The 72,089-nt window shown below is 37.1% G+C and overlaps 2 protein-coding genes and 1 pseudogene across 2 annotated transcripts; 1 reads left to right on the top strand and 2 right to left on the bottom strand.

The window, feature by feature from the left end:
- LOC115424972 (chitobiosyldiphosphodolichol beta-mannosyltransferase-like) overlaps positions 1-4,155 on the bottom strand; it is a 9,407-nt pseudogene extending 5,252 nt beyond the window's left edge.
- Positions 4,156-5,350: 1,195 nt separating this feature from the next.
- On the top strand, positions 5,351-17,376 carry LOC115424973 (UPF0764 protein C16orf89 homolog). The gene is made up of 8 exons (XM_030142400.1): positions 5,351-5,618; positions 7,014-7,166; positions 7,924-8,074; positions 9,989-10,106; positions 10,977-11,139; positions 13,004-13,108; positions 15,510-15,599; positions 16,914-17,376. Exons 1-8 carry the CDS (start codon positions 5,441-5,443, stop codon positions 17,015-17,017), a joined length of 1,062 nt encoding a protein of 353 aa, XP_029998260.1. The 5' UTR covers positions 5,351-5,440; the 3' UTR covers positions 17,018-17,376.
- A 2,689-nt stretch (positions 17,377-20,065) lies between these two features.
- LOC115424608 (tetratricopeptide repeat protein 30A-like) lies at positions 20,066-58,555 on the bottom strand. The gene is made up of 19 exons (XM_030141970.1): positions 58,366-58,555; positions 57,377-57,442; positions 56,284-56,493; positions 54,567-54,623; positions 48,398-48,533; positions 46,939-47,043; positions 46,692-46,820; positions 38,302-38,351; positions 35,819-35,971; positions 34,653-34,718; positions 33,783-33,836; positions 33,028-33,093; positions 32,736-32,812; positions 32,027-32,234; positions 30,653-30,724; positions 30,212-30,315; positions 29,897-29,975; positions 25,675-25,804; positions 20,066-20,516 (listed from the first exon to the last, which is right to left on the bottom strand). Exons 1-19 carry the CDS (start codon positions 58,411-58,413, stop codon positions 20,380-20,382), a joined length of 1,947 nt encoding a protein of 648 aa, XP_029997830.1. The 5' UTR covers positions 58,414-58,555; the 3' UTR covers positions 20,066-20,379.
- Positions 58,556-72,089: the final 13,534 nt, after the last annotated feature.

Genomic DNA, 72,089 nt, shown 5'->3' with positions numbered 1-72,089 from the left:
AATATTGAATAAATATTGCATTGTTGTAAGAACAGAGGATTATTGCACGACTAATTGCACATAATTCACATTACACAGGGTTATTATTCGATCATTTCAGTAGTTTTTTTTGGATTCTATAATCTAGATGATTCCAGTCAAATGGAAGGAACCTTGTCCATGTCACAGCTGGAATCAAACACTGGAGTTTGTTCTTTGACATGATACATAAAACCAGATCCCACCTGATTCCCCAGTTTTTCTGCAGGTCGTCCTTCATGGCGTTGGTAACACACAGGTTGTGAGTCGCCAGAGGTCCAAAGAAGTGTTCGTACCTGAGGAAGAGGACAGGAGGAGAAACATCTAAAAAACACACTCATATAAAACATACAAAGCTGAGGAGTAAAAAACAAGTTGTGTATTTTTGTGTCATTGAACGCCTCATCACTGACCACTTCGCCAGTCGGACCACAGGGTGTTTGAGGCCGAGGCTCAGGGACATGATGGTGTAGCCGTAGTTGTGCCAGTCGATGATAAATCTGCTGCCACGGAGGACGCACACGAACCACGCCACAGCGATGCCCGGTAAGCCAGGAGGATTCTGGGAAATAAGAACTAATGTCAGTCTGAAGCTGCAGAGCGACGTCAGTGAGAATCAGATACGATTATAATTATTGTTATGTCGTCTTCATTAAGACGTGACCTCAACAAAAACAACAACAACAACAACAACAACAACAATAATAATAATAATAATAATAATGAAGGCCAGTGAAGGAGTGGGTGAACCACATGTATAGTTTACCATTTCATTTCTTTAAACAAACACTCAGACTTTGTTTAACTCAGGCAGCACTTGGACAAACATACTGGCTCCATGTTTCTGTGATGTAAAACATAAATCTACCCACCACTACCCCCAAAAATATGCGAAAAAAGAAAAGAGTTCAACTATGCTTACAATTCAGACTAACTGACGACTTGTGCTCATCGTATTTACAAACTCTTTTGGCACAGGTGAAAAAAGTTCACACTTAAGCATATTTTACCAATAAAACCTCATCCAGATGTGTGAATTTGTGAACAAAAATATACAAATGTGAATTTAGTTTGTCCAAAAACACTGAAACATAAAACATTTCCTCCTGAATCAGTCATGTAACTCATACCTGCATCAGAATAAAGGACTGCAGCTCCATCCTCAGCAGCACAAACAGCAGCTGCAGACACTGAGTCATCACCTTCGTCACATACGTGAGGATTTTTGGTCCGACTAGAAAACGCAGACGATGGTAGAAAAATATTTAGTTAAAATCCCCAACTCTGCACTCAAAGGTTACAGTTTAGGGAGGTTTCAAGTTGTTGTAAACATCTTTAAAATTTATATTTAAATGTTTTAGACTTTTCTGCCTTTTCTTTTGCCTTTTTTAATTGCTCTGGTGTGTTGCATATTGCTGCTGTAAACTGTTACATTTCCCCATGGTGGGATCAACAAAGTCTTTTCTTATTTTATTTTATCTTATCTCTTATTAAACTTTAAGGGTATAGGTCATATTGAAAAACAGAATAATCTGACAAAAAAATCCAACTTTAGAACTCAGAGATATTTACCTCGGACACCTCTCACTTCTGCAATAGGAAGAATCTTTATTTTCTCCTCTCTCAGCACGTCTGGATGAGGTTTACTGTCTGAAAAGAGAAACATTCACATCTGTAGATGATGAGGCGTTCACTGTCAGTATATTTCCATCATTCTGGGTTTTTACGACGCGCAAATGAGGCATCATCAGCTGCCTTAAGCTTTTTACTCTCCTAACTGTATGATGGATAAAATAATCAGTTTAAAAACAATCAGAATATATGATAAAATTACTAAAATCCTACATTTATTTTTTCAGCTTAAACAGAAAACACTTGCTAGAAAATCTTATTTTTTGAGACACATATTAGGACTGGGCTACATGGCAAAGAAAAAAAAATGTAATCATGATTTTAAAAAAATCTAATTGGCTGATGATGATAATTACCATAGTACATGTCAAATCCTTGTTTCTTTACAGTTTAAAACACAGTTTTTTGGTCCTGAGCTAATGCTGAATAAAAATGACTATTTTTAGTTGTGAAATAAAAAAAAACCACATACTGAGATGAAAATAATGTAAAAGACATGTCTATAATTTTGTGGTGTCATGCTTGGTGTAGTTCATTTTATCAACTAAAGAAAAGTGGATCAATCTGAGTTCATATTCACCAACATGTAAATGACAAACGAGATGGATAATTAATAATAATAAATAAACCATAAAACCGAAACTTAAAACATATACCTTTAATCATAAGTATCACAACAAATAAAATTATACTGTGATACGAATAATTATCGTTCCATCATATTTTACTACATCCTAAACATTCATGTACTTTTATCTCCTTTTTATTCCTTTCATATTTTGGTGTGTGTAATGGGAGATACTGTTGATGGGTTTATATGTAGTTTGGGTCTTACATATTACACCCTGTATAGTTCAGTCTCTATTTGTTTATGTTTATTTCTGGCAGAATTGTTGCGCAGTGGTGATACAACCAGTATAAAGGTGCTCTGACTAGTTATCCTTTGTTCTCTAATTTAATGTGACAGATAACTGATGAAGGAAATATATTTGATTATGGATCTGACACTGAAAGTAAGGAAAGGGCAGGACTAGATAAGTCTGTCCCTTCTCAAACTGTGTTTATGAGTTAATTCATATGTACACTTATGTTAAATTGTAAAATGTATTGTATTTCATTACTTTTTTCTGTGATTAATGAGCATTGATGGGTGCATATGTAACTGACTTCTTCATTTTATTTTTACCTCCACCAAGGAGGTTATGTTTTTGTTTGTTTGTGTTCAAGATAACTTGAAAAGTTCAGGACGGATTTTCATGAAATTTTCAGGGAATGTTGATACTGGCACAAGGAAGAAATGATTAAATTTTGGTGGTGATGGGGGGGGCAGACCTGCCTTGGCGGAGGTCTGTGCTCTCTGAGTGCTTTTCTAGTTTTTTTCTTTTTTACTTCAAAGTTTGAGACAAATAAATGAATAATAACTTGTTTTGATCCTGATCAACTGACTGAACAGTCTGAGTCTGACAGTTCAGAGTTTGTTCACTTTACTTTCTGAAATGTTCTCATCGTCTTTCCATAGGATTTATTCACAGTAACGACTCTTCAGAACTTCACTGGTCTGATCCTTTGCAGGTCTGTAAAGCTCTGATTGGTTCAGGACCAAAATCCATCAGTGACCTCCTGACCCACTATGAACCCCCCAGACTCCTCAGGTCATCTGGATCCGGTCTGCTGTCAGCTCCAGGGTCAGATCCAGACCTGCAGAAGCTGTGTTCAGCTTCTATGTTCCTCATGTGTGGAACAAACTCCAGAAAACCTCAGACCATCTGAAACCCTCAGTTTATTTAAGTCCAGCTCACAGACCCTCCTGTTCTCAGCTGCATTTGAACAGTTTTATTCTTTTAAGCTTTAAGTTTTTATCTGTTTTGTCTCTTTACCTAATTTTGTTTTGTTTGTTTCTCTCTTGCCTACACTTTGTATTGCTTCTGCTGTAATACTTTTCCTGTTTTAAGTAAAGCACTTGGAAGTGTCTTGTACATGGAATGTGCTACAGAAATAAACCTGCCTCTCCTTTTCCTCCTCCTCGTACTTCCCTTCATTTCACGGGCTCAGATAAAACCGCTGCCTCTGTCGGACCTTTGTTTGAATGTAAAATGATGACATCTCACCTACAAATCCAACAAAAGTTACTTCATATCCGTGTTTGCTGAGTGATAAAGCGTGATACTGCATCCGAGGACTGCGGCCGATGTCCCCCAGCACCAGCACACACACCCTCCGCTCCGTCCCACCGTCCCTCCGCCGCAGCCACAGCGGCACCAGGCCGGCCACGGCGCTCAGACACACCGCGGCCCCCGTTCCAGCCCCACCAGGGCACCGGAAGAACAGAAACAGCCCACAAATGAGGCCTAACCCTGCGCACACAGCCGCACAGGCACAGCGCGGCGCCATGTTTGTTTTTGGTTTGTGATGACGCGGCTCAGTGGAGGGGGCGGGGCTTCCTATTTAAAGGGACCGCAGACCAAATGATGCGTTCAAGGACAAGCAATGTGCGAAAATGAGGCATTTAAAGTATCAGGGGTTTTATGAACGATATTTTTCATTATCACATCAAGACCTGGTTTTACAGCTGTGTACTTAATATTTTCAATAAAAATTGGTGTTTTATGACAAATGATCTTTATTTGCATTCATCAAAGCAGCCTTTAAACTTGTAAACTCAATGTTGGTGTTGTGCTTGTGTCAGCTTAACTTTACAGCAGAGAAACTCATCATGTTACAACCAGAGAAATAATTTAACCCTCTGGTATCCGGGTGCGCCTTTTACACACACTTTGCACTTCGTTTTAAAAAACTTCATATTACTTTTCACAGTTTAAATAAGGTTAGAATTCAAAAGTTCTTCATTTTTGCATGATTCAAAATTCTGTCCACCAACTCAAATGTGCACATTGTAAACAAAAGAAAATGACCAGACTATCATCTGTCTGCCAAGTGTGCAGAAAACGCACTAATTCTAACATTTGATCTGTATGATTAGGACTGAGCTGGATTTACAAAAATAAAATCAAATTAGAGCAGAAAAATAAATCAGTATATAATATTTAATAGTTGGATTTATAGGTGTGCATTTTATGCACACTTGGTGACAGATGCTAGTATTTTTTAACATTTGACCTAGCACCAAAAATAATAATGTAAATTAACCAATGTTGGAGTTAATCACTGACATATGCCAGGATGAAAAAAATCTAATATGTGATCCACTTTTTATGGAGTATATTGAAAAAAAAAAAAAAAATTGTTTTTTGCATCCAAAAAATGGTTTGTTTCCATTACAAACACAGCATTTAAATGGTTAAAGAATGTGACAATTATTGAGTATTTGGTATTTTTATTTACGGTTCAAGTTGATGAAATAGAAAAAAGTGTAAAAGAATTAAAAACAAACTGCATGAAAATTTTTTGCCAAAAAGGCACACTTGGTGTTTAGTAAGGGCCTTGCTGGATGGGATACCAGAGGGATAAAGAAAAAAAAAAAAAGAAAACATCTGATGTAAAAGAGATAATTAGAAGAATAAAACTTATTAAGTCCAGTATGAACACACATGCATTTGCTGGTGGGTGTTGGAGCGTAAACACACGTTATTAAATGTCTTATAAATGAAAATTCGGTGTGATTTTTGCTTCTTTAAGATGGCTTTCGTAACCGGGTCCCCTCTGACGTGCTGTGTCTCCCCCGGCCTCCCCCCTTCCTCCCCCGCAGACGCAGCTGCTCCTCTCCCCCCTCCGCAGGACTGAACCGTCCCGGAGCCTCCGGAGCGGACCGAACAGCGGATCCAGACGGAACATGCGGACGCTGGGGCTGCAGGTGGCCGCGGTGCTGGCTCTGCTGGCCGCGGTGAACGGGGCCGAGGCGGAGGTGATCGATGACATCCTGAACAGCCTGTCCCGGGGAGCCGTGTTCCTGGAGCGGCAACATGAGCACATCAACCTGGACGGGGTGGTCGGCTTCCTCATGCTGCAGGGTAGGTCCACAACACACTGAAGGAAGGAAGGAAGGAAGGCAGGAAGGAAGGAAGGAAGGAAGGAAGGAAGGAAGGAAGGCAGGAAGGAAGGAAGGCAGGAAGGAAGGAAGGAAGGAAGGAAGGAAGGAAGGAAGGAAGGAAGGAAGGAAGGAGGAGGAGTCTGCAGGACAAACATCTGCAGAACAGCTGCAGGAGCCTGGAGGGCATGGGAACTGAGCAGACTTATATAAGAAAAAACCTCCAGATATATTCAGTCACAGCGCTCACGACTGCTTCAGTTCCCATTTCAGCAGCAGGTCATTTGGATCTTTATTATTATTAACAGTTTTACAAACCAGAAACTGAGACAAATGAACAATGAGGCATTTAATAAAAAGGTAAACAAAGAACAGTGCACCAAGAGATGGAGGCTGAAGTTGGAGCTGATTATCCCATCTGTACTTCACATATTCTACTGAAGAAAACTGAAAGAAAATTAAACAAAAAACAAACACAGTAGTTTTCATTGACAATAACACACACCTCAGTTTAGTATTTGTTCATATGGAAACACACTGCAGCCAGAAAAACACAGGATAATGTTGTCATTGATTTTTAAGATTTAAGATTTTATTATAATAAGATGCTTCTCATGTTGTGTCAAGTTTTAATATTTAGTTAAAGTAAGTTCTAGCAAGATATTTTCATATTGTCTACATTAAGCACCGTCTCATTTGTCCATGAAAAGGACTCAGACCTGAGTCTATCAGAAGACATTTAGAAACTACACCTAGAACTAGTCCATTCAACTCCTGCACAGTTTAGTTACAAACTCATACAAATGAACTTTACTGAAAAGAAATGCACATATCAGTTCGTATTTCTGTTTACATGTAAAGGAGAAGATATGGGAGAAAAATGATTAGATCAACACAAACAGAAGAGAAAGAAAATGAACAAAACAATCAAGCAATTTTACAAACCAAGCAAAAAAGAACAGAATAAACAAGAAAAAGGACAAAAATGAAGAAAATTATCAAGAAAATACACAAGTTGAAAAAAGTAATCAAGAAAATTAAGGAAAAGGAAACATAACCTGAAAAAAAAATCAAGAAAATAACATAAAAAGAGCACAATCAGGAATGTGAATAGTGTTTAATAAAATAGGCAAAATGACAAAAATGAAGAAAGTAAGGAGGAAAATAATCAAGAAAAAAAATGGTTGAAAACAAACAGAAAGGACCAAAAGAATCAGGAAAATTTACAAAAATTAAATAAAATAATCAAGAAAATCAACAAAAATGAGCAAAATAAATAAGAAAGAACATGAACTGTGCAGTTCCTTGTATGGTCATTTGTTTGTTTGTGGTTTGTTTGTTTGTTTGTTTGTGTATCCTGGGGGTGTTGTGGTCTCAGCTGAACTGAAGGAAGCCATTCGGACGTGGCCTCACACTGACCCGGTCAGCTGGGCTCAGAGGACCACCGCCGTGTCGCTGGTCAAACGTTTGGACCAAAGCTTTGATAAGGCCGTGGTGGCTCTGCAGCAGAACGACCCCAAGTACTACAGAGGTGAGACTCCAACTCCCAGCATGCATGTGGGGTGGCACCGTCTGCCATTCAAAGCATGTGCTGTTCCAGCCTCTACAGAGAAAACACCTGAGCTATTAGATAGATAGATAGATAGATAGATAGATAGATAGATAGATAGATAGATAGATAGATAGATAGATAGATAGATAGATAGATAGATAGATAGATAGATAGATAGATAGATAGATAGCCCATTATTATAAAAAAGAAAAGGTTAAAAGACTTTCAATAAAACAACAGAACAATAAAAACGACATAAATTCTCACTGTTTGGTCAAAATGGACACACTCTGTTACATTTGGAGTGGGTGTGAAATGAATCCATGGATGATGTGAATACTTTTACATGTGAAACCTTTCTGTTTGGACTGACGTAAACACACACACCTTAAAGTGTCTCATCTTATTGGTGAAGTAGTGGAGCCAGCCCCCTCCTCCTGCCCACTTTTCTTTCTTTCTTTATTTTATTTGTTCTATATATGACAAAAATCTTGGATGAGCATTTTTTCATTTGACGTGTAGAAACTGAACTGTACCTGTAAGAGAAGTTTTGTTACATGTGCTTTTCCAACTAAACAAAGAATAAAAAAACCCAAAAACGCCATAAACTCAGGTGAGAACAGAGTCTCTGACAGACGTCCAGGTGCAGAAGTACGAGGCAGCAGAACATAAACTCACTGCTCCTGCCGTCATCTGTGTTTTCCTCTGGCTGTTCCTTTCGCTGTGGGTGGCTCAGAGTTCGAGCCCCTGCTGTCCTGGACCTTCTGGCTCATCCCTCATGGCTGGAGCTCCACAGATCCCAGTCTGGTCTACCCGTCCACCATGACCACCGAGTGTTACGACGAGCAGCTCAGCGACAAATGCCTGACTCTGCTGTTGGGAACCTGGTACGAAACACACAGCGACACAACGGACACAAGAGCAGGAGCTTTAATCTGAAACACAAGACCAACTCAACACACTGTTTTCCTTCACCTAAGGCAGTTCTGTCCAACTCAGTCTGGTTCAGTTCCATATGCAGCCCCAGTTTGATCTGCAGCGGGCCAGACCAGTAAAATAATGACTGAAGAACCTAGAAATAATGACAAATCCAAATGTTTCTGTTTGTTTTAGTCCAAAAAAAAACCCTCCAATTAAATTATGAAAATATTTACATTTTACAAAATAGATGTGAAAAACCTGAAAAAAATGAAATTTCATTTGAAAAATTAGTGCAGTTTGAACACTCTTCTGCCTGGACTTCTTATTTCTACACGTACATTTACACACTGTTCCATAAACATTTAGGAACAGGCAGAAGATTGTTCAAACTGCACATTTCAGATTTTTCATCTTTGTTTTTATTTATGTATTTATTTGCATTTTATTGTGAAAGAATAGTTTTGTAAATGTAAATATTTTCACAGTGTCATGTGATTTTTTTCACTTAAATTTTTTCCACATAATTTTTTCCCAGTAAATGTGTTTGTCGTTCTTTCTGGTTTATTGTGTTGTTCTTCTGACTGTGGATCACATTGGTCTGTATGTGGAACCTGAACCAAAAGGATTTGTTCAACCTGGACTGTTCAGGTTCAGTTATGCACTTTCATCCTGCAGGGCCGGAACGGAACCTTTGGTGGGCCAGGTTTGGCCCCCGGGACGCATGTTTGACACCTGTGCATTAAGGGGTGTCAAACATAAGGCTTGTGGACCAGATTGGAACATTTGATGGTTTCGTTTGACACCCCTGATGTAAAGGTTAAGGACAAACGTCTGTGAAATACGTCTTGTATGAGGGGATGGGATTTGGAAAGTGCAGAAATGACAGAAAATAGGCTATTAACAGTCAAACATGTTGAACTCAATTTAGCTCCAAACTCTTAAAAAAAAAAAAAAGATTTTTTTCCCCCCAAACTCTAAACTTTTATCAATATTCTGTCTGTTACTAAATGTTTATTGCTTTTGTAGATCCCCTGTGATCTGTAAGTCCTAATGCACATGTGAAAATGATGAGTTGAGGCAGAATATTGTTAAAATTTAACTTTTTCTTAAGAAATGTCAGTTTATTTCCATGTTATTAATTTTTGTGTGTGAAAAAGATAGCTTGTAGAGGTAAATTTTCATTCACAATTTGCACTAAGCAAATATAAATATTCAAAGTTGTCATTATTTATAGATTAGATTAGATTAGATTAGATTAGATTTGATAGAACTTCATTGATCCCTTGAGCAGAGCCCTCAGGAAATTAACATTCCAGTAGCAGCACAACAATGAATGTACAGATATAAGAAATATTACAAGAAAATATTAATAGCAATAACTATAATAACAGCAGTGAAAAAGCAGGGAATTGTACAGTAGAACATACTAGAAGAAATGATAAACAGTAAAGTAGTAATAATAATAAATAAGTATAAATAAGTAATAAAGTAAAATATTAAAAAGTATGTCATGTTTTAATATAATACACACAGTATGTATATGCATAGTTTAATAGGATAAAAATTCTAAAAACAGTGATAATAGTAATAGTAGTCATAACAATGTTATATAAGTAATAAGTGATATAAATATGTAATAGTAATAATAATAGGCAATAAGAAACATACACTGACAACAACAGACAAACATTGCACAACCTGTTATTCTGTTATTATTTCCCTGTTTGAGATCCTATTGTTGTTTGTGGTCCCTGAACTCACATGAATCTGACCTCCTTGTTGTACATGGTCAGGGTCACGTAGGGTCAAAGGTCATGTATTAGACTTCATCTGAGGGAACGTGGTCTACTTTGTGTGTAAACTCTCACCTCTCTGAGCAGGAAGATGAACGGGACCCCCTGCATCGTCACCAAACCCTGCAGGGACACCATGACCCGCTTCGGATGCCCTCACTACTCCTTGTCCCACCAGCTGCTCTACTTCATGATCGGGAAAATGGTGAGATGTTCAGCGGACCCTCCAAACCACAGGTGTCAAACATGTGTCCCGGGGGTCAAATCCGGTCCCACTAAAGGGTCTGATACGGCCCTGGGATGAATTTGTGAAATGCAAAAATTACACTGAAGATATTAACAATCAATGGAGTCAAAATCATTTTAATTCAGGTTCCACATACAGACACATACAGTCCAATTAGATTTAAACTGGGTCAGAACCAGTCAAATATTATCAGAATAACCTATAAATAATGACAACCCCAAATTTTCTTTGTTTTTTTGGTGTAAAAAAAGTAAAATTACATGAAAATATTCACATTTACAAACTATGCTTTTACAAAAAATGAGTCAGACCAGTAAAATACTGTCATAATATCCTAGAAGTAATGAAAACTGAAAATTTTTCTTTATTTTTGTGTATAAAAAAAGTAAAATTACATGAAAATGTTTACATTTACAAACTATGCTTTTACAAAAAAATGTGAAAAACCTGCAGAAATATGAACAAATGGAAATGTGTTAAGAAAAGTAAATTTAATTTTGACCAATATTCTGCCTGTTTCTAAATGTTTTGTGCGACTGTAATGCATGTGTAAATGATAAACTGATAAACTGAGGCAGAATATTGTTAAAATAGCACTTGTTTTTCTTAAGACTATTAAAGTTGTTCACGTTATTCAGATTTTTAAGGAAACTTTGTCGACGTAAACCTGATCAGAATGTAACTGGACTTTTTTCACTGTTATTCTTTGACTGGTCCGGCCCACTGCAGATCAAACTGAACATGAGTCTGACAGCCCTGCTCCAAACCCTTCTTTCCTGGCTCCTGTGATCAGCTGACCTGTGATCAGTTTGCGTCTTTTTCTTCCAGAAAGGCTGCTCCAACCTGCTGAAAGGAGACACTCGACCGTCCCGGGCCAACATGACCGAACGAAGCTACGAGAAGATCTTCTGCTCCAACATGATGAAGACCAACCTGGACATCATCAGAGACGGTTTAACCGAGCAGACGGTCGACATCTTCATCGAGAACAGTGAGTCGCACACCAAACTCAGCCATCACTTTACTGGGTTTGAGCTTTTGGTTTGTCAAAAACTGTGAAAATGACTAAAAACCTCACAAAAATAATCAATAACATGAACAAAAACAAAACAAAACCAGAAAACAAACAAAAAAACATCAATAAAATGAACAAAAAGGAAAAACGACCAAGAAAACCAACAAAAAAAGCCCCAAATAATTAAAGCAAAGAACAGAAAGGAAAAAAAATCAAGAAAATGAACAGAAAGCAAAAGTCAAGAATATGACTAAAAACCTCACAAAAATAATCAATAACATGAGCAAAAAAAACAAAAAACAAAAAGGAAAACAAAAAAAAAACAATAAAATGAACAAAAAGGAAAAACAACCAAGAAAACCAACAAAAAAAGCCCCAAATAATTAAAGAAATGAACAAAAAGGAAAAAAATTAAGAAAATAAAAAAACCAAACAAACCCACATGTAAAGAAATAATGAGGAAGAATAAAGACTGAATCAACAAAATTAACAAACTAATCCATAAAACGAACAAAAAGGGAAAAATAACCAAGAGAATGAACAAAAAACCCCAAAAAAGAAACAAGAAAATTAACAAAAAAATACCTCACCTCTAAGAGTTCTTAAGCCATTTTCCAAAGCGTAAAACTCATAAAAAAAGCCTAGATTTAAGTAAAGTTTAGTTTTTTTTTTAAAGTGAAGATACATTATGTGACTAAAAATATGCAGACATTGGCTTGAAACTGCTGTTTATTGTGGTTGTGATCTAAATTTACCTGTTGTACATAAATAATCAGGAAAATGTATAAAACTGAGCAAAATATTCACGAAAATGAACAAAAATTAACACATTTAAAGAGATAATATGGAAGAATAAAGACTGAATCAACAAAATGGATATAAAACTACAAAAATAGTCAAGAAAATGAACAATAAGGAAAAACAACCAAGAGATTAAAGAAAAAATAAAATACATAATATGAAAGAATCAAGACTGAATCAGCAAAATTAACTAAATAATCAAGAAAAATGAACAGAAAGCAAAAAATAGCCAAGAAAATTAACAAAAGCTCTCAAAAATAATCAATAACATGAACAAAAAACAAGAAAATGAAGGGGGGAAAAAATCATCACAAAAATGAACAAAAAAATAAAATGTAAAAGAGATGATAAGGATAAGGAGGAATAATCAAGAAAATGAACAAAAAGGAAAATTAACCCAGAGACTGAAGAAAAAATGAAAGAAATGATATGGAAGAGTAACGACTGAATCAGCAAAATTAACAAAATAATCATGAAAATGAAAGAAAAACCCCAAAAATAATCAAGAAAATGAGCAGAAAGCAAAACTAGCCAAGAACATGACTAAAAACCTCACAAAAATAATCAATAACATGAACAAAAACAAAACAAAACCAGAAAACAACAAAAAGAAAAACATCAAAAAATGAACAAAAAGGAAAAACAACCAAGAAAACAAACAAAAAAACTCCCAAAATAATGTAAGGAAATGAACAAAAAAGAAAAATAATCAAGAAAATGAAAAAACAAACAATGCCTGTAAAGAAATGAGGAGGAAGAATAAAGACTGAATCAACAAAATTAACAAAATAATCAATCAAATTAACAAAAAGGGGAAAATAACCAAGAGAATGAACAAAAAGAACAAAAAAAGCCAAGAAAATTAACAAAAAATAACCCAATAATCAATAAAATGGTCAACAGTGCCTGTAGTAACAGAACCCTCAGGGTCAAACACATACTCGTCAGGATGTGAAGCTGAACGACTCGTTAATGACAGATAAACACCCTCCTAAATGTGTGTGTGACGGACTGGTGTGTGTGTGTGTGTTCTGTTCAGTCCTCATCTGCGGATTGGCCGGTTTCTCCGACTTCTACAAAGCTGATTGGCTGCATCACATCCTGCGTCTCCAGGACGAGGAACTGGGCTGTTTCGGCCGAGACAGTGAGTGAGCGAAGCGCATGGATTTGAGTTTTTACCTCTGACGTTCACTGACGCTGTGGGTTCAGGGTTAAACTCATGTCAGTTCAGGTTCCACATTCAGACCCATATGAGCTAAAGTGGACCACAACAGTAGAATAATAACAGAATAACCTGGAAAGGATGACCACTCTACAGTTTTCTCTGTTTCTGAGTGAAAAAAGTCAAATAACTGCAAAATATGTTTACATCTCGAAATTATCCTTTAAAAAAATGTGAATAAAATGAAAAAAACATGAACCTGAAATTGCAGTTGAAGTGCAGTTTTAAGACGTTTCAGTTCGTCCTGTGCATTAGAATTTACAGATGACAGTGGATCTACAATCACACACGTTTAGTAAAAGGCAGAATATTAGTCAAACTACAATTCCTTCTCTTAACCCAGAAAAACCCAGCACTACTTTTACATCAGTATCCAAATGTGTCTTAAGTGATTTATCACCATTTATTTAAAATATTATCCTCTGTATTTATTACACTGGATCACAAAAAATGTTTTTTGTAAGTTGTCTAGGTTTTTTCAGCTGAATCAGGACCATGTTGCAGCGCTAAATCCAAAAATGACATCTGTTTTTCTCAGTCAGGTCAGGTTTTTTTGCTAATTTGATTTTGAAAAATTTGATCTTCTCACAAAATTGCTTACATGTTTGTGACTTTATCGGTTGATTTTTTATATAGTTCTCACCCAAAATAGGTTTGAAGAGAAAAAAATCCTTTTCTAACAGGATTCCTGTTAGGTACAATGGTGTATTCAGCGCAGATGGAGCAGAATACGTCAGGCTTATTTTTGCCAGATCTTCTAGTCGAAGCCATTTCATTCACCTGTAATATTAAAAAAACATTAATCATAAATTGGCAAAAGTCAAATCTCCAGAACTCGTTTATTGCAAGAAATATGAAAGAATTTTGTATCATATGATGTGAAAATGCCCATAAATGTAAGCACAAATGTTCAAAAGCCAATATGGAGCAGAGTTCAGAAAGTTGACCTGATTGAGCAAAATGAATGTGATTTTTGGATTCAGCACCAAAATGATCCTAAATCAGCTCAAAAAACTGAAACAATACATTTGTTGTTGACCAGTGTTATTTTATCAGTATAAATCATGTATTTTCCTGTATTTAATTCATTGATCATGTAGATGTTCATTAAAGCTCAGATTAAAGTTGAGGGATATTATATTTGAAAAAAGAATAAACTGCAGAAACAGTGACATTTGCAGTTGAATCTGTCATTATCTGAACATGAACCCAGTGTGTTCGTCCACTGGCACTGATCCAACTCCATGGGTTTGACTGGGGAATCAATGTTGGAGAAGATGACAGTGTTTCCATGGTAACTACGGAGCCTCTGAATGTCCAAATGGGTCATGTCTGATGACCACGAAAAGATGAAGAACTGTATTTTACACCAATTATTTCCATGTATTGATAGGATTAGTGCATCAGCAGGTATTAAACAGTTTATTTCAGTAGGTGGTTTGGGTCTTTATGGGTTAAAACATTTCAGGTTGTTCATATTAGTTCAGGTTTTTCACATTTTTGTTTAAGGATAGTTTGTAAATGTAAATATTTTAATGTAATTCTACTTTTTTTACACTAAAATAAAGAGGAAAAATTTGGAGTTGTCATTTTTTATAGGTCATTATAGTATTTTACAGAGAACCCCTTTAAGCATTAGTTATTTCTTTTGTCTGACAACAGGATTGTGTTTATATACATACATTTGTCTTCTATTTCTTTGCATATTTGCACTACAGTAATAATATTTGCACTCACCGTCTTACCGCTGATAGTATTTTGTCTTTTTTTTGCACCTTGATACACTTCCTTTTGCAGAGTACACTTCATTTTATTTTATCTATTTAGTTTTCCTTGCTTAGTGTACAGTTTATTAGTTATTTCATTTTAGTTAGAATAGAATAGACTTTATTTGCCATTTGCACAGATACATAGCAGTATAGGTACAGTGGAATTCTTGTGCATTTCCCTGAGTCAGAAAAGGAGTTAGAGAAAGGAAGAGGTATGAGAAAAAAGACAGATAGAAAACATAAACACAGCTAAAACATATAAGAAACAGTTATTGCACATACAAGCTCAAATACACATTTGTAAAATAGAGTATTATAAAAAAAAGAGTAAGAGTAGTTTATCTTAACTGTTTACGTTAGTCATGTGAAGGGAACTCACAGTAAAAATTCCATTGCTCAGTTCTTTGTGCACATGACAGTAAACGTCTTGAATCCTCTGTCTCATCTGTACTCAGTAACACAGTCTTTGTCCCGTATCGTTCTAAAAGTCTCCTGTTGACTTTCTGCTTCTACTTGTACGTTTTCAGCTCTAACAGACTTGTTGTCATCCTCAGAGAGCATCATCTCTCAGATCATCGGAGACGAGTTACTGGAGCAGCTGCAGCCTCACCGCAGAGTGAAGAGGAGGGAGAAGATCCTGCCAGGTCAGACTCACTCACTTAGAGTCAGTGTTGTTTTGAAGGTCAGCCGTAAAGTGATCCACTGCTCCTCCTCATCACTCCACAGTGAACCAGCATGTTTTTGATACGTCTCATTTTACAAGAGAGAGAAATATACCTGAGCTGTGGAATCAGAACCGACTGGATGATCCTGATAGTTGAGCTGGAAACCACCGTCCTTCTGTAGAATTTTACAGCCCTGGTCATAAAATACAGGACCTGTGGTGTGACATGCACAGTTAATATTCAGTACATTTAGTACAAGGGCTGTGGATCAGCAACAATCTGGCAACACGATACAAATCACAACACTAGGATCACAATACGATATATCATCATACTGTTAAAAAGGCAATTTTTTATTGGTTTTGTTTCTTTTTTTTAAAATGATTATTTCCTGGAAGAATTGAATTCCATCATAAATCTGCACAAATCCTAAACACATTTGTATTTTATTCCAACAGGATCTAATGTTCTATCAGCAAATGTTCCAACTGTGTTCAAACTGAAATTCTGTTTTACAGACATTCCAGTTTCAGATCCTGTTCAAATGTTCAGATTCTATTAGTTCACAACTAACATCAGAACAGGATTTGAGTTCAATCCAAACAAAGGAACCAACATTATTGAATAAAAGAGTGTGAAATAAGAATAAATAAGATATAAACAATAAATCAAAACTAAAATGAACCTCCACAATATCTGCATTTGAATAAACACCTACAAATATCCATACAGTACTTTTTAATATCGATACAGTATTGTGAAATGAAATATCGTGATATATTGCAGAACCGATATTTTCTTACAGCCCTATTTAGTTTTAGTCATTTAGTTCCATGAAAAATGAGAAACACCCACATGTGAATGAAAGATACACGACACGATCACAAAATGCACTTGACACATTTTTATTTTCACCTTTAAACTGTGGTTACAGTTCTGATTCCATTACCTGGAGCTCCTGTGACTAATTTCTTCTAAATTGCTCTGAAATTATATTAATTTGGATTGTTATTACATAATGAACCATGTTATTACATTTTTTAAAAAAAATACAAATGTGTCAAGTGCATTTTGTCATAAATTTCTCAAATTGTAATAACTTACTACATAATGCACTGAGGTAGTTTATTACAAAATGTGTCAGTTTATTACATAATGCGGCTTTATTACAAGATGACGTGACATTCTTATTCCAGTTTGAACTTTTATTACATAATGGGAATTTATGACATAACGTGTCTCAACATGGATTCACACCTTGGTTGTTTTATGTTCCTGTGTGTTGATTGACAGACGGCTGCTCCAGTCACATGACGGCGGTGGCGGTGGGCGCTCTGGGCGGATACCTGAACTACTACCTGACAGAACAGGACATCACCAAAAGGCCGCTGTCCTGAACGCCACACCGCCAGGTCCATGTTCTACACGACAACCACAGATGATCAGGTAGATGGAGACGACTCCTGACGCGTTCGAGGTTTCTGCACAAACCCCAGGACTGGATTATTTTACACCTACTTCTGTTTTGTGTTAGACTTTGTAGCTTCGACAAGTTCTGAATTCAGTCGACAGATTCCACATGTAGGGAAACTCCAATCATTCAGGTCAGTAGCAGTGGATTTCTGGCTCCTCTGACACTGCATTATACACTATATGGACAAAAGTATTGGGACACGTTGCATTCAGGTGTTTCTTTTCTAACAGGGGTCTGGGATACAAAATAATAATGACAAATGTTATAATATAGTTTTATATTGGGATAAATATCATTGCATTGGTTAGTTTTGTTTAAATTGTTATCTTTCTTAAATATTTGTTGATGTTCATAAACTATATAGACAAAAATATTGGGACACATCATGTCTACAGCTGTATGTCCTGTTCATGATGATTTGAGATAAAAACATCAATATTTCCTCCAAGTTTTAATGGGAAATTTTTCTCCCTCAATGAGATGTGAACACAGTAGACAGTTAGTTGTGGAAGAAAATTATTATTTACAGTCAGAGCGCAAAAAATATTTTAGAAATTTAGAGGTAGAACATTTAAAATCATAGTCATGGATAAAAAAAAATAAAAAGAACAAAATCAATTCTAACCGGGGTCTGGGATACAAAACAATAATGACAAATGTCAGAATATAGTTTTATATTGGGATAAATATCATTACATTGGTTAGTTTGGTTTGAATTGTTATCTTTTTTTTTTTTTTTTTTTTTAATGTTGATGTTTATAAACTATATGGACAAAAGTATTGGGACACATCATGTCTACAGCTGTAACATTCATGATGACTTAAGATAAAAACATCAATATTTCCTTAAAGTTTAATGGGGGATTATTCCTCTTAAGTGAAATGTGAAGAAAGTAGATGGTTTGTTGTGGTAGAAAATTATTATATAGTCAGAGCACGAAAAATTTAAATTTAGAGGTAGGACATTTAAAATCGTAGCCATGGATGAAAAAAAAAAAAAAAAATCAATGTTGACAGAAATTCAGTCAAAACCATCTGACACAATTTGGAAACAAAGATAATAATTTAAACCAAATTAAACAATACAATGACATTTATCACAATGTAAAACTATATTATAACATTAGTCATTACTGTTTTGTATCCCAGACCCCAGTTAGAAAAGAAACACCTGAATGCAACATGTCCACATACTTTTGTCCATATACTGTATTTTTATTCTCCAGTTATTATTACTTTTTCTGTAACTGTTGTGATGTGACAAAAACAAGAATGTTCTTTTCACTTTCCACACAAACTACAGACCTTCCACTTCTCTTTCTGTGAAGGATGGTGTAATCTAAAACTAAATATGATCAGTTTTTGGGCAGAAAACACCGACAGTTTATGACTAACCTGACTGTTTTAATTCCTCCTTCCACAGGTCAGCAGTCAGTGTGTTCAGTTATTTGGAGGAATGTATTTTTTTTAATGCATTGGAGGTGAATTTTTTGTGCATTTCTTTTTAACTAATATCTTGCCAGTATAACCTTCATATCCGCAGTAGACTTTGCATGACTTATAAGAATAAATGTATATTATCAGTGACAAAAGAATGTCACGCAAGACCAATTAATGTTAGCCTCAAAGCATAATTGCAAAAAAAAAAAAAAAGTCCTATTTTAGAAAACTGCATAAACTTAAACAGCAGTATTTGGAGAGTAAAGTAATGCAGATATCACAATTTGGCCAAAACTATGACTTTAATGCAAATTCTGCTATGAGGCTAAGTTAGCCACATAGCCTAGCTAACAATGAGTAAAGTGACTGTGCATCAGTCTACGCATTAAAAACTGGTATTAGACCCAAAATATCCCGTTAGCGTCCTGCAGGTTCCATATCGTCACATTATCAAATTATTCACATCATTATTCGTGACAAAAGATTGTAAGTTAAAGGTTAAAATATGATTCTTTTGGGAAATGCAGTCTCTGGATTTTACCTATCACATTAGCATTAGCAATTAGCATTAGCAATTAGCGTACCTTTTGACGACGTAGGAGCCATGTTTAAAGCTGCCTTCAGGTGCTATCGGGAACATGAGCTTTTCCATAGTGAATTCGAAATCACACATGCGTTGTGTTCAGGTATTTTTGTTGTCGTTGTAAAATGAATAATGGCTGACACACAATTTCTCGTGACCTGCTACTTGGGTCAAAGAATTTTGAGCGTGTTAATTCATAGGATATAGCATTTTTTTTCTTTTACAAATTGTGTATGCTATAAATGTGCAAAATCATCAGCTACCAGCAGCAGAACGTTAACAGAAGCATGGTTCAAAAGTGATTTCATCACGGCAGCTTGTGGATCAAAATGTTTTCCCAGTTCTCAGTGGAAAATACGACGTGAGGGGGCGTTCATGTGCAGTTTTTGAGTTTGTACTTAGTATTTACCATGATTCCCATAGCACGTGAAGGCAGCATCAGCCCAGTTCAGACCCAGCTGTGGTCTGCAGTGTTCTGACACCTGCTGGTTCTCTGTGTGGTCTACACACTAACAAGTCAGGTTTCAGGCTTTTAGTGTCTGGAGATAATTAGAAGCATCTTAAAATAGAAATGAGGACAATAGTGGTGAATAATTTTCTACAGTTGTGCTTCTGGCAGGTGGAAAGGTGGACTAGAGGAGCTGGTGTCACCTCTGAAGAAAGAGAAAACAGGAACTATGAAGATGAGAAACAGATGAGGGTCACATGTGAACTACAGCCCATAAATACTAGAAGAGATAAGCCGTATTTAATACATAATATAGTAGATAGTAATATAATAGATAGATATGAAATAGATAGTGATATAAGAGATGAGCCGTTCAAAGCAGGATCGGAGCGTCCCGACTCGACAGGAAACATCTTCATCAAAAAAAAAAGAAACAAACTGTGCTAATTTATTTCTAAAAATATCATTTTTATTTTCCATAAATAATGTGTTTCTTTGTCTTCATTTATTTTTGGATCATAAACACAGGCCAGAATCTTAAGGCAGATGAAGACGGTCTGCATGAATGTACAGAGAATAAAAACAAAGTGTGAAAACGCTCTATAAATGTTAGTTCACTATAACATGGACTGAAGGGTTAACGCAGATGTTCTTCACTGACGTAGATTAAAAACAAACCATCAGAGCCAAAGACTGAAAGCTCCAGTCAGGCTCATAACAGAACGTCTGTAGTGTAAGAAAAGTACAAAAACTGGTCCAGAGTGAGCCAGGTCTGATTCGCTGTCATGTACGGAATGATGTCATAGTGATGATGTCACTTGTTCCAGCCAATCACCTCGTAGAACAGGGCTTTGAGCTGCCGAGCCTCGTAGGTGACGGTGTTTTTACCGATGTGAATGTGACTCTCCTCCAGCGGCTGCTCGATGATGGCCGGAACCTCCTTCCCGTACACTATGGAGCAGAACGCATGTTAAAATAAGAGAATAAGTAGTTCAAATAAGGATCCTGAACGTGCTCATGTAAAGTTTCTGTCGTTTTTATGTCTTAAATATACCCTTCAGTTGTGTTATCAGACATAAAACACTCCAACTGGACAAACAGGATTTTGCATAAACATCTTGGTGGATGATTCTAACAAATACTGACATTTTGTACAATAATGTTAAAACCAGACACATATGTATTTATACTTTAAATATCCCATAACATCATGTTATAGGACGTAATAACACTAGTTAAGAAAATAACCAGTTATGATGCTAAAGAACCTCATTAACCCTTTCATGCATGAATTATGAGAACATTAATCAAATTTTTTTTCTTTATTCCTCTTTGGGCCTTAAAAAAAACAATGCAATTAACTTTTTTTTTTACATTTTTTTTTATGAAGCTATTTTTCATGGAGTTGCAAAACTGTCCACTCAGCTGGACACCATGGGTTTAATTTTTGAAGCAAAGAAACATGTATTTACTGACATACTGAGTGAAAACTATAAAATAAAAACATTAAATGCTGCTCATTTGATGTTTTCTCACATTTTAACATACACTACAAACAAAAAGTTATGGATATTTTAAATTTTTGGACTATGTTTTTTCAGTTGGGATTCTTACACAATGCTTTTTACTTTTTTGTGTGAAATGAATTGAAACACATTTTTTTAATGACCAGACACAGTTTTATTTACAAATGGCAAAGATGACAAAAAAAGACAAAAAAAAAAGAAATATCCTTAACTTTTTGTTTGTAGTGTACTCTAATACTAGTCATTACTCACTTCATGGACATAATATGCCAAAAAAACACAAAAACAACTTTTGTTGTTAATTACAGTCTAATAACAAGGAACTGATTTCCACTCAAACATGTTAGATCAGGTTTATCTACAACAGCACAGTTACAGTAATGGTCTGAATGTCAGTGTATTATGGGATGGTGCATAAGTGTCCACTGTGTCGGCTGATCTGGAACTAAAACAATAAAACCCATGAATATACAAGAGAACAGCTGGAGAAGAACTGACCACTGGAGTGACCACTGGAGTGACCAGTATGCATGAAAGGGTTAAATACTGAAATCCCATCTCCTTCTCACCTAAAAACCAAAAATCTGTGAATATGTAAATAGAGTTCATTTATAAAGTTTAAGGTATCTCATGAAATTCCATTTTCAGTGTCAGTGCTGCATTCAAATCTGTAAAGTAGATACTGAATGGCTGCAAACTCTGCTGTAGATGCTTTAAAGTCAGAAACAGATGAATTCAGTCGATAGGATCATACAGCGTTATGTCATTTACGCCTTTATTTCACTCGTTTTATGGAGAGTAGAGGGAATGTGTAACCTGTTTTAGCTGCATCAGAGAGATGGGTTTATTTTTTGTTGTAAAACCCTGTTTGTTATGTGTTTACTTTGATAATTTTGTTTAATCTACAGTAGTTAACTCCAGTATCATTAACAGAGTCATGTATGAAGGTGAACAGAGTAGAATTTGCCTGCGTAATATGTTCATTCAACCATCGATTCATCAATAAAACCATTTAAACAGATCGTCGCTCTCATGTTCTTTGTGTTAAATATCCTCAAAGTCTGAAAGGAAGTGTCAGTTTATTTTATTGTATTTATTTATCCTATTTGTTAGCTCTATTTATTATTGTGACTTCTATTTTATGTTCCTACTCTGGTTTTTATCCCAGAGACTTTGTGTTTGTGTTTCCCTCATGTTTTTTATTATTTTATTGTGTTTTGTTTTTATTTATCTTGATCTTATTTTATGTTATCTTATTAGTGAAGGGTGGAACACTGAGCACTTTCTTGTCTTGACACTCGCCCACATACCTGCCTGTCAGGTTCAGTGTGTGTTTTGTAATGGAATACCAAATGCAATCAGGTTTTTTGCAAAACAAATCTATCCACGGGTATAAATAAAGTAACCCTGAACCCTGATTTATGAACTACACAGGACAAAGTTATTTAGCAACATCCCAACTTTAGTGAAGGGTGATGTGGACCAAGGTTCCAGTAGTTTTGGATTTTTCATTCTAGTTTAGTTTTATTTAGTTTGGACTTTTTTTTCTCTAATTCAGTTCATTTTAATTCGTTTTTAGAGCAGGTTTGATAGTTTTTGTTAGTTTTCATTTTTTTCCTAAATGCTTAGTTGTAGTTTAGTTCAGTTGTAGTTTAGTTTTAGTTTAGTTTTAGTTCAGTTGTAGTTCAGTTGTAGTTCAGTTGTAGTTTAGTTGTAGTTCAGTTGTAGTTTAGTTTTAGTTTAGTTGTAGTTCAGTTTTAGTTTAGTTGTAGTTCAGTTGTAGTTCAGTTGTAGTTTAGTTGTAGTTCAGTTGTAGTTTAGTTGTAGTTCAGTTATAGTTCAGTTGTAGTTTAGTTGTAGTTCAGTTGTAGTTGTAGTTCAGTTGTAGTTCAGTTGTAGTTCAGTTGTAGTTTAGTTGTAGTTCAGTTGTAGTTTAGTTGTAGTTTAGTTGTAGTTCAGTTGTAGTTTAGTTCAGTTGTAGTTCAGTTGTAGTTTAGTTGTAGTTCAGTTGTAGTTCAGTTGTAGTTTAGTTGTAGTTCAGTTGTAGTTCAGTTGTAGTTTAGTTGTAGTTCAGTTGTAGTTCAGTTGTAGTTTAGTTGTAGTTCAGTTGTAGTTTAGTTGTAGTTCAGTTGTAGTTCAGTTATAGTTCAGTTGTAGTTTAGTTGTAGTTCAGTTGTAGTTTAGTTCAGTTGTAGTTCAGTTGTAGTTTAGTTGTAGTTCAGTTGTAGTTCAGTTGTAGTTTAGTTGTAGTTCAGTTGTAGTTCAGTTGTAGTTTAGTTGTAGTTCAGTTGTAGTTCAGTTGTAGTTTAGTTTTAGTTCAGTTGTAGTTCAGTTGTAGTTTAGTTGTAGTTCAGTTGTAGTTCAGTTGTAGTCCAGTTATAGTTCAGTTGTAGTTTAGTTGTAGTTCAGTTGTAGTTTAGTTCAGTTGTAGTTCAGTTGTAGTTCAGTTGTAGTTTAGTTGTAGTTCAGTTGTAGTTTAGTTGTAGTTTAGTTGTAGTTCAGTTGTAGTTCAGTTGTAGTTTAGTTCAGTTGTAGTTCAGTTGTAGTTTAGTTGTAGTTCAGTTGTAGTTCAGTTGTAGTTCAGTTGTAGTTTAGTTGTAGTTTAGTTGTAGTTCAGTTGTAGTTCAGTTGTAGTTCAGTTTTAGTTCAGTTGTAGTTTAGTTGTAGTTCAGTTGTAGTTCAGTTGTAGTTTAGTTGTAGTTCAGTTGTAGTTCAGTTGTAGTTCATTTGTAGTTCAGTTGTAGTTCAGTTGTAGTTTAGTTGTAGTTTAGTTGTAGTTCAGTTGTAGTTCAGTTGTAGTTCAGTGGTCTCTTTTCTCTTCTTCTCTGTGCTCCTATTCAAATCAATCCCAGACAGGACTCTGCTGCTTTAGTCTCCATGTTTCCAGGTAGAGTGGGGACCAGAAGACGACTGGAAACCACAAGTGAACACAAGTGACGGAGCAAAAAGTGTCGTATGGAGACAGCACAGAAAACTGAGAGAGACAAAGAAATCGATTTTATATCAATCCGACATTGACAAAGATGAAAACGAGGGGAATTTGATCCAGAACTTTTATACGTTTTAGTTAGTTTTGTAAACACACAATACAGTTTCAGTTAGTTATCATTTTTTTCTTTTAATTATAGTTTATATTTATTTCAGTTAACGAAAATGTTTTTACAATTCTAGTTTTGATCATTTTGTTAGTTTTCTTTAACGATAATAAAGTTTTTTTTTTTACTTTATTCAAAATTTTGTTTTGCTTAATTCAAGATTTTTTGCTTATTTTAAGAGTTTGTTTGTTTGGGTTTTTTTTATTAATTCAAGATTTTTTTTCCTTGTTTTTTTCTTTTAATTATAGTTTTAATTTATTTCAGTTAACGAAAATGTTTTTTTCAATTGTAGTTTTGATTATTTCATTAGTGTTGGAAACCCAGTGATGGATTGTGAAGTGTCGTCTGGTGCCGCTAGCTAAAACTAACAGAGCAAAATAAATCGATTTCGTATCAATCCGACATTGACAAAGACGAAAACGAAGGGAATTTGATCCAGAATTTTTATCCGTTTTAGTTAGTTTTGTAAACACACAATACAGTTTCAGTTAGTTATCATTTTTCTTTTAATTCTAGTTTTTATTTATTTCAGTTAATGAAAATGTTTTTTCAATTCTAGTTTTTGTCATTTCGTTAGTTTTCGTTAACGATAACCTTGACGTGGACATGAATAAATAAACGCTGGTTGTCAAATACAGGCTGGAAAAACCACACTGATACCTTTCAGGTGTCTGTCACATCATGGGACCAGTTTAGCACAGTGTTCACTTCTGTTGTTTTAATTTCATCCATTCAACCAGTGCTCTTATGTTGAACACTTCACTGTTTCAGATCATCTTTAGTGTTATTTTCTGATCGGTGTCACTACAGGTGTGTGTCTGAATATTTTGGCCACACTTTCCCTCCAAAATATCAATGTCTCTAGAAAAAATATCCTTATTTTCAGCCTAAAAAGAAACATAATCAAATAAGTTTTGCATTAGAAAATTAACCCATTTAATCCTATTTTAAGGAACTATCTCAATAAGACATTTCAGCTAATATTGAGCAAAAGTGTTCCAATAACAAGCACTAACTGGATCAAATTTAAGAATATTTGACTTATTTCTAACGGGGCTGTTTTTGCAGTTTTTGTAGAATCTTAAATGCACTAGAGAAAGAGAACAGTTAGAAGTAAAACTCGACTTTTAATATTTTAAATGGGAACACTTCACAACTAGGTTGTGACCATTTCTACTTATAAAGGATAGAAAATTAGAAATAACGACTTAATCTTTGACACAAACCTCCTGTAAATAAAGGTCTGGACTGTGTACAGTTTATGTAAATGATGGAATAATTCAAACTGCACTAAAAATGATCTGTGTTACATCTGTGACTGTCATACATTAAGTCCACCACCTTTATATGAACACAAAAAGTATCCACCCAAACACAGAGAGACAGGACTGGTGTGTGTGTGTGTGTGTGTGTGTGTATGTGTGTGTGTGTGTGTGTGTGTGTGTATGTGTATGTGTGTGTGTGTGTGTGTGTGTGTGTGTGTCTTACCCTCACAGTGCTCCAGGAACTGGATACACTCCTGGACCACGGCGTCCCTCAGCATGACCAAGTGTTTGGACATGTTCTCCAGCAGAGACAGGAAACAGCGCTTGGCATAGAACCATGTGTCTGTTCCCAGCTACACACACACACACACACACACACACACACACACACACACACTTTCAGTTACATGTTGCAGGATGACACCGTTACAACCCCTTTCATGTTAACAAACCCTGACCAAAAGCCTAAACTACGGTGGCCCAGAGGTGCAACAGCCCAAAAAATTATCCACTATATATTTTTAAATAACTTTATTTTTAGCGCACCGACCTCCACTTCCCATGGGTTACATCGTTAGCATTAGCCACATTAGCTGAAGGCCTTAAAAATTTTCAGCCTATGCTTTTATTTTTTGTGGTGGCCTTAATTTTAAAGCAAGAGACTTTTGGGTAAACAGCGCCCCCATTATTGGAAAGATGGATGATGGGTTTTTTTTCTTATAGTGGATAATTTTTCAGGCTGTTCTCTTTCTTTTCTTATAGTGGATAATTTTTGGGGGGCTGTTCTCTTTTTTTTCTTATAGTGGATAATTTTTTGGGCTGTTCTCTCTTTTTCTTATAGTGGATAATTTTTTGGTCTGTTCTCTGTTTTTTTCTTATAGTGGATAATTTTTTGGGCTGTTCTCTTTTTTTTCTTATAGTGGATAATTTTTTGGGGGCTGTTCTCTTTTTTTTTCTTATAGTGGATAATTTTTTGGGGGCTGTTCTCTTTTTTTTTCTTATAGTGGATAATTTTTTGGGGCCGTTGCACCTCTGTTCCACCACACTAAACTCCAGTGTGTCGGTTCTATTTGAACGTTTCCTTTGGTCCTCCTGAACCAGTCTGCGGTCCAGTTTGGTCCTCCTGAACCCGTCTGCGGTCCAGTTTGGTCCTCCTGAACCAGTCTGCGGTCCAGTTTGGTCCTCCTGAACCAGTCTGTGGTCCGGTTTGGTCCTCCTGAACCAGTCTGCGGTCCAGTTTGGTCGTCTTGAACCAGTCTGCGGTCCAGTTTGGTCCTCCTGAACCAGTCTGCGGTCCAGTTTGGTCGTCTTGAACCAGTCTGCGGTCCAGTTTGGTCGTCTTGAACCAGTCTGCGGTCCAGTTTGGTCCTCCTGAACCAGTCTGCGGTCCAGTTTGGTCGTCTTGAACCAGTCTGCGGTCCAGTTTGGTCCTCCTGAACCAGTCTGAGGTCCAGTTTGGTCCTCCTGAACCAGTCTGCGGTCCAGTTTGGTCCTCCTGAACCAGTCTGAGGTCCAGTTTGGTCGTCTTGAACCAGTCTGCGGTCCAGTTTGGTCCTCCTGAACCAGTCTGCGGTCCAGTTTGGTCGTCTTGAACCAGTCTGCGGTCCAGTTTGGTCCTCCTGAACCAGTCTGAGGTCCAGTTTGGTCCTCCTGAACCAGTCTGCGGTCCAGTTTGGTCCTCCTGAACCTGTCTGCGGTCCAGTTTGGTCCTCCTGAACCCGTCTGCGGTCCAGTTTGGTCCTCCTGAACCCGTCTGCGGTCCAGTTTGGTCCTCCTGAACCAGTCTGCGGTCCAGTTTGGTCCTCCTGAACCAGTCTGTGGTCCGGTTTGGTCCTCCTGAACCAGTCTGCGGTCCAGTTTGGTCGTCTTGAACCAGTCTGCGGTCCAGTTTGGTCCTCCTGAACCAGTCTGCGGTCCAGTTTGGTCGTCTTGAACCAGTCTGCGGTCCAGTTTGGTCGTCTTGAACCAGTCTGCGGTCCAGTTTGGTCGTCTTGAACCAGTCTGCGGTCCAGTTTGGTCCTCCTGAACCAGTCTGAGGTCCAGTTTGGTCCTCCTGAACCAGTCTGAGGTCCAGTTTGGTCCTCCTGAACCAGTCTGAGGTCCAGTTTGGTCCTCCTGAACCAGTCTGCGGTCCAGTTTGGTCGTCTTGAACCAGTCTGCGGTCCAGTTTGGTCCTCCTGAACCAGTCTGAGGTCCAGTTTGGTCCTCCTGAACCAGTCTGCGGTCCAGTTTGGTCCTCCTGAACCTGTCTGCGGTCCAGTTTGGTCCTCCTGAACCAGTCTGCGGTCCAGTTTGGTCCTCCTGAACCCGTCTGCGGTCCAGTTTGGTCCTCCTGAACCCGTCTGCGGTCCAGTTTGGTCCTCCTGAACCAGTCTGCGGTCCAGTTTGGTCCTCCTGAACCAGTCTGTGGTCCGGTTTGGTCCTCCTGAACCAGTCTGCGGTCCAGTTTGGTCGTCTTGAACCAGTCTGCGGTCCAGTTTGGTCCTCCTGAACCAGTCTGCGGTCCAGTTTGGTCGTCTTGAACCAGTCTGCGGTCCAGTTTGGTCGTCTTGAACCAGTCTGCGGTCCAGTTTGGTCCTCCTGAACCAGTCTGCGGTCCAGTTTGGTCGTCTTGAACCAGTCTGCGGTCCAGTTTGGTCCTCCTGAACCAGTCTGAGGTCCAGTTTGGTCCTCCTGAACCAGTCTGCGGTCCAGTTTGGTCCTCCTGAACCAGTCTGAGGTCCAGTTTGGTCCTCCTGAACCAGTCTGCGGTCCAGTTTGGTCCTCCTGAACCAGTCTGAGGTCCAGTTTGGTCGTCTTGAACCAGTCTGCGGTCCAGTTTGGTCCTCCTGAACCAGTGTGCGGTCCAGTTTGGTCGTCTTGAACCAGTCTGCGGTCCAGTTTGGTCCTCCTGAACCAGTCTGCGGTCCAGTTTGGTCCTCCTGAACCAGTCTGCGGTCCAGTTTGGTCGTCTTGAACCAGTCTGCGGTCCAGTTTGGTCCTCCTGAACCAGTCTGAGGTCCAGTTTGGTCCTCCTGAACCAGTCTGAGGTCCAGTTTGGTCCTCCTGAACCAGTCTGAGGTCCAGTTTGGTCCTCCTGAACCAGTCTGAGGTCCAGTTTGGTCCTCCTGAACCAGTCTGCGGTCCAGTTTGGTCCTCCTGAACCTGTCTGCGGTCTGGTTGTGAGCCCTTGCTGTGCTGCTGTGTCTCAGCCTTCACATTCCTGTCCGCCTCCCTGTTTGTCTGTGAATGGACTGACTGTTGTGGTTGTGGCGGCTTGTGTTGTCAGCTGGAGTTCAGTGGACTCAGCTGCAGACCGGGTCAAAGACTCCAGTGAGAGTCAGAGGGAGGTTTTGGCTCAGGAAGAAACATATTTATGACACTTTAATGCTTTTGATGAATTTATTCCTCTGTTTAATCCTTATGCCCTCCTCAAATTTACAACCATCTGGTTACCTTTGTGGCAAAACTGTACACGCACAAAAAACTGCTACAAAATTATCACACATCAATACTTTTTTGCCCGTTTTTTTTCAGCCCTGCTCAAAACTGTCAAACATTCAACAATTTTCAGGATTTTTAACCCTTTAAATTCCAGTTTAATGATTTGAATTCTGAATGATTTATAACAAAAAACTCCACAAATAATTTAATATTTATAATACAATATGAAAGTTGAATGTTTGGTAGTTTTGAGCAGGGCTAAAGTTGTTTAAGAGATTTATGAAAAAAAGCGAAAGAAGAAATATATTGATGTATGATGATTTTATAGCAGTTTTTTGTTGGTGTACATTTTTGCCACAAAGGTAACCAAAGGGTGAGAAATGCATGGGGTATGAAACACATGTAAGAGTAAAAGGGGCGGCCATGGCTCAGATGGTAGTCCAATAATTGAAGGGTTGGCGGTTCGAATCCCACTCCATGTGCTGTTGTGTCCTTGGGCAAGACCTCCTCACCCTCCTTGCCTCCAGTGCTGCTACTCACACTGGTGTATGAATGTGTGTGAATGTTTGGTGGTGGTCTGAGGGGCCGTAGGCGCAGACTGGCAGCCACGCTTCTGTCAGTCTGCCCCAGGACAGCTGTGGCTACAGATGTAGTTTAACACCACCAGAGGGAGGATGTGAGAGTGAATGAATAATGGATCCATTGTACGCGCTATAAGTATGTGTTAATAGAAAAGCGCTACATAAATGTAATCCATTATTATTATATTAAAAGATTTCTAAATATAACTAAAAAGAAAAGTTCTTGCCAAATTTCATGTCAAGAGCTGCAACACAGCCAAATAAAGAAAAAGAAAAAAGAGAAAAATATGCAAAAATGCCAGAGGAGGAGCTGAGGGTTCAGTTTTGGACCTTTGGTCTGTTCTTTACTTGAACATGTGTTGGAGGTGCTGTGATATTTACGGCCTGTTTGGGGTAAACCTGCTGTGATCAGCTGTTCTAACCCTTCAATAATCAACACACCTTCTTATTGTAAGGCTCCAGACTCTTGATGACGCGAGAGATGCCGAAGTCGTAGTTCCCCTTTGCACAGTACAGCGTTCTGAAAGACGAACAAAACAGTGTCAGAATGTTGGGCATAATGTCTTTCATAAACGCTTTTAGAGCTACTACAGAAACCACTCAGATCCCCTGATCCACTTTAACTTTGTCTTGTCTTTTGTTTATTTTATTAATTTAACTCCTCAGGTCCTCGACTCCTCATCCCTTCTACAGAACTCCAGAAATCCTGCAGTGCAACAAGGTTTTAAGTGTTATTTTTTTCCAGCTGGAACTCACCCGATCACCAGGTTAACGATGCAGAGGTGAAACACCTTCTTATCAGGGTCGTCGTAGGAGATCTGCTCCTCCTCTTTCTCAATCTTCCTCATGAGTTCCTCAGCCTGGAGGACGACAAGAGGGGGAAACAGGGGAAAGAAAATCAAATTACACTTTACTCACAAATAAAAAGAAGGATAGTTTACCATTTAAATATCCTGAGATTATACATTTACAGGTAAATACAAGCTCACATGAAAAACTGAAAATCATTGGCATTTTCAGCATTTTAACGCACTTTTAATCCTCTTTCACATGGTTACAAAAGTAAATCATTTCAATGGGATGAACCTTTTTTTTTGCATGACTGTTCAGTATTTTAACATTAACAGGATTTTACTTCAACTGAAAGTAAAAGTCATTCTCATTATACGTATTAAATGCTTGCTTCTTTGTTTTTACCTCTTCGTTCTGGCTGGTCATGATGTAGGACACACACAGGTTGGCCAGGACCACAGCGCTGACGTTCAGGATCTAGAGTCACAAACATATTTTATACAGATTTAATCCAAACAGAAAGGAAAAAACAAACCTATTTCACATAGTAAAAGTGATCAACACGATACTTGGACCAGGTACAAACTTCAGTACTTTAATGGTACCAGTCAAATGTCTTAGACACCGCTGACAATTAAAAAAAAAAAAAAAAGTCTTCATATTCTCTAAACAGACAACTTCAAGTCAAGGTATATAGGTTTATTTCTTAATGTTTTAATGTTAAAAAATGCTTGAAGTGGATCATATTGAAAAAAAAAAAAAAAAAAAGAACTGAAACAGACAAAACCACTGAGGTAAACAGGTTTATAAAAATGTCAGGGCATTGAATATATAAATAAACATGACTGTTATCAACCTGTATAATATGTTCAATGTATTTAATTGTATAGAATGATAATATCACCTCACTGTCCACCTGTATAACATGTCCATAATCTGTATATTATGTCTGTACGACTCACATATATCCATTATTACGTCTATTAACATATTCATTGGATTTTAATATTGTATAATGTAATGTTTATTAATCTGTATCTTATAATCCTTATGGTATATTTATAGCACCCCAAAAATCTATCCTATATTTATGTATATAGCATCTACCGATTGCACTTCTGGTTAGATACTTATACATCTGTAATGACAATAAAGTTGAATCTAATCTAATAAAAGTAAACATTTGTACCATAACATAGTTTCTTTGCTTTAAAATGTAAAATTGGTAGAAAAAACTTTTGTTTAGGAAATACTGAAGCCAAGGCCTGAATACCAGCGTTGGAACATTGTGAATGACATCTAGACGTGCACCATATTTTTACATTTAGGAACAAAACTTCTCCAGGGCATGAAAAACTATGTCACTCCTATCAAACAAAAATCTGTGCCTTGATCAAAAGCCTTCACCCAGATTTATCGTGACTCTGCATCTGGTAAAATGACAACATTTGGGATGCAGAAACAACACCACTGCAAACAGTCAAACAAACAGAAGGAAATGGCACACAACATCCGCAGAGCAGCAGCAGCGAGAAGTCCATAAAACATGCACAGATGTGAAAACACTGCAGAGCTCTTCAGGGGGTTTACCGAGGGTTTGCACTTGCACGGACACTCCTGAATATTACACTGCTCCACCTGGACACAAACACAGGTTTAGTCCTGATCTCATGCTTTCTCCGTCATTACTGAAGTCTAACTAACTCTCAGACTGGTCTGCGTCTCCACTGGTTTGTGTGTTCGGTCGTGGTTTCAGACCGGCCTTTGTGACACACTCACATTATCGTAGTGCTTCTTGACGATGGGTTCGTAGAAGCCGATGGCCTCTTTGTATTTGTTCTGCATGAAGAGCACGTGGGCCACGTTCAGTTTCCAGGTGTCGTCTTCGTTGCACACCTCCACTGATTTGCGGAAAATCTTCTCCACCATCTGGAAGTTCTCCCGGTTCCAGTAGATCTTGGCCTGAGCCATGAGGACCACGATGTACCTGAGGTGACAACCATTCACCAGTGACTCAGTCTGTTCATTTGAAAACAGTTTCTCTAACATTTAACTTTACAGGAGCTGATTTTTCCATGTTGGGACTGTAGTTAGTTCTAAATTGTAAATGTATTATCTCCTACATAGATACACTTACATTACATTTATGCATTTGGCAGACGCTTTTTTCCAAAGCAACTTACAAGTGGAGGATTAACAATTAAGCTACAGAAAGGAACTCTTGAAAAGAGACCAGTGGTTAGGAAAAGCAGGGGTTCCAGAAGGGTGAGGGTGTAGAAGTGGAGACAAGTGCAGAAGGACATAGAAGAGGGCATGGGGTAGGAAAGGGCAGGAAAACGGTAGGACAGGAGGTACTTTCTGAAGAGCTGGGTCTTCATGAGCTTCTGAAGATAGACAGGTTCTAGATAATGGGTTTTAAAGCCCTTGCTGTTTTTCATGGCCTTATATAGTTGGTCTTGTGTTATGTTGTGTATGTCTGTGTCCTCACTTCTCCTGCATCAGGTCATAGTCCTGCAGGGCTTTCTTCTGTCCTTCATCGTCTCGGGCCAGTCGAGCCTCCTGCACCTGAGAGAGGAAAAACAAATGCATTCAGCCACGAGCTACAGAACACCAAGCTACACCTGAACACACATGCTTCCACTTCCACTGAATCTGTTTATAACATCAGAACATACACAGAGTCCACATACATATAAAGACAAAGGGATTCTACAAATACACAAGTGTCTGTTGTGACTGAATGAGGTGTGCAAAGCTGCAGAGATGAGTAAATGAACGACCTGCTTGGCCAGTTTACGGAGCTGCTCCGTCAGTTTGCCGTTCATCTCGTCAAGCTTCCTAAAAGCCTGTGAAATAAGAAAACAAGACAGACATGAAGGCGATACGTGTTAATTAGTCGGCACTTTGACAGGAATGCGATGTGACTTTCTATCTTTACTTTTCTTGTTGGTCTGACGTTTCAGTTAACCCATAAAGACCTAGAACTATTTTTTGTGGTGATGTGCAGATGAATTTCTCTCTACATGTAACCATTACCAAGTTATTTCTTATCATTTCAATCATTATAATTTTATCCTTTGCATTTTTTCAGTGTAAATCAGGTATTTTCCTACATTTAATTTACTAATAGAGTAAATATGCATAAAATCTCAGAGTAAATTCAAAGGTTATTATACCTAAACAGAGAAAACTGAAAAAAACATGACTATTTCAGCAAATTACATCATTAATTCTACATAAAAACAACCATTGTAGTGTTCAGTTTTGCAGAAGGCGATGGTGTTGAGAAATGGGATTTTACCTCAATTATTTACATGTATTGTTAGAATTAGTGGCTCAGCAGTTATTAAACATCTTATATCTGTAAATGCTTTTGGGTCTTTGAGGGTTAACTGAAAATTTTTGCTGTTTCCACTGTCACTGTGCTGCTGTCATTTTTTCTTTTTTTTTTATTGTTTTACAAAGTTAACAATAAATTGAAGAATTGAGAAAATAATACAGACAATGTTGTAGCTTTTATCTGTTGTTACTGTACCTCCTCTGGTGCTGTCTGGCAGGTGAGCAAGGCATCAAGAAACTCATACATGTACTGAAAACAAAAATGCAAAACTTTAATATTTTACATATCATAGCAGTATTTTAAACTGAGGGAGATTTACAATAGTACAAATCAATGAACAGTTGGATCTTTTTACATCAGTGTTTTTCAACCTTGGGGTCGGGACCCCATGTGGGGTCGCCTGGAATCCAAATGGGGTCACCTGAAATTTCTAGTAATTGATTAATTGATAAACTGAGTAATTTATTGATTAATAAACTTACTAATAAAAAAATCTATGGTGAGTTGAGAGAGACAATCACAATCCATAAGAGACATGACAAACTGAAGCTGAAACTGCAGCACTATGGTTCTGTTTGTGTCAAATGTTCATTGTGGTCAGTTTCAGATGCTGCAGCTCTTTCATAATTCATAGTTTGAGTTATTGTTTTTTTCAGTATTAATTTGCAGCCTCGTAAATACCAAGGAAAATAAAATTCTCCCTTTGTGCAGTAATCTACACCTGGATTTACTGCCTCCGTCCACAATAATTTACATTATATAGACTAAATGTCCTCTAACTTTAACATTTATTTTCAACATAGCATAGCAAACTATTACATGATCAAAAACAAATTAATTTCAGCCAAAAAAAAAAAAAAGTCTCCGTTTTGAATGTCTGCGGTCACCAGAAATTTGTGATGTTCAAATGGGGTCACGAGTCAAAAAAGGTTGGAAACCACTGTTTTACATGGTTAAGATCAAATAAAGATAAGCATTAAGATGTAATAATGATATAATAAAGTAGATTTACTTCAAGCTAAGTTTGGTCTGAAACATCAACATGTGAACAGGGTTCTGACTCACCGGAGACAGGAACTTGTAGGTGAGATGAGCGTTTTCTGCCAGGACGTCAGCTGCCAGGTCAAAATACTGACAGAGAGAGAGAGAGAGAGAGAGAAAACCCAGCTGAGACAGTAATACTATTTTAATTAAAGACCCACGGTCCTCTGCGTGTTCAGCTTTTTCCACTAAGACTCAAACCACAGGAGGTCAGATCTACAGGTCAGATTTAGAGACTGTCACTGGTCTCAGTGGAAAATGCTGAAGTGAGAGGTTTTGTTGGAGAACGTGATGATGTGAGCTCTACAGGGCCCAGGGATAAAAATAAATGAATAAATAAAATAAAAAAATATGCTATTTCAGATCTGAATGAACATGTTAAACATCAGTTTATTGGTTCTACTGGATAAAATTACAACTTTTATCAAGGGATCTTATCTTAATATTATTGGTGATAATATTATAATGAAACAGGATTTTTTCTTTCGTCTTTAGGGTTTATTTTGTTTATGTTTTCAGCTAAAACACTTACAAAATGTCAAAAATGTATTGCTGTTTTATTTAATTTTACTCAGTGTATATAATTTTGGAGATTGTTTGTCCAGTTCTAATCATTAAGAGGAATTTAAAAACACAGTTAACCTAATCTTTTTTCTTCAAATTTCACTCAGGTTCTAAAATCACCTTAAACTTTCCTAATTTCATTGTACACACAATGACGATAAAGGCTATTCTGAAGAAGAAGGATAAGGTAAGGTAAGGTAAGATAAGGTAAGAAAAGATAAGATAAGATAAGATAAGATAAGATAAGATAAGATAAGATGTATGGTCATTGTATAGTCACCTATACAACAAAATTGGGAAAGCAACTACAGAAAAGTGCATTAAAATAATAATAATGACAATAATAAGTGCATTATCTCACTACAGTAGAACCTTTCAGTGGCTGTGACATAACAAACAGCAGGTGAACATCCTCAGAGTTAAATCTGTTGGAAGCAGCAACATGCAATGACTTTGTTACGGACCAAATTATGATGATGACGACTGGAGCATCTCCAAAACTCTAAGTCTGATTGAATGTTTCTGGTAACACACTGACTGTGAATACATCCCTCATAAACCCACCGTCTGTACAGACCCTGAATGCTGCTGCCATCACGGGTCATACATCGCATTACGAAGCGTACCTCGTGTTTGCAGTAAAGCAGCAGCAGGTTTCCGAATGTGACGGGAGGGAAGGAGGGCTGCTGCAGAAGGAAGGCCAGCTTCTCAAAACCCTCCGACGGCTTTGTGTCCATGTTCACCAGAGCCTGGTTGTGGAGCGTCACTGGGTCCAGCTCCTGCGGAAACACACAAACGTTACACTTTAGGACAATGAAAACTACAGTAAAGGGCTAATGCAGTCAGATGTAAAGGGGAGATTCATACGATAACATACGACCTGAGCTGCTGATTGAGAATCTGACAGATGGGGTGTTTTATCAGAGCTGGTTTAAGTGTTTGGACCCTGAAGTGAACCTCTGGTTTGGATCATAACTTTGTTTTAATATTGTCCATTTGTTTGTCAAAGCTTTTATCTGACACATGCATCATTCTTCTTCATAAATGATGCTGTTTCATAGCTGCTTCTCATCCAATACAGTGCTTGTTGTGTCTTACATGAAAGAACCGTTTATTCATTCCTGTCATTATTATTCCCTAAATCTATAAATCAATATTTCGAGTTTTTTTTTTTAACCTATAAAGACCCAGTGCTACTTTAGTGTCACCTCCAAAATAGTTTTTTCTCTATATTTGACTTTTCTTAAGTGATTTATCATCATTTATTATAATATTATCCTATGCATTTTGTCTTTTTTCAATGTATATCATGTCTTTTCTTATATTTAATTCAATGATCATGTAGATGTTCATTAAAGCTCAGATTTAAGTTGAGGTTTATTATATCAGAAACAGAGAAAACTGAAGAAAAAGTTACTTTTTCAGCTAAATTTATCATTAACTGAAGTTAAACCCAGTGTCCTCATCCACTGTCATTGATCCAACTCCATGGGTTTTACTGGTAAATCAATGCTGTAGAAGAAGATGGTGTTTCCATGGTAACTACGGAGCTTCTGAATGTCCAAATGGGTCATATCTGATGACCATGAAAAGAGGACAAACTGAATTTTACACCAGTTATTTACATGTATTGATAGGATTAATTGATCAGCAGATATTAAACAGTTTAGATCAGTAGATGGTTTAGGTCTTTATGGGTTAAGACATTTCAGGTGGTTCATATTTTTGTGAAAGGATAGTTTGTAAATGTAAATAATTTAATGTAATTTCACTTGTGTTTTTACACTAAAAAAAAGAGGAAAAATTTGGACGTGTCATTATTTAGTTACTGGAGCAATAGGTATTAAACAGTTTAGATTGGTAGATGGTTTTGGTGGCTGGTGGATGTTCGGGTTTTTATGGGTTTAAGATGTTCTCAGGATTCCTTTTCTGTGCAAATGTGAAAAGTTTTAAAAAGGTTTTACAAGCCACGTAAATAAAATAAGAATGTGGACTTAGTTTTATGGCTTTGGCTTTAGTTTTGTTATTCCAATAAACAATCAAATTCTAAAAAATGCATTATGTACATGGGTGCAAGTTGTGTTAATGTCCACTAGAGGGCAGTGGTTGAAAGGCTGCTGTTGATAATGACTGTGTCCCTGCAGGACATTTAATTTAACGATGGAAGAGTAAAACCGTGATCATCAGATCCTGGAAGCCTACATGTGTGCGGCTGAATCTGCACTGTGAAAAAGGCTTTTGGGGGTTGGTAAATACAAACTATGGACATCAGTTCCATTGGAATCAACTGTAATATTTACCCACTGAAATCTGTTCTGACTGGTTAAAGCTGACCTATTTGTTCACAGTAACAACTGCTACTTAAAATAATAGAATGAAATCTACCCCATAATATTGGGACGTGTTGGAGGAGCAGCTGGGGGGAGTTTCCCAGCATGCAATGGGACAAACTAGTTGGGACAGTTTTTATGTGTTTTACGGTGTTCTGAGTTTATCAGAAGTGTTGTTGTTTTTATATATAGCACAGTCATGGTGTGCTTGACTGTTTTTTTTAGTTATTTTTTGTTGAATGAATATTTCTGTTGAGTTGCATGTTCTTGCACCATTCTCTGTAATGGTGTTCCATACAGGGGTGGGTAAAACTGCGATAAAAGTATTGATCTCATCATGCTAGTGTCGATAAAATACCAATACACACAGTTTAGTATGGATACTATCAATATTTACATTAATCCTCCCTGCCCTAAATTAAGTAGATGAACATATTCCTATTAACAATTGAGAGTTAATATTACTCACTTTTTAGGAATCATTTGTTGTATAATCTATTGGGAGATGTTCGGTGGATTTGACCTCATTTCTGTTCAATTTAGTCACATTTTACTCCAAATATGGGGTCATATCTGCTCAACCAAATGGGTGTAAAAATGGTTACTTCACTTTTATTGAGTAGATTCTAAAGGTTTGTTTTTACAGTGTGTTCTCATATTGTTGTTGTATGTTATGGCGTTGCGTCTACAGGCTGCTGGGACGGCGGGGCAGGTCCAGACAGCGACTGGATTCAGGTCAGGACACACATTCACACAGAGGACGAAGCTGGAGATGTTACCTCCTCTGATCTGGGGGGCATGTCTGTCAGAGCCTCCTGAGCTCCTTTCACTGCAGCAATCCACATGGAAACAAAACAGAAGAGACAACAGCTCAGCTCAGTGCGCACATTTCATCTACGTCTGCAGAAGCAATAGGATTATTATTACTATTATAAATTCACATTTTCACAATCATATTCTTCTATCTATTAGATATCAGCCAGAGGTTAAGGAATCAAATTAGTCTTTTCATGCAGTTTGTTCACCTACAGACTGGACAAGTACTAAATATATACTTATAGTTACAGTTACTTAGAGTTAATATACTGTTAATATTGCGTCTATTCATAGTTTACGTCTATTTCTAGTTTATTCTGCTTTAGTTCTATTATTATTTTACTTTTTAGTTTTTGTAATTTTATATCCGCTCTATTATTTTCTGACGTACTGATTTTCATATTGTTGCACTGACTAGAGTAACACTCCTAATTTAACTGCACACATAATGACAATGAAAACTATTGTATTGTATTGTATCATATTAAATTGTATTATGTACTATATCCAATCCACTTTATCTATATAGCATATTTAAACAACAAGAACATTTCCAAAGTGCTGCACATCATAAAAACAAAAGAAATACACTAAATAAACAAGTACATAAAACTACAACAATTCTATAAATGAAATAATAAAATCAAAATTTTATCTGCTGTATGTAAAGCATCTTTGAGTACCACGAAAAGCACTATACAAATAAAATGTATGATTATTATTATAATTAAATAGTTAAAAATAATGACATAAATAAAATAAATAAGTAAATACAAGACACAGAGGACCACACAACTCACGCAGAGTTAAAAGCCAGAGAATAAAAGTGACGAGACTTAAAACACTCCACCACGGGGGCTGTTTGGACGTTGGGGGGCTGGGCCTTCCAGAGTCTGGGACCGACCACAGAGAAAGCCCTGTCTGTCCCCCCTGGTTTTAAGTCTCATCTTCAGCACCACAAGCTGGAGCTGACCCTCGGACCTCAGTGGGTTATAAATTTGGATGAGGTCTGTGGTGCACTGTGGGGCCAGTCCATTCACAGCTTTAAAAACAAACAATAAAGTCTTAAAATCAATTCTAAAATCATCAACAAATGAGACTCAGTGAATTTGGGATTGATTTGGTCTTCACCTTCTTCCATATGAATACGTATTCTTTTGCAGAAGGTCTTATAACTTCTCACAGATCTATACTGTTAAACAGAGGTGAAAAGATCTCTTTACGCCTTTTCTCATCCACCTCTGTGTCGAGGTCAAAGGGCACATGAAAACATAACTAAGACCGGTCAAAAAGACTGACGAAATCTGACTGAAATCTGATGACGTACAATGTTAATGTTTTTTTTGTTTGTTTTTTTTCCACAGTATTTTCTGGATTAAGTGAAGTTCTTCATTGAGTCTTTGGGTAGTCTGGTAAAATGGAAGCAGTCTCCAGGGGTGAAAGGGTGAATATTGTCATTTTCGCTCCTGCCTCTATCTTTGCTTTGAAACTCCACCTCGCCACATGAAAGAACAACCTCAGAGATGCAAATACTTTCCGCTGGTCAGGATTTAGTCATTTTAACAACATGACACGCTCCCTAATGTGCACATAGTTCACCATAATGATTTCTCTTACAATAGTATTTTTGCAAATGCATTGTTGAGGTCAGTGCTGCCCAAGACCCAGCCAAACAACCCAGAGAACCTCCATCCTGTATCCAGGAGCAACAGAGGCTGGTAAAAGACAAATCTACAACACCGGCACAGAGTTAAGGAAGTGTGGAGATAGATTTGGATATATTAGACTATATTAGACTAGGTCTTTGGCGCCTCCACTGTCTTAGGAAACTGGCACACTTCCACACTGACCGAACCATTTTAACTTTGTTTTATTGTTCTTTGATTGAGTCTGTTTTATCTTTTTGTCTGGTGGCGTGGTTCGGTCAGACCTCAGTTGCAGAGAAACTCACTAAATCAAATAGTGAGATGGTCCAGTCGCCTGATTGGTGAGTCCCAGTCTTGTCCCGCCTCCCTGTACACTAAACAGGTCCAGAGGATGGCTTCATCAGTTCTTAACAATGACTCCCATCCTTTACCAGGTGAATTTCAACTCCTTTCCTCTGGACGGAGGTTCTTAGTCCCAAGGTGTAGGACACAGCGTTATAAAAATAGCTTTGTTCCTGTCGCCGTCACTGAGCTCAATAAGAAACAGTGACATTGCACTTTACTAACTTTTTTAGTTATTTATTCCATTTCTTTGCTCTATTTATTATTATTGTGACTTCAAATTTTTACATTTTTTAAATTTTTTAATTTTATGTTCTTATCCTGGTTTTTATCCGATTGTTTTTATTTTATCTTTTCTGGTTTTTATGGTGTTTTATTGCATCTTGTTTTTATTTATTTGATCTAATTTATTTTATTCTTTTACTTATCCATGCTGCTATACAGATGAATGGTGGAACATTGAGCACTTTTTGTCCTGTCTGTAAGTGTGATCAAGTGCCTGTCTTGAAAGTTCAATGTATGTGTTGTTGTAACGCCAAGGCAATCACCTAGACTGCAAAACAAATCTACCTACGGGTAAAAATAAAGTAACCTTGACCTTGAAAAAATAAACCTGTACAATAACAAATAAATGGTAAGATCCGCACACACAAGTAACATGAATGACGCAAAACTTCTCAAAAAACATTAAAACGAGTGCAGTAAAGTTTCTTGTATCTCATGAAATCACAGACAGAGCAAGACTTAGGCCCTCCCCCTCCATTTTGCGCATTCATGTGAAGGGGTAGGGGTAGCGGTAGGGGTAGGGCTGTCCCGATTGTCGATGAATCGGAGAGAAAGGGCTAAGGAGTGTCGGCAGGATGGAGGTAGACACAGCGAAAAAGTGCAGCAGGGTGATGACAGAAACACACAAATGTACGTATTTTCTTTGTAAACAACTTAATCATTTGATCAACCACTTACTGCCATTTTAATGTCTTATAGATCGCATTTCTGTGATTTGCGCTTGATAGCCGCAAAAAGATGCCCAAAGCCCATGCAACAGAGACGGTTACAGCTGCTGACGGCATGGGGAATTCTTTCAGAAACAAAGTAGTTGCATCTGTTTATAGCAGCATCGATGACTGCTGATGACATAACAGGTATCGAAGGGTTTTCCCATTTCATAAGGGAATGTTTTAACCCCTACTAAGTGCCAAGTGCAAGGCCCAAGGGGGAGGGGTAAGGGGGAGGGCTGAGGGGTGAATTGGGATTGGGCCTTAATGTTGTGACATACACTACCAGTCAAAGGTTTGGACTCACCGTCTCATTTAAACGACATGAGATGGACCGCAGATGGCCAACAAGTGCTCAGCATCACTGTGAACTCCTTCAAGACTTTTGGAAAACATTTCAGGTGACTACCTCATGAAGCTCATTGAGAGAATGCCAAGAATGTGCAAAGCAGTAATAAAAGCGAAATGTGGCTATTTAGAAGAATCTAAAATATAAAACATGCTTTGAGTTATATCACACTTTTTTTTAACTCCATAATTCCATGTGCTCATTCTTAGTTTTGATGCCTTCAGTGTGAATCTACAATGCAAATAGTCATGAAAATAAAGAAAAACCAGGTGAGTCCAAACTTTTGACTGGTAGTGGTGTACTTACATGGCTTTTGGGACAGATGTAAACCCCACCTACCCCTATTCTGGCCGCAGAAATCAGAAATCACCCTCATTATTGTCCTCATTTTTCCAGACATGGATTTGTTTAGTAAAGGGGACATTAACTCCAACTAGCACACAAACATAGATGACAGTAATGCACCTAAACACTGGATAGCACATAATATGACAAATAACAGAGGTCCACTCTGGGATACATGGCTTCAAAACACAGTGTAAATGATTTATTCTGAGGTTAATACAAGAATAGCAAGTTCATTTAATTAGAGTTAGCTAATACTATCTATTGTGCATTTACTAATTAAATTTAATAGAATAATTAGAAAATTACCTGCAAGACTTTTAATAGGGATTTTTTCCCCATTACCACTTATTTATTGTATCATCTATTATGACAAAATAAGAGGATTACTTTATCCAAAAACAGTTTCTTTGAGGTTTTACATTGGGGTTCAGACCACTGTCCTTCGTGCCTGTCTTGCTGAGGTCGTCGTGCAGATCTTTTCAACCCAGCTCATGTTTGATGTCAGCTTCAGACATCCTCCTTCCTGCTCGTCTTCCTCTGATCACTGTTCTTTAAAGCTTTAGTCTGATAATGTGACAGAGGGGCTGCAGAAAGGTGAGAGGACAACGCTGTATTTGAAGATAAAAGGAGGCTCGGGGTGATTTCCATCTCATTTCAGTCACTCTCATTTTATCTCCAGCTACATGTCAGATAAATTCAGCTTTTTCATCTCATTAAGGTTGGTTTTTTGCTGCTAAATCATGCAGCTTAACTGCAAATATCCCATAAACATAAAGCAGAAGCTAACAAGGCTGTGACTATTGTTTACTGCTTGCAGTGGAAGTCTACTTTTTAATAGCAAAGATTCTTTTTAGTTTTTGTTTTTGATCAATCTTTAATGTAAAAAAACAAACAAAAAAAAAATGCAATAACTATATGAATGTGGTTAATGAAGCCTGAATTATTTCGACCCTTTGGAAAACTTTCATTCTAGATAAGGTTATTTTTGGCAGCTACTGGACAACTTTAAACTTTTAGACACTTTATTAAATATGGGCAAAAAAAATGGGCAAGCATCTGCAGAAGGAGTGTTTAATTTCAAAGGAGATCCACATTCTTACATTATAACACGATGCTTCTACATTAAAAACATTTGACTGGAATATTGAAGTGATGTTTTTTCGACTCTTCAAGATGAAAGCTTTGATATGAAAGGGCTTCGAGCGCTGCAGCCCAGTCGGAAGAAGTGTGTGGACCTCAAACACATTCCCCGACTGGGTTAAAAAATAATCCATACATGTTCTCGTATCATGAGGGCATCGTAGTCAACCCATGGACTTTTCAGACTGTACCCATAATGCATCACTTCTATCTTACTAGAGTTATCGCAGATTATAAACCTTCAGACTTTTAAGGCTGGTTTATGTTCCTGTGTCAGGGGCATAGGTACCAGCGGCCTGCTCCTAAATGTAAGTACACGTCAGGTCTCCAGCAGATGCAGAGGTGCACCCTGGGTACTGTGAAAGCTGTGACTGGATGATGGGGTTTTCTCCTGCAAGCTTGTAAAGCTGGTGGGGATAGAGAATGGGACAGATGAACAGTTATGTTTGGACACTGGGGGTTAACCCTAGAAGACCTAAACATCCACCAAGACAAAAAGCATCTACTGAACTAAAATGTTTAATACCTGTTGATGAAGTAAAATACAGTTCCTCAGCTTTTCGGCATCATCAGACATCATTTAGATGATCAGAGGCTCTGTAGTTACCATGGAAACACTGTCATCTTCTACAACACTGATTCTTCAGTAGAACCCATGGAGTTGGATCAATGACAGTGGTTGCTGATGTTCGTTTTCACATTCAGTTTGATATATTTAGCTGAAAAAAATCACTTTTTCTTCAGTTTTCTCTGTTTTGATACAATAAACTTTGAATTTACACCTACATGTCATATGTTACAGGTTAAATGTTGAGAAAACTGCATTTGGAAGTTGCCTCAAAAACAGCTGTAGGTCTTTAAGTGTTAATAAATTTAATCTGAGTCTGAAGGTCCGGCTGCAGAAACTACACCATGTTAATTCATTAGGGAAAATAAAATGAGCATAAAAAATAATCACACAGGAAGTACTGTGTTAATGAATCTATAGTATTTCAATCAATATTTCTTCACAACAGTGTCATTTCACAGTAGAACTTCAACAATTAACTGATTATGACTAAGTTAATTGAAAACTATTTGGATGACTGATAATCAGTTTGAATAATTTCTAAAAATAGATAAATAAAAGTAAAAAATCGCCTGTTTCCAGCTTCCTAAACATCAATATCTTTATGATAGGTAGACTAAATGCATTAACTCTGGGGATTTCAACCAAACATCTGAGGAAGACACCACAGGCTTTCAGAGACACTGACTGTCTGACATTTTATGAACCAAAAAATTTAAGTGATTGATTGAGAACATAACTTGACAGATTAATTAACAATGAAAATAATCATTTGCTGCAGCCCTAGTACAAAAGCAGTATATCTGATTTGTTAAGAGCCATAAATACACCATTAGGAGACACTTTTTGATGTCGCAAGCCAAGTTTGTAGGAATCTTACTATTACAGGAATGAGAAGAAAAAGCTTAGAAATTGTCTTCCAACTTAATTCCACCCAGAACATTGTTTACAGAGTTGTCAGCGGATTGGCTACATGCCTTTATGTGACAGTGAATCTTTAAGGACTGTCAAAGATTGTCCATAATTATAACATAATGCAGTGTGTTTAATCAGTGACATGCAGCGGTGCAGATCAGACAACTGGCAGTGTGTGGGCTCATTTAAAAGTTGATTCTACATTTAAGTCTTTTCATTATAACTTCAGAGAACAGCGGAGGATGTATACGGCTGTAAAAAAAACAGCATTTTCTAACAAAGTTCTTGTTTTTGTAATGAGAAAACAGCCATAAAGATTATGCAGCAGTGCAGTTTAATTAAGCACTGTTTTTTCTTGTCTCAACTGACCAATATACTACACCTTATCCTCAACTTTATCCTTATGTTACATTAATTATGTGCATTCTATGTGTATATAAGTTAATAAGTATTATAAAGCACTTCAAGCTACATTTCTTATATGAAAGGCGCTGTAGTAAAAGTAAATATTTCTTTTATTACCATTACAACACACTACAGACACACTTTATAAATGAGGGTGCATAAACAATATAACCGTCTTCTACTGTGTAATGAGGCAGTGAAATAAAGGGTTTTATGGTGACAGAACATGGAGAACTTCAACGCTGTAAAACTGAATGAACTGTGGATGAACTATCAGTTTAAAGATCAACATTGTCCGTTGTGTAGCAGAAATAATTCTACAAAACGGTTTTCTTTTCTTTTTTTTCTGTGTTCTTTTTGCCCTCAGTCATTGTTAAGTCGTGGTCGATGATGAGCAGGGACAGAGTCTGCTTTGGTTATTTGATAAACTGATCATGAATGATGGTGATTGGTGGTTTGGTGTGCTGTGTGTAAATCATATTCTATCAGACAGACTTATCATGTAGTACTGGTTGGAAAATAAAGACCGTCTGCAGCAATAAAGTTCTGGTACGACACATTTGAGCTCATTTGCTTGATCTGACGGGTATAGACTGTAACCCTGGTTCTACGAGTCTTGGTGCAGTACATTGTTGCTCTGTACAGGGTTCCTACAGGTTTCTAAAAATTATATTTAAGACGTTTTTTAAGACTTTTTTAAGACTACTTAGAACAGAATTTAAAGCCCATTTCACAGCCTATTTCACAGTCATACTGGTAAAAATTTGTTTACTCCAGCGCCTTGATTCCCACTGTTCCAAGTCATTTCTCACCAGGGGCTGGAAAGTTAGCGACAGTTGGTTTCTAATGTCAGTATAAATTGTCAGGTTGGAACAGGTGGAACTGAGTTGACTAACGTTACTTTCTTTGCAGTTTGGACATTTAACAGACACATTTAAACACAATACAGCCAACAAGGTAATGGCAGCATAACCTAAGACCCACCATATCAAATTGAATACCTTTTAAAGACTTTTTTAAGGTATTAAATGCAGATTTGTAAAATCAAGACTTTTTAAGACCCTGCTGGAACCCTGTCTGTATCAAGTGTAAAACCATAAACAGCTGGTGTGATAGATGCACACTGGAAAAAATCAAATCTCACCAAGTGTATTTTTCTCATTTCTAGTCAAAATATCTCATCACACTTAAAATAAGACATAATCACCTAAAGAGTAACTTTTCAGTTACTTTTCAGTTTGCTTAATTCAACATTTTTTTTGCTTAATTCAAGCAAAAAAAAAAATCTGCCAATGGAACAAGTGAAAATTATCTTGGTAAGATTTCTTGAAAAAAGATTTTCAAGATCTATTGTCTAAAAATCAGTTCTTACATCTCACTGAAAGTTACTCTTTAGGTGATTCTGTCTTATTTTAAGTGTAATGAGATATTTTGACTAGAAATGAGAAAAATACACTTGTAAGATTTAGATTTTTTCCAGTGTAGTTATAGAAAAATGCAGCCTGTTATAATGGGCATAAACAGGGGATGAAATCTGTAACAAAACCTGCAGTGTAGTCTATAAACCCAGCTTTAAGAACAGTAATAATCCATACACTTCAGTTATTCTGTTTGATACGTGGCTGAGGGTGAGTGTGGGTCTTACGGTTCTTCAGCTGGTACTCGATGGCTGCTTTCAGGTTGAAGGCTTCGATCAGCGCCGTCTGATGCAGAACCAGAGTGTTGCCCACGCTGTGCACGTCGATGCCTTCAGTCGTCATCCCCACGCTCAGTTCTAAAATGTGGATTTAACACGAGCAGGTCGGTTCAGGATGTGTTGTCATTCTGTACGTTACTACTGTATTGAACTTCAACAGCAGATTAACGGTAGTTCCACCGGGGTGTGCTTTCACCTGGATGTTCCCGGATGCCTCGCTCTATGATTTCTCCGATGTATTTCAGGGCCTGGGCGTAGTTCTTCAGACTATAGTAACACAGGGCAATGTTGTAGGACAGCGCTAAAGGAGGAATGAAAAACAGGAAAACACAGCAGGACTTAACTGGGTTCTATTTTTTATATTTTATTTATTTATTTATTTATTTTTAAATCTCCTTGATTCTCAGAAATTCTTCCTTATCTGCCTTCATGGAGGATGTCTTATTTCCTGTTTCAGCTGCTCAGTATATCAGCACTTTTAGTGGATTTTTTTGCTTAAATTAAGCAAAAATTCTTGAATTAGGCAACAAAAAAAAAATCTGCCAATGGAACAAGTGAAAATTATCTTGGTAAGATTTCTTGAAATGAGATTTTCAAGATCTATTGCAGTGTTTTTCAACCTTGGGCTCGGGACCCCATGTGGGGTCACCTGGAATTCAAATGGGGTTGCCTGAAATTTCTAGTAATTGATAAAAAATTAAGAAAACTTACAAATAAAAAAATATACGGTGAGTTGACAGAATCCCAATCCCAATCCATAACAGACAAAACTGTGAGTCTGAAACTGCAGCACTGTTGTTCTGTTTATCTGTGGTTCTGTTTATGCCAAATGTTCATTGTGGTCAGTTTCAGATGCTGCAGCTCTTTCATAATTCATAGTTTCAGTTCTTGTTTGTTCAGTATTAATTGTCCTCCTTGTAAATCACAGCTGGACTGACTGGACAGATCCTGACCAAGGAAAATAAAATTCTCCCTTTGTGCAGTAATCTACACCTGGATTTACTGCCTCTGTCCACAATAATATACATTATATAGACTAAATGTGCTCTGAAATTAACCTGTGTTTACAACATAGTACAGCAAACTATTACATGATCAAAAACAAATTAATTTTAGCAAAAAAATGTCTCCATTCTGGGGTCGCCAGAAAAGTGTGATGTTAAAATGGGGTCACGGGCCAAAAAAGGTTGAGAACCACTGATCTATTGTCTAAAAATCAGTTCTTATATCTCACTGAAAAGTTACTCTTTAGGTGATTATGTCTTATTTTAAGTGTGATGAGATATTTGGACTAGAAATGAGAAAAATACACTTGGTAAGATTTAGATTTTTGCAGTGCAGTGTCTTTCAAATAGTGCAACAATATGAACTGAGCAGTGTTTCTGAGACAAATGCAAACTGAAAAGTGAAAAAAAACAAAGCTGTTTTTAAGCCAAATGACTTTGGAACAGCTGCAGTGATGGATCAGAGGAAAAAGGCGTCTCATTTCTGTGAAAAGGAGATTTCTTCAGTTGCTCTGTCCTCACACCCCCAGAGAAACTACGAGAAAAAACATGCAATTCAAGGAACTGAGGAGGCATTTAAGCCTGATGAGAAGTGCCCGTGGTTGTAGTCTCCCCAGAGCAGTGAAGGTGTGTATGGAGGTGGATAACTACCTGGCACGTATCCCAGGACTTGCATGGCAGATGTGAACTTCTTGCAGGCGTCTTCGTACTTTCCGTCATGGTAAAGTAAACAGCCCATATTGTAGATGTAGTCTGGGTCGTCCTGAGGCAGCTGCTCCAGTAATGACTTTAAACACACATACAGGTACAATTAACGTGGACACACACACTTACTGACGGTGATTCTGAACAACTGATATGTTCCAGTTGGTTTCAATCAGTGTTTACAGAACCAGATAGAATCATGAAGCGTGCGGTGTTTAATGATTCTGGCCTGAAGTCTTCAGATCAGACCTGTTAGCTGCCGTCAATCATTCTTTTAAAGATTTTTTAAACATGTTTAAAATTTAACCGAGGCGATCAATGGCCTGAGAGACAGTGAATAGAACAAAGCTAAGGCAAGGTGAGAAAAAAGGAGAAATTGGAAAAACGGAGAACTGAATAAGTATACAGTCATAGCCAAAAGTTTTGACAAGTTTCTTTGATTTTTCTTTTTTCATTTATTTCTTTATTTTAATTTTTTTTTATTATCATTTTTATTTTGGACAAGTTTCTTTGGGTAATTATGAATTATTTGTGAATAAATATAATGAATAAATGAAAAAGCTGATAATTGTTACTCACTGAGCCTGTTTACATCTACACTAATACTCTGATCATTATCCAGTTTTTGGAGTTATGACCTTATTCAAGTGATCGTGTAAACAGCATAATCTGATCTGTTTTACCAGATACCAGCAGTAATCTGATTATGGGAAATCAGAATAATACATCTGGTTTCGACCCCAATACTCTGATATCTTCCTGCATGTATACAGGTTAATCTGATTTATTTTCTTATTTTACGTCTGCGTATGTGTAAAAACAATTAAAATCGTAGAAAACAGACTTGGCGTAGTCAAACGTGAGCAGAAGACAATAACAGGAGGTTTGATTCTACCATCACTATGTATGTACGAACTTAAAAAGAAATGCGATAATGGACTGGAGCGTCCAAATCCGGGTTTTTGATCATCACATTTCTTAAGTACATGTAAATACATCAGATCTGATTATTACATTTATCTGATTACTCCCAGTAATTGGATTTTTATGGTCATGTAAACAGGCTCAATGTACCTCAGAAACAAGTGGAAAAAAATCTAAAAGAGAAAACAAAATCTGCATGACTGCCAAAAGTTTTAGTCACAGCTGTACAACATTCTAGTGAAGACACATCAAACGAACTCCATCTGTAGACGATACAGTCACATTGAACACACCTCTCCATCTGGATCTTAGACAAACCCTACTCTTTTCCTTCTTTTTTGCGTTTATTTTATTTTCAGCACAAACAGCACCCCAAATAAGCTGCATGTTGATGTTCAGGAAACGTCTGAAATGAACTCTTTACTCATGGAGGGTGGCGGGTGAAAAAAATACCAGTATTTTTTACAGGTTAATATAATAAATTGTTTTTTGTGTCACACCTAGAATAGTTTCAGTACATTTCATTGGCTTCATGTATTACACTTAATACTGACTTGAAGAAAAAGAAAGAGCTAAATTTCAGCAAACTTGGTTAAATATGTTCATCTATGGCTAATTAATTCAAGGTGGATAACAACTCTAAATTTGACTGAGGTATTTACTATTAAATGTTCTTTAGTAAATGGATACTTAATCATTGTAATAAGCTTGACCCTTCCCCTGATCAGACACTCCAGTTTCTAATGCAATCACCCTCTGACCCTCCTAAATGGTGTGATTTTTTTTTTTTTTATATCCTACTCTGCCACTGATTGGACTGTTGATTGGTTCGGGTTAGGCTCAGGTGCTGTCTGGGTTTCATAATTTTTTCTTAAGTTTGTGGAAAACTTCTGCACACTCACAGGAGAAGAGAGGAGCATTTTACATTTTTATAACTGCACGTAATTTTGGACCATAAATATTAAAATACCTGTGTTGAAAAACAAGGAGAAAAAAATATCATCAACAACATCAAACCTTAGATCTGACTAAATCATTTATTTAGTTCCACATTGATTTTATATTCATTTGAGTTACATGTTATCTATGCTTTGGTGTAAAGGTAAAAAAAAAATAGTTCTAAGGGTTATGATCAAACGGTCAGGATCAAAAACACTTGTAAAGGCCAGAACCAATCAGAAGAAGAGTAGGTTTGTGTCCTCATGGAATGATACAGAGATAGTCCATTGATAGTCTATTATAACTCCATCTTACTTGTTTATTTTATTTCATTTTCATTCATCTTCTGAACCCCCTTTATCCTCACTAGGGTCACGGGGGGTGCTGGAGCCTATCCCAGCTATCAATGGGTGAAGGTGGGATACGCCCTGGACGAGTCCTCAGTTCATCACAGGGTCGACATATAGAGACGAACATCCAGTCACTCTAACATTCACACCTACGGGCAATTTATATAGAACATTATCTGAATAAGTGCATATCTAGTTATAATATAGAAGAATGCATAAAATAAGATATTATTGTAATGAATTAATACAGACTATCATGATTAGGAGATATTATCACATTTATTACTCACTGTATTTGTAGTAAATATTTAAAGTGCATATAAATATCATAGTGTATATTAAAATCGGTTGATTATGCAAATCTGATTGTACGTGAGGTGACTAAAAAGTGTATGTGAATGGTTTGTATGGATGTTTTGTGTTATTGGAAAAATATACAGAAAAAAAAGTGTCAAGAAAGCAAAGGAAGCGGAAGTGATTTAATTATTAGCTTGTAAAAAGGGGGCGGGAGTATATAAGTTATACTTCTTCCCATTCCTTTTCAAGTGCTGAAAAATTTTGTTTGACCATGTTGTATGGTTCTTTGTTATCTGAGGATTCTGTGTGCTCAAAATAAAATTAAACTAACTAACTATCTAGATTAATCACTTAACCTATCAGTGCATGTCTTTGGATGGTGGGAGGAAGCCGGAGTACCCGGAGGGAACACGGGGAGAGCATGCTTTATTTTATCTTATTTTATTTTATTTTATTTTTTTTTAAATTTATTTATTTTTATTTTATTTTTTACTGCACGCTTCTTAATTACTCCACGTTCTACGTATGCACCAAACCACTGAAGCAAATTCCTAGTAATGTGAATCCTGTTTACTAATACGACAATAAACTAGGGATGTCACGACACCAAAAATTCAGGAATCGATACTGACACCACTAAAATCACACAATTCTTGATACCAAAGTCGATACCACAGTTAAAAAAAAAAAAGAATCAAAAGAACCCATAAACTTAAACAAGAAATACTTTGAGTAAGTTTACACAATGGCATATGTGTGTGCGTGTCAATAACCACATCGTGGTTGTCTACCTGAAATGCAAAATACTTCCACACATGACTTGTGGTCCTTTTTTGTCCATTAGACGAGGCGGAGCAATAGCTGCAGCTGTTGCCATTCTTTCACAAGTTCTTGTACCTGTTGCATGTGTACTTTCGGCGCATCAATTCTAGAAGAGTAGTAGCCTCCTGATGGTACTGAGTCTTACACAGGCATTGGTTTTTCTGTTTCTTAAAAAAATGAGTGTCAACGTTTTTTTTTTTTTTCATCATAGTATCGAATGGTGTTGTGAGTATCGGTTCTCATAATATCCCTACAATAGAGGGTCTGCACACACGTCACCTCCCCCCAGGCCACGCCCCTCTCAGTCAGACTGAGTGTCTTAAACCAACCTGTTCAACATGACGGAGTATAGCAGTAAACACAGCCAGGGCGGGAAAATGTGAAATTTGAAATTAAATGAAGGACAACTGGACTGGACATGGATCTGTACGAGCTACCAAAGAACAAGTGGTCCATGAACACTGACATGTGGACACAAATGGAGGATCCAGACCTGATCCAGGGGGGAGGGGGTCAGCGCTATTTGGACCTGAAACAAATATATATGGTTTCATCAGGACTGACAACCAGGGTCCAAAACTAGGACCAGAACCAGCTGATCCAAAGGCTCCAAAACTAGGGCCCAGAACCAGCTGATCCAAAGGCTCCAAAACTAGGACCAGAACCAGCTGATCCAAAGGGTCCAAAACTAGGACCAGAACCAGCTGATCCAAAGGCTCCAAAACTAGGGCCTAGAACCAGCTGATCCAAAGGCTCCAAAACTAGGACCAGAACCAGCTGATCCAAAGGGTCCAAAACTAGGACCAGAACCAGCTGATCCAAAGGCTCCAAAACTAGGGCCCAGAACCAGCTGATCCAAAGGCTCCAAAACTAGGACCAGAACCAGCTGATCCAAAGGCTCCAAAACTAGGACCAGAACCAGCTGATCCAAAGGGTCCAAAACTAGGACCAGAACCAGCTGATCCAAAGGCTCCAAAACTAGGGCCTAGAACCAGCTGATCCAAAGGCTCCAAAACTAGGACCAGAACCAGCTGATCCAAAGGCTCCAAAACTAGGACCAGAACCAGCTGATCCAAAGGCTCCAAAACTAGGGCCCAGAACCAGCTGATCCAAAGGGTCTAAAACTAGGGCCCAGAACCAGCTGATCCAAAGGCTCCAAAACTAGGGCCCAGAACCAGCTGATCCAAAGGGTCTAAAACTAGGACCAGAACCAGCTGATCCAAAGGCTCCAAAACTAGGACCAGAACCAGCTGATCCAAAGGCTCCAAAACTAGGACCAGAACCAGCTGATCCAAAGGGTCTAAAACTAGGACCAGAACCAGCTGATCCAAAGGCTCCAAAACTAGGGCCCAGAACCAGCTGATCCAAAGGTCATTTCCAGTCCACCGTGGACTGACCCCAGTGAATCTATGCATGATCTACTGGGACTGAGCAGATTTACTGAGTCTAGTTCAGATCCAGTCCTTTATCCAACACAGATACTACTGCTGTGGACCAGCAGGGCACCACTGCATTCTGGGAAATTAGCAGATTTACACCACCTGGTTTAAATTAACAAATTATTCTGATAATATTATGGCTTTATTGACGGAATATGACGACTTTAATCTCATAAACCAATGACATTTTAGTTAAATTATGAGGTTTTTTTTTATGACTACGACTTTATTCTCATAACATTGTGATTCTTTTTGTATTCGACTTAATTCTCATTAAATTCCAGGTTTTATCTCCATATTTTCTGACTTTCTTCTGGTAGTGCCCAGTGTTTTTCTTTTCTTCTGTGGTCCTAATACTCCGTCCTAGCTTTATTCTCCAGTTCCTCCGTATTTGTAAAACTAGGTTGGCCTCAGTTTCAGGTAGTTTACTAATCATGTAGGAGCACAAGGTTCACAATCACAAAATGAGACAAAAACCAGGAAAGATCTGATCATGAAACCAAGAGCTGCACTAAGAAGGACCGTTAGCCAAAACAATAGGTCATTTCAGGTCTGATTGGACCCAAAAATACAGCATCAGTGAATGTTAGCTGACACCAAACAGGATCCACAGATCTAGGTTTGGTTTCCTGGATTTGTGGATCCATCTCCTTCTCTTGTCGTTGTCTTTCGATGTCTGTAAAACTCCCACTGCTTTAAGAACCTGAAAATACAATCAATCTCACCACAGCTCTGCCCCATTTTGGATTCAATATTGTTCTTCAGTTTAGACAGGATTGAAGCCAACACTGTCACTCATCTCCCTCTTTCTGACACTCAGTGGGCGGAACCGCAGTGACTTCCGCTAGCGCTGACTTCACGTGCAGACCCTCTATAAACATGATTCTGATTCTGAGAGGACAGGTAAGAAGAAGTAGTGGAGTAGAACCCACACAGACATGAGAAGAACATCTGAACTCCACACACGTCATGGTAATGTGGAGATGATTTCCTTGCCAAATGGAAAATCCACCCAGCTTTAGTGCTTGCTAAGCATTACTTTCAGACCACACGTCCATGTTTGTTTTGCTAGAGGAATTGGAGACAGTTCTGATGTGATCTGGTCATTTGCTGACAGAATGTCCAGTCATTACAGACTCTGAGCTCCTCTCCGTCACAGACTAGAATCCGAAATAGCCAATGGAAATCATCGGCTGTATTTAGCGTTCAGCCCAGTCAGCTAAAGTCTGAGAGGAGATTGTACGAAATGTGTCTGGCTGCATCTAAAATGGATTCAAGCCACCACACTGAACAGAAATGGTGTAATTTGTATGCATTATGGGATAACGTGTGAGAGCTTGTCACCTTGGCAGCAGAATAATCTTCCTCGCAGTATTTGATGCAGGCTTGCAGTTTGACCATCTGTGCCAGAAGAGAGAGAGAGAGAGAGAGAGAGAGAGAGAGAGAGAATGAATCAAAGTTGAAACAAGGACTTGACACAACAAGTCTGGACCAGATCTAACTTCAGGATAAAACATTCAAGACGCACATCAACTTCACTCACTGATTCAATCTGTCATCTATAATTCATTTGCATAGACTTTTACCTGTTTTTCTACAATAAATCAATGTTACACCCAAGTGAAAGCAGCACTCCTTTGACCTTCATTCCATAAAAATGTCTCCCCTTCACCTGCACACACCTTGGCTTTGCTGCATTTCATTTGCAATGTGTTTAAAGCCCATATGTATTTATCAGGGGCACTGCTGTTGAGACAACGCTTCTAGTAGTTGAGAATGTGTAGCAGATGGTAAAAAAAAAAAACTTTCAATGTACATGAGGCTGAGATGTCTTTAAACTGTTCTTCTGAATCAGTCACAGAGGATCTACACCCAATAAATCATTACTATAATTCTTTGGCCCAGTTTACACCTGGCAAAAACAGATGGCCTAAACATAATATGTATCACATTTCTTTGCATTTTGTAACAAATAATAAAAAAAAAAACAGCAGTGGGATTACGAAACAGTGCTGCACCTCTATCAGCTGCATTTGGAATAAGATGGTGTTTTTTTGATGGTCTTTTGGGGAGCCCTATAAAAAGATCACTGCAATAACCGGCTGTGCTAGACCTAAAAGTACAAATGAGCTGGCTTCTGACATCAATTCCTTGAGTTTGACTGCATTCATACAATAAATACGATCAAAAGTGGATCTTTTGATATACAGTCTCTGTTGTATAAACTCGATAAAAAGATGACCTTCTGACATGACGACAAACTTCTTGAGTTTAGTTGTATTTGTGAGATAAACTATAGATACAGATATGATGACTGGACATTGTCTGAAATTCCATATTTAAATGCTAATTAGCAGCCTACAATAGTACACTAACATTTTTACTATGCCACAAACCATAGTATTTAATCAACAGTATGTAAACTGCATTCTATTTATAGGTAAATATATAGTAGCGGTATTCAAACTCTGGACACTTAGCCATTACACACAGGTCATATTATTACACACCAGTAGATGTGAGATTGTCCACTTGCCAAGGTTACATGTCTCCAGCTGGTTGGGAAGCTTTCAGGAAGTAACATGTATTCACACCCTGAACAGCGCACTTATTTATACAATAGTATGTTGAACATTAGTATAGATGTTGTGTATGTAGTATATATTGTGGGATTTCATATGAACTCTTTATCTTGTTACTGTATTTATGTGCTTTATTGTTAAAAACAAAACGTGCACAAATGTAAACATCCGTTTAGGCTTATTATGATAATGTATGGTCCATATTATTATTACATTTTATTTTTTAAATAAGCACCTTTTTTATATCACATGCTGTATTCTGACTGTACGTTATTGTTGATTTTTCCTGTTTAACTCTTCCCGTGCTCTAACATGACTGTGCCCTGGGCAAAGCTGAAGGAACATCTATTCAACTGACATTCATACACATTCACAAGCTAACGGTGTCATACTAAAATATGACAAATGCAATTTAACATATGAAAATCTGACACTGTTATTTAGTATGATACTGTATGTTCTGTGTGTGTGTGCTGTACCTTGGTGTGACTGTTAGGGTTATCCAGTGCAAACGAGGCCTTAGTAGCTTCAGGATAAACGCCGGCTTTGTAGAGGGACTGAGCGTAGTACACCTTATACTCCTCCACCTCTGGGTGCAGCTGGGTGAGCTGTTCATAACACTCTGCTGCATTGGTGAAGTCCTGGATGTGATAATAGCAGTAACTGAGCAGAGACAGTGCTGCCCTAGACTGACGTATGGAAGAAATAAAGGAGAATTAAACTAACAATCTTATGAAAGGCAAAAAAGACACAGCTAAACTTAAACTTTAATCTGGTTGTTTGCAGTTCTGTGGTGTTTGTTGAGAGTAACAAGGACAAGAGAAAAGACAGCAGAGAAAATCACCAAACTGAACCTTTTACTGAGAAATAAAATCATGTTATTAGTATTATTTCAACATTTAACAGCCCTTGCATCACACTGTAGAGGACCTGTGCAGCTCCTTCAGAACTAGACTCTTACACCAAGAAGAAGTGATACAGCAGGTCATTCCTTCCCACAGCCATTACACTACACAACAGTTCACAGTCATTCCCCCATATCATGTCAATATATCAACATCATGTGCAACAATACTGCAAACATGTAAATAATATGTACGTAAGTATGTACAGAAGAAGTTATTTAAATAGCAGATACTCTTTTAAATATCCTGTTTCACTCTTAAATGTTCTACTTGTCTTCTGCATTATGTTTTCTGTGTTTTGCTGCTGTAAATACTGCAATTTCCTTACAGTGGGATCAATAACATCTTATCATAATAACCTTTCATCTGTAATTTTATGTTGTATGTTTTATATTTTTACCATTATTACTGCAACTTTATGAATTTGAAAGAAGCGAGAGATCAGGAAATCTCCTGACTGCTTCCCTGACTAATCGTTTGATTCATTAAATGTGTAAAGTTTGTTGTAATCTTTCTAAATGCGTCATGTGATTTTTTGATAATCATTTATTATTTTATGGATGAGCTTAATAATTACTTTTTCTCCAATTTAGAATAAAATCAGGGGTATTCCGGTGATTTCTCTGAGCAGAAATAAAACACGTAACACATGATTTCAGAAACTTACCTTAGTGTGTTTTTGAAGTTGGCTGTTTAGGATGTGAATTGCCTCCACATACTGGCTGTCTTTAATCTACAGACAAAGGAGACTAACATAAGATCACAGAGTCTGTCTGATTTGTTAAAAATGACACAAATTACACCAGTGTTTTCAGCCTTGGGGCCGGGACTCCACATGGGGTCACCTGTAATTCAAATGGGGTCGCCTGAAATTTCTAGTAATTGATAAAAAAAAAAAAAAAAAAAGCAAACAAAAATTAAAAACCTTACTAATAAAAAATATACAGTGAGTTGACAGAGACAATCCCAATACATAAAAGACAAACTGTGGTTGTGAAACTGCAGCACTGTGGTTCTGTTTGTGTCAAATGTTCACTGTGGTCAGTTTCAGATGCTGCAGCTCTTTCATAATTCATAGTTTCAGTTCTTGTTTGTTCAGTATTAATTGTCAGCCTTGTAAATGACAGCTGGACTGACTGGACAGATCCTGACCAAGGAAAATCAGATTCTCCCTTTGTGCAGTAATCTACACCTGGATTTACTGCCTCTGTCCACAATAATAGACATTATACAGACTAAATGTTGTCTAAAATTAACGTTTATTAGCAACATAGTATAGCAAACTATTTCATGATCATAAATAAATTAATTTAAGGGAAAAAAAAAGTCTCCGTTTTGAATGTCTGGGGTCGCCAGAAATTTGTGTGTGTGGAGTATAAAAAGGTTGGAAACCACTGCATTAAACCACAGTAATTATTAAACACTTAGTCAAAACAGCGTCAAGTTTGATGTTTTTTTCAACAGTTTCACATATGGCACATGTCAATAATTCAAACATAACTTGGTGCTTGTTGAGTTTCGCCTGTAACTTTATTTAATTTACCACCAGCACAACACACGGAGCTGTGTTACATATGTTGTGTATTTCATACTCAACATCTGCTCTTAGCATAGCAAAGATGCTAACGCTACCTTCAGCTACAACAATATTCTCACCAGTTTGTAGATTGTAGCCGTGTATTCGCCGTCTTTTATAGCAGCCATGGCTCCGAAATAGAAGCTACAACTGCTACAAATTATCTAAATCTGTGTATATTTTCCCAAAAAGGCGTAAACATGTCAACCAGTTAGCACCCGTTTAGCGGACCGAAGAAGTGCACAGTAGCCGTCACTTAGCAACGGAGGAGACCGGAAGTAATGAATATAACTGACGTGTGTCTAAGCCAATCACACAAGGAAAAAGGCTCTTTACTCATCACTATTGGATGATTTGAGGCAGAGGAGGCGGAAACTGTCCGGTGGGATAGTTTTTCATACACTGTACATGCATGAATAGTTTGTTCAATAGTAGGCCAAATTTATAGGAAAAATGACAGGCAGGTTAGATATTACTTAGTTAAAATGCACTTTATCCTCTTCTCCAAATCCCCAGTATTTATTATACAGTGCACAGCAACAGTTGTTAAAAAAGAGACCTTCTTAAACTGTCAGAGATAAAGAGATATATCTTATAATAAGCTATTTTTCTGGGTTTTTTTGTTTGTTTGTTTGTTGTTTTGTTTTTAACCTAATGAGTTCATTACAAAGTATCTGGTGGCACATTAAAATATTGTCCTTATAGATGTACATTTAATAGTGTATGTGTATGTTCTGGTCTGTATAAAAACAACAATTCCTAATGTTTAGACTTTTTTTTTTTTTTTTTTTTGCACTATCGCTGTAAAAAAAATCCAATAAAACATAACCTGGGAAGAAAGAAAGCACACATGGGAAAAGAGAATCACACAAACAAGAAAAAGGTCCTTCCGGTAAAGGCAGGTGCCTGCTGTGATCAGGATGTGGATGCTGATTGGACTGTCTTTCTGACAGGTGGGAAAACCAGAAGTTTATATTTAAATATGGTTACCACCAAAGAAATTATCAGCAATTATTTTGATGCAGGGCATACTTATGCGGTGGGACTTTTTTCTTGTTTGCGTGATTTTATTTATTGAAAAAAAAAAAAAAGAAAAGAATTAATAAATGAAAAAATAAATGTACAGTTGAAAGAATCCATCAAATCAATGCAAGGATAAATAAAAAGCAATACATATAAATAAAAACTCCAGATGGGGATATCCTCACTGGTTTGTCCTAAACTTCCTGTACCAATAAGTAGTATTAAATTAATCAATAAGAAAACTCTCAATTCACCAATGAAATCCAAAATGGTTTACTGAGGTTCACACTTGACTTTTTGGCTGAAAAAGTCCATCCATCAGTAACTTTTACTCCACTGACTTATAATCGCTGATGTGTCTTGCTCTTAATGCTTTTGAAATCCACCACAAATATCCACTGTACCCCATGTGCTTGAATCCACCACTGAAGCCAGTCCCCAGTTGAATTCATTGTTTACTCCTGTTTGTTTTCTGTACAGTGTTTCAGAGCTGCTGAGAGCTGTTCTGAATCATTTTAAATAATACTTCCTACAGTGGAAACCAATACTTTCAGCTGAAAACCACACAGAGGAAAGCCAAATGTTTTATTAGCTTTTTTTATTTTTATTTTTTATGGGTTTTATTTAGAAGGATAAAAATACATTTCAAGGGTCAAATGTGCAATTTTTCAGTTTCTTTACTGTTGAATTTACTATGGTGATGTATTTGATTGCACCATAATCGGTCACAGATGAGGCACAATGTTTCCTGGTGTTTTTCTTTATTGTGTTCACCCTGCGTGAGTTCGACCAATCTCATGGTCTGAAATAAAGCTGCAAGTTTCTTCCTCGGTGCCGCTATAAAACCAAAGCAAAACCACAACCTGGAATTAAAGTGTCTGCCAAATCTACTGGGATTGTGATAGCCTGGTCCCTGAAGAGGAATTTAAACTGGTGTTACAGCTTTACCTCCAAATAAATGTGGCTGAGACAAAGAATTTGTGTAGGAGGCCCCGCCCCTTCCCCCCGCACCATGTGATTACACTGTAAAAAAAAAAAAAAAAAAAAAAACATAAAAAAAACAGTACTATTCCGGCAGCAGGGGTGCTGAAAAAATACTGTAAAATAATGGAAAATAAGTATCTCATAAAAATACGGTAATTTTCCATAATTAAAATTAAAATTTTGCCCTAACTTTACATGAGATTTTGCATATTTTTGACTTTTTAATGTTTAATAAAGAATATTTTCATGTATTAAAACAATCGAATTCCCTATAAATATATATATAAAAATAATTTTCAGTGAGACTCAGTTGTCCAATCCACTGATAAAAACTGTATTTGGACAGTTTATCAGTGCTTATACATGTTCTACATTCACAAAAATACATTTATTCAACAGTTTTGTTGTGAAACCTCCTGTAATTACACAAGATATTTGTCAATTAACAAACAAGTCTGGTTCAACTGACAGAACTAATACTTCTGTTACCGTTAACTGTCAGTAATTTTATCTGGTTTTACTGACCTTTTTTTTTTTTACAGTATTAAACTTTAAATTAACAGTTTAATCTCATAAATAGAAAAGAAATATTTGTGAAATTATGATACATTTGCAAATGTATTTTAACTGTATTTTTCTGTGAAAAAAGAAAAATTTCTTTTTAAAAAATGTAAATTTTCTGGTTATTCACAGTAACAGTTTTTTCCTGTTCTTTTCCATTTGACATGTAAAATCACAGTCTGTTTTTGTCATTTCATTGATATTTTCCTGTATCTGAAAAATACAAGAAAAATCTGTAAAATAAACAGTGAAAATTCTGTTAAATTACAGATTTTTTTTACAGTGCAGTGTGAGCCGGTGGCAACAGTGCAGAAGGATCTGGGTGCCGTGTTGGACCAGGAACCTCATTTGGATTCAATAGATGCTCAGTGTAAAAGGGTAAATGGGTACTTCAGGAAGCAGCAGGATTAAAATGATTCATATGAAAATGTGTCTACTTATCAGATTGAATAGTTTTTGGGCAATACACCAAACAAATCTGAATCCTGGTTCTAGTTTCTTGTACCATATGAGTATTTTATACTATCATAATTTAATATGAAAACACAGAATCCCTATAATACAGTTTTAATAAGAGGTCTTTAAAGGACTGTTCATCACTGCACTATAAAAAAAAATCTGTAATTTAACAGAAATTTCAATGTTTATTTTACAGATTTTTCCTGTATTTTTAAGATACAGGAAAATATCAATGAAATAAAAAAAAAACAGACTGTGATTTTACATGTCAAATGGAAAATAACACGAAAAAACTGTAACTGTGAATAACCATAAAATTTCCAGTTTTTAAAGAAATGTTTTCTTTTTCCACAGAAAAATACAGTTAAAATACATTTACAAATGTATCGTAATTTCACAAATATTTCTTTTCTTTTTATGAGATTAAACTGTTAATTTAAAGTTTAATACCATAAAAAAAAATAAAACCTGATAAAATTCCTGACAGTTAACGGTAACAGAAGTATTAGTTCTGTCAGTTGAACCAGACTTGTTTGTTCATTGACAAATATCTTGTGTAATTACAGGAGGTTTCACAACAAAACTGTTGAATAAATGTATTTTTGTGAATGTATAACATGTATAAGCACTGATAAACTGTCCAAATACAGTTTTTATCAGTGGATTGGACAACTGAGTCTCACTGAAAATTATTTATATATATATTTATAGGGAATTGGATTGTTTTAATACATGGAAATATTCTTTACTAAACATTAAAAAGTCAAAAAAATATGCAAAATCTCACGTAAAGTTAGGGCAAAAACCTGTATTTTAATTATGGAAAATTACTGTATTTTTATGAGATGGTTATTTTCCGTTATTTAACAGTATTTTTTCGGCGCCCCTGCTGCTGGAATAATACCGTTTTTTATGGTGTCTTTTTTTTTTTTTTACAGTGCATATGAGTATTTTGTGGTGTCATAATTTAATATGAAAACACAGAATCCCTATAATACAGTTTTAATAAGAGGTCTTTCAAAGGACTGTTCATCACTGTTATAGATGTTGGCCTAGTGCATTTAAGCTCTATTTAAAAAAAAAAAAAAAAAAAAAAAAAAGAGTTTCGCTTCAGTTTTTGATTTCTCCACTTTTATGGAGCCAAGTAAGCCCTGAATTTACACTTAATGAAATTACATATATGTTCCTAAGTCCAGTCATATCATTATGGACCAGTGGCATCTCAGTAACTTCATCTGTGGTATTACTATGAAGGGGTTTTTGGAAAAATTCACTTCTGTGGTGGATTCATGGCTGCAACCATTTTGAGAACTATATTTAAACAAACACTATGGCAGAATGTTGACTGCATCACTGCAGAACCTGTCAGTTTTCTCATTGTGGATGTAGCTGTATATGTATAATCTACAGTATATTCATTACTCCTCCACAGTTAACCCATTTCTGATTCTTTTCCCAGTGATTCAAGTCGACAGTGTGGAAGATGGATGTGACTGCGTTTGTCTGCTCTTTATAAAGCAAATGGCCCTATGGGACATGAAAGTTTTACTCTCCTCTAATCTATCTGCATTAAGTCTAAGTGTAAAACGTACTAAGTGATGGAACTTAATGTAATTTTCATGCAAATAAAACAGTTTTTAAAAAGCTCCTTTCCTTTACAGATTCTGTTTAACCCATAAAGACCCAGTGCTACTTTTATGGCAGTTCCCAAATGAATTTTTCTCTCCCTTTAACCCTTTCCTATGTGATTTATCACCATTTATTATAATATTATCCTCTGTATCTTACATTTTTAGTGAAAATCAGGTATTTTCCTATATTTAATTTACTGATCATGTAGATGTTCATAATAGCTCTAATTAAAGTTGTGAGATATTATATTAAAAAACAAAGAAAATTAAAGATAAAGTGACTTTTTCAGCAAAATATATCAGTAACTAAGTATAAACCCAGTGTGTCCATCCACTGTCATTGATCCAACTCCATGGGTTTGACTGGTGAATCAATGTTGTAGAAGATGACGGTGTTTCCATGGTAACTACGGAGCCTCTGAACGTCCAAATGGGTCATATCTGATGACAACAAAAAGATGACAAATTGTATTTTAAACCATTTATTTACACGTATTGATAGGATTAGTGGATCAACAGGTATTAAACATTATAGATCACTAGATGCATTTGGTCCACAGTGGATGTTTGGGTCTTTATGGGTTAACCCTGTAAAGCCTGAACCATTAAATCACTGACAGAAAATTCCAGTTCTTTGAAACTGGAGCCTTTATTGGTCCCTCTGAACAACCGAAAAAACATTTTTCAAATATCAGTTTCCATGTATGAGTTTCAATTTTGTATCATGTTTGATACATAGGGTCTCAATGCTCAAATATTATTTTTGAACAAAACAAAAAAAAACACAAAACATCATATTATAACACAAACATGTCTAAAAAATTGGTAATTCCTTTTCAAAACTGACAAAGTTCTGCCTCCTTCCTCATTAACCCTATAACACCAAATGTATCATATTTGATACATGAGCTTTGAAGCCCTCTACATGATCAGTGTGATACTTTTTTTCTTGAAAAACCTAATGTATACAATTAGATACATGCAATACACAGATAATCCACCGGGGGGAGGAGTTCATTCACCAGAGGCCTTTTGTGACACTACAGGACTGACATTAATGAGGAAGGAGGAAGAACTTTGGCAGTTTAGAAAAAGAATGACCAGTTTATCAGACATGTTTGTGTTGTGTTATATTATGTTTTTGTTTGTTCAAAAATAATAATATTTGAGCATTGAGACTTGATGTATTATTCATTCATTTTCTGAACCCGCTTTATCCTCACTAGGGTCACGGGGGTCTCCTGGAGCCTATCCCAGTTACATAGGGGCGAAGGCGGGGTTCACCCTGGACAAGTCTCCAGTTCATCACAGGCTGAACATATACAGACAAACAGTCACTGTCACATTCACACCTATGGGCAATTTAGATGAACCAGTTAACCTATCAGTACATGTGTTTGGATGGTGGGAGGAGCCAGAGTACCCGGAGAGAACCCACGCAGACACGAGGAGAACATGCAAACTCCACACAGAAAGGTCCCACCCCCCGTCGACTGGGGTTGGAATTGAACCCAGGACCTTATTGCTGTGAGGCACAAGTGCTAACCACTGCACCACCGTGTCACTCTCGACATATTAACTATGATAAAAAAAAAAAAGAATTGAAACTCATACACGGAAATTGATATTTGAAAAAAAAAATCGGGGGGGTTGTTCAGAAGGACCAGTAAAGGCTCCAGTTTCAAAGAACTGGAATTTCCTGTCAGTGATTTAATGGTTCAGGCTTTACAGGGTTAATGACAATGTGGTGTCAGTGGAAAGGCCTCTGGTGAACGAACTCGTCCCCCTGGTGGATTATCTGTGTATTGCATGTATCCAATTGTATACATCAGGTTTTTTCACTCTGATCATGTAGAGGGCTCCAAAACTCATGGATCAAATATGATACGTTTGGCGTTCTAGGGTTAAATGTCAGAGACGCACAAGTAATGACTGGTAAAATCCTCCAGTGATCTCATTTTTGAAGGATCTGGAACGTTCCTTCATCCAGGGTCAAAGAAAAGAACAAATGCACACAAACTGTGTCTGAAAAACCCATGAAACCAGTGAAGGTGCTGGAGCTGCGCCTCCAACCCAAACCACACTGTTCTGACCACCAGGGCCTCCATAATGATGGTGTGTGTGTGTGTGTGTGTGTGTGTGTGTGTGTGTGTGCGCTCATGCATATGTTTATCTGTTGAAAAATGAAGCTCAGTTTTTTTAGTGCATGTGTGTGCATGCAGGGCTGTGTTTTCTCTCACTCGTCTGTCGAACGCTGCTCTGTTCCTTCACTTTTCAGAAGCTTTGTGTAGAGGAGCTGCACAAAACCAGGTTCACACTGTTGTTTACAGGTATGTGTCATTAGATAATTATAGATCACAAACTAATCAATTCATTTTTCCATTTTCAGCAACTTTCTACCTCTAATTCATTACATCTAAGAGCAAATATACTTTTTCTTCAGTATATTTGTCTGATTTAGTTACTTTCATATTCTGAACCTGTGGAATATACTTGAATACTTTGTTATACAGTAACTGTCATAAGTTATTGATTATTTATTGATTCATAATGATGGTTCAAGCAATTTTCATGTAGATATTTTAAAAGTTCATGCGCCCACTTTTAAAATGTGTGAATTTGTTTCTTTTTCTTTCAAACTTCTTGATTGTTTATAAGTTTTTGCTGCTGAATTTCACAGACATGCTTTAAAATGTGAGTTTGTTGCTTTTTCTTTCAGACTTTTTGATAATTTCTAAGTTTTTGCTGCTGAATTTCACAGACATGCTTTAAAATGTGAGTTTGTTGCTTTTTCTTTCAGACTTTTTGATAATTTCTAAGTTTTTGCTGCTGAATTTCACAGACATGCTTTAAAATGTGAGTTTGTTGCTTTTTCTTTCAGACTTTTTGATAATTTCTAAGTTTTTGCTGCTGAATTTCACAGACATGCTTTAAAATGTGAGTTTGTTGCTTTTTCTTTCAGACTTTTTGATAATTTCTAAGTTTTGCTGCTGAATTTCACAGACATGCTTTAAAATGTGAGTTTGTTGCTTTTTCTTTCAGACTTTTTGATAATTTCTAAGTTTTGCTGCTGAATTTCACAGACATGCTTTAAAATGTGAGTTTGTTGCTTTTTCTTTCAGACTTTTTGATAATTTCTAAGTTTTGCTGCTGAATTTCACAGACATGCTTTAAAATGTGTGAGTTTGTTGCTTTTTCTTTCAGACTTTTTGATAATTTCTAAGTTTTTGCTGCTGAATTTCACAGACATGCTTTAAAATGTGAGTTTGTTGCTTTTTCTTTCAGACTTTTTGATAATTTCTAAGTTTTTGCTGCTGAATTTCACAGACATGCTTTAAAATGTGAGTTTGTTGCTTTTTCTTTCAGACTTTTTGATAATTTCTAAGTTTTGCTGCTGAATTTCACAGACATGCTTTAAAATGTGAGTTTGTTGCTTTTTCTTTCAGACTTTTTGATAATTTCTAAGTTTTGCTGCTGAATTTCACAGACATGCTTTAAAATGTGAGTTTGTTGCTTTTTCTTTCAGACTTTTTGATAATTTCTAAGTTTTGCTGCTGAATTTCACAGACATGCTTTAAAATGTGAGTTTGTTGCTTTTTCTTTCAGACTTTTTGATAATTTCTAAGTTTTGCTGCTGAATTTCACAGACATGCTTTAAAATGTGTGAGTTTGTTGCTTTTTCTTTCAGACTTTTTGATAATTTCTAAGTTTTTGCTGCTGAATTTCACAGACATGCTTTAAAATGTGAGTTTGTTGCTTTTTCTTTCAGACTTTTTGATAATTTCTAAGTTTTTGCTGCTGAATTTCACAGACATGCTTTAAAATGTGTGAGTTTGTTGCTTTTTCTTTCAGACTTTTTGATAATTTCTAAGTTTTTGCTGCTGAATTTCACAGACATGCTTTAAAATGTGAGTTTGTTGCTTTTTCTTTCAGACTTTTTGATAATTTCTAAGTTTTTGCTGCTGAATTTCACAGACATGCTTTAAAATGTGAGTTTGTTGCTTTTTCTTTCAGACTTTTCGGTCATTTCCAGGCTTTGGCTCAGTTTTTGTGTGTGCTGTCAGTCCTTGCTGTAAAATGCAGAGGTTTTAAAAACAGTCACTTCACACTGACTCTCAGGGCAGCTGTGATGTTCTGGGGTTACTTTCCTTTTTTTTGACTGACGTCTGTGGATGTGTTGCTTTTTCTTCAAGCATTGTTGCTGCTTTGAAATAAATTATTCAGGGAGTGAAGTTGGACTTGCGATCAGTTTGTCGGTCTTCATACTGTATTCAAGCTGCATAAAAGCACTGAGCGCTCTGAGTGGAATGCACGCTTCAGATGAAACTGAATGGGACTCCTTATTAATGTTGAGCAGGAATTTAAATCCAGCATCTGCCGTTCTAAATGTTGAATGACTCGGGGAAATTCTCTAATTTCTCCTCCACTGCCGGGCCCTACTTATTTCATGGTTGCCAGATTGAGCGTGGTCGGAGCTGATGAGATTTCAGTGGTTCGTTATACGGCAGAGGCTTCAGAGGAAAACGAGCGGCAGAGATGGCGTTAAACCGAAGCGCTGTGGCAGGTTTTGTCTGCGCTGATGTTAGACGTATGAATGTGAACCCTGTAGGAGCGTTTCTGAGTCCAACTGAACAGAACAGTGACAGTGAAGGGAGGGGAACTGAACGCAGATTTAGATTTTTTATCCCAAAGTCTGCACATTCACATATTTATATAGAATGATGTGTAAGATGAGATGAGATGAGACATGATAAGATAAGACATGATAAAATAAGACATGATAAGATAAGCTAAGATAAGATAAGATAAGATAAGCTAAGATAAGATAAGATAAGATAAGATAAGATGAGATAAAATAAGATAAGATAAGATGAGATACGATGAGATGAGATATGATGAGATGAGATATGACACGGTAAGATACGATGAGATACAATACGATGAGATGAGATATGATAAGATGAGATAAGATAAGATAAGATAAGATAAGATGAGATACGATGAGATAAGATACAATACAATGAGATGAGATGAGATATGATGAGATGAGATATGACACGGTAAGATACGATGAGATACAATACGATGAGATGAGATATGATAAGATGAGATAAGATAAGATACAATAAGATACAATAAGATACGACAAGATACGATACAATACGATGAGATGAGATAAGATATGATACGATAGGATGAGATAAGATAACATACGATCCGATAAGATGAGATAAAAGAAGATAAGATGAGGTAAGGTACGATATGATACGATACAATGAGATGAGATAAGATAAACTGCGCTGTGATATGATTAAATAAGATGAGATAAGATGCGATGCAATACAAACTTGAGTTTGGGGCTGATTTGTGACTCTGGATGAAACTGGGGTCCATCACTATCAGCCTGAGACCAAGGAGCAGTCCAAACTATGGAAACATCCCAACCCCTAACCCTAACCCTGTCCTAACCCTAACCCTAACCCTGTCCTAACCCTAACCCTAACCCTGTTCCTAACCCTAACCCTGTTCCTAACCCTAACCCTGTTCCTAACCCTAACCCTAACCCTGTTCCTAACCCTGTTCCTAACCCTAACCCTGTTCCTAACCCTAACCCTGTTCCTAACCCTAACCCTGTCCTAACCCTAACCCTGTCCTAACCCTAACCCTGTTCCTAACCCTAACCCTGTTCCTAACCCTAACCCTAACCCTGTTCCTAACCCTAACCCTGTCCTAACCCTAACCCTGTCCTAACCCTAACCCTGTTCCTAACCCTAACCCTGTTCCTAACCCTGTTCCTAACCCTAACCCTGTCCTAACCCTAACCCTGTCCTAACCCTAACCCTGTTCCTAACCCTAACCCTGTTCCTAACCCTAACCCTGTTCCTAACCCTAACCCTGTCCTAACCCTAACCCTGTTCCTAACCCTAACCCTGTTCCTAACCCTAACCCTGTCCTAACCCTAACCCTGTTCCTAACCCTAACCCTGTTCCTAACCCTAACCCTAACCCTGTTCCTAACCCTAACCCTGTCCTAACCCTAACCCTGTTCCTAACCCTAACCCTGTTCCTAACCCTAACCCTGTCCTAACCCTAACCCTGTCCTAACCCTAACCCTGTTCCTAACCCTAACCCTGTTCCTAACCCTAACCCTAACCCTGTTCCTAACCCTAACCCTGTCCTAACCCTAACCCTGTTCATAACCCTAACCCTGTTCCTAACCCTAACCCTGTCCTAACCCTAACCCTGTTCCTAACCCTAACCCTAACCCTGTTCCTAACCCTAACCCTGTCCTAACCCTAACCCTAACACTGTTCCTAACCCTAACCCTGTTCCTAACCCTAACCCTGTCCTAACCCTAACCCTGTCCTAACCCTAACCCTAACACTGTTCCTAACCCTAACCCTGTCCTAACCCTAACCCTGTTCCTAACCCTAACACTGTTCCTAACCCTAACCCTGTCCTAACCCTAACCCTGTTCCTAACCCTAACCCTGTTCCTAACCCTAACCCTGTCCTAACCCTAACCCTGTTCCTAACCCTAACCCTGTTCCTAACCCTAGCCCTAACCCTGTTCCTAACCCTAACCCTGTCCTAACCCTAACCCTGTCCTAACCCTAACCCTGTTCCTAACCCTAACCCTGTTCCTAACCCTAACCCTGTCCTAACCCTAACCCTGTTCCTAACCCTAACCCTAACCCTGTCCTAACCCTAACCCTAACCCTGTCCTAACCCTAACCCTGTTCCTAACCCTAACCCTGTTCCTAACCCTAACCCTGTTCCTAACCCTAACCCTGTCCTAACCCTAACCCTGTTCCTAACCCTAACCCTAACCCTAACCCTGTTCCTAACCCTAACACTGTTCCTAACCCTAACCCTGTTCCTAACCCTAACCCTGTCCTAACCCTAACCCTAACCCTGTTCCTAACCCTAACCCTGTCCTAACCCTAACCCTGTTCCTAACCCTAACCCTGTCCTAACCCTAACACTGTTCCTAACCCTAACCCTGTTCCTAACCCTAACCCTGTTCCTAACCCTAACCCTGTTCCTAACCCTAACCCTGTCCTAACCCTAACCCTGTTCCTAACCCTAACCCTGTTCCTAACCCTAACCCTGTTCCTAACCCTAACCCTGTTCCTAACCCTAACCCTGTCCTAACCCTAACCCTGTTCCTAACCCTAACCCTAACCCTAACCCTGTTCCTAACCCTAACCCTGTCCTAACCCCACAGAAGACAAAGGTCGTATGTACTCGATAACAGCTGATACTTCAGTTTGTCCATTTTCAGGAAACACTTGATACAGACAGTTCAGGGAGCTGCTCAAACAGAACAGATTAGTATGACCAAGACCTGGAGTGGACAGGATTAAGACGTGTGACAGATTTCATGGACCAAATGTGGTCTTCATATCTGAATCCTTTCCACGTTAGGCTCAACACTTTTCAGTCGCCCTTCGTAAATGCTCATATTCCACACGTTTTCCTTTCAGTCTTTCTCTAAAACCCATCTCATGTGCGTTAAAACCTTTTTGTTATTTTGATTTCTGGTTTTTCCATAAACAGTGTCCATGACAAACTTCAGCGTGCACAGAAAATACCTGCTGTCTACTTCCAGAACCTGACACCACTCAAACAGCCCCTGTGTACCAGACAAAAACATAAAGCCGTGTGTCGTGTTGATTTGTCACATGCCTTTCCTTTACTGCGTGTGTGATCTGTGGAGGGTCAGTGTTTTAATGGAGGTGAACATGAAGCAGGTTTTGGAGCCACATGTGCAGCTGTGCTCTGGCGCTGGGCTGGTCTCCATCAGCTGCTTGGACTCATTCCTGGAGCTCAGACTTCAGCCTCAGGGCCTTTTTTTTTTTTTTTTTTTCCTGCACTTCCACCCTCTGACACGACTGGAAGACTTCAGACGTTTGGACTCAAACAGGAGCCATGACAGTTTGATTCTTCTCTGCTGTAGTACACTGTAAAAAAAAGTCTGTGATTTAACAGAATTTTCACGGTTTATTTGACAGATTTTTCCTGTATTTTTCAGATACAGGAAAATATCAATGAAATGACAAAAACAGACTGTGATTTTACATGTCAAATGGAAAAGAACACGAAAAACTGTAACTGTGAATAAGCATAAAATTTCCATTTTTTAAAGAAATTTTTTCTTTTTTCACAGAAAAATACAGTTAAAATACATTTGCAAATGTATCATAATTTCACAAATATTTCTTTTCTATTCATGACATCAAACTGTTAATTTAAAGTTTAAAACTGTAAAAAAAATAAAATAAATAATAATAATAATAATAATACGAGATAAAATTACTGACAGTTAACGGTAACAGAAGTATTAGTTCTGTCAGTTGAACCAGACTTGTTTGTTCATTGACAAATATCTTGTGTAATTACAGGAGGTTTCACAACAAAAATGTTGAATAAATGTATTTTTGTGAATGTATAACATGTATAAGCACTGATAAACTGTCCAAATACAGTTTTTATCAGTGGATTGGACAACTGAGTCTGACTGAAAATTATTTATATATATATTTATAGGGAATTGGATTGTTTTATACATGTAAATATTCTTTATTAAACATTAAAAAGTCAAAAAATATGCAAAATCTCATGTAAAGTTAGGGCAAAAAAACTGTATTTGAATTACAGAAAACTGCCGTCTTTTTATGAGCTGTGTTTTTTTCTGTCATTTAACAGTATTTTTTGGCACCCCTGCTGCCGGAATAATACCCATTTTTTAAACGTGTTTTTTATTTTATTTTTTTTTTTTTTTTACAGTGTAGGATTGAACACCACAGCCACATGAGGTTTTACCGGGAGTGGAGGATCTACTAATGCTGGGGTCATACCACAGCGTTTTTAACCACAGTTTACAATGTGACAATGGGAAATCTACAGAAATAGCGTTGACTGATTTCTTTATCTACTCTAAAATATTTTGATAACTAATGTCATTTTTTTGCAGTGCAAAAATGCCTAAATTTCATGGTTCATGGGTGATGTTTTCAGGTGTGAATTTACTGTTTTTTAACCCATAAAGACCCACTCCTACTTTTGTGGCAACATTTTTTTCTCTATATTTAACTTTTTTAAGTGGTTTATCACCTTTTATTATAATATCATCCTCTGTATTTTC

Source organism: Sphaeramia orbicularis, chromosome 8, assembly GCF_902148855.1.
Source record: "Sphaeramia orbicularis chromosome 8, fSphaOr1.1, whole genome shotgun sequence".
Taxonomy (NCBI): Eukaryota; Metazoa; Chordata; class Actinopteri; order Kurtiformes; family Apogonidae; genus Sphaeramia; species Sphaeramia orbicularis.
Note: the sequence above shows the minus strand (reverse complement) of the source record. Positions and strands in the feature narration are given on the sequence as shown.

Bases quoted from the DNA above. Each gene is read 5' to 3' on its own strand.
- LOC115424973 (XM_030142400.1), top strand. From the start codon at position 5,441: ATGCGGACGCTGGGGCTGCAGGTGGCCGCGGTGCTGGCTCTGCTGGCC. The intron at 8,075-9,988 runs GTACGAAACACA...CTCTCTGAGCAG, and splicing joins ACTCTGCTGTTGGGAACCTG to GAAGATGAACGGGACCCCCT. The intron at 15,600-16,913 runs GTCAGACTCACT...GTTGATTGACAG, and splicing joins GAGGGAGAAGATCCTGCCAG to ACGGCTGCTCCAGTCACATG.
- LOC115424608 (XM_030141970.1), bottom strand. From the start codon at position 58,413: ATGGCTGCTATAAAAGACGGCGAATACACGGCTACAATCTACAAACTG. The intron at 56,494-57,376 runs GTAAGTTTCTGA...TCCATACGTCAG, and splicing joins AACTTCAAAAACACACTAAG to TCTAGGGCAGCACTGTCTCT. The intron at 38,352-46,691 runs GTAAGACCCACA...GGATTGCTGCAG, and splicing joins CGAGTACCAGCTGAAGAACC to TGAAAGGAGCTCAGGAGGCT.